A 72,089-nucleotide genomic window follows, 5' to 3' on the forward strand; every position below is an offset into this window, starting at 1 on the left:
AATAAGGTTTCGATTTTAAGCAATCGTTTACTATTTTATACACTCCTTTTCTTCGAAATTCTATTCTAAGTCATGAAGCCTAATCATTCCCCACCAAAATTTCTTAAAATGTCGCCTATTACTCATTTTTTTATTACGTGCTTCAAACGTCCCGGATTAGGGTTTCCAAATTAGGGTTTCGATTTTACGACCTCTTTTAGTGTTTTATACCCTATGTTTCTTCGACATTCTATTCTAAATTACTAAGCCTAATCATTTCCCACAAAAATTTCAAAAAAACATCAAGTACTACTCGGTTTTTTTTTTTTTTTTTTTTTTTTTTTTTTTTTTTTGCACGTGCTTCAAACGTCCCGGAATAAGGTTTTGATTTTAAGCAATCGTTTCATATTTTATACACTCCTTTTCTTCGAAATTCTATTCTAACTCATGAAGCCTAATCATTCCCCAGAAAAATTTCTTAAATTGTCGCCTATTACTCGATTTTTTAGCACGTGCTTCAAACGTCCCGGATTAGGGTTTCCAAATTAGGTTTTGGATTTTACGCCCTCTTTTACTGTTTTATACCCTATGTTTCTTCGACATTCTATTCTAAATTACTAAGCATGATCATTTCCCACAATAATTTTAAAAAATGTCTAGTATTACTCGGTTTTTGTTTTGTTTTTTTTTTTTTTTTTTTTGCACGTGCTTCTAACGTCCCGGAATAAGGTTTCGATTTTAAGCAATCGTTTACTATTTTATACACTCCTTTTCTTCGAAATTCTATTCTAAGTCATGAAGCCTAATTCCCCACCAAAATTTCTTAAAATGTCGCCTATTACTCGATTTTTTAGCACGTGCTTCAAACGTCCCGGATTAGCGTTTCCAAATTAGGTTTTCGATTTTACGCCCTCTTTTACTGTTTTATACCCTATGTTTCTTCGACATTCTATTCTAAATTACTAAGCCTGATCATTTCCCACAAAAATTTTAAAAACATCAAGTATTACTCGGTTTTTTTTTTTTTTTTGCACGTTCTTCAAACGTCCCGGAATAAGGTTTCCATTTTATGCAATCGTTTACTATTTTATACACTCCTTTTCTTCGAAATTCTATTCTAAGTCCTGAAGCCTAATTCCCCACCAAAATTTCTTAAAATGTCGCCTATTACTTGATTTTTTAGCACGTGCTTCAAACGTCCCGGATTAGGGTTTCCAAATTAGGGTTTCGATTTTACGACCTCTTTTAGTGTTTTATAGCCTATGTTTCTTCGACATTCTATTCTAAATTACTAAGCCTGATCATTTCCCACAAATATTTTAAAAACATCAAGTATTACTCGGTTTTTTTTTTTTTTTTTTTTTTTTGCACGTGCTTCAAACGTCCCGGAATAAGGTTTTGATTTTAAGCAATCGTTTACTATTTTATACACTCCTTTTCTTCGAAATTCTATTCGAAGTCATGAAGCCTAATCATTCCCCACAAAAATTTCTTAAAATGTCGCCTATTACTCGATTTTTAAGCACGTGCTTCAAATGTCCCAGATTAGGGTTTCCAAATTAGGGTTTCGATTTTACGACCTCTTTTAGTGTGTTATACCTTATGTTTCTTCGACATTCTATTCTAAATTACTATGCCTGATCATTTCCCACAAAAATTTTAAAAACATCAAGTATTACTCGGTTTTTTTTTTTTTTTTTTTTTTTGCACGTGCTTCAAACGTCCCGGAATAAGGTTTCGATTTTAAGCAATCGTTTACTATTTTATACACTCCTTTTCTTCGAAATTCTATTCTAAGTCATGAAGCCTAATCATTCCCCACCAAAATTTCTTAAAATGTCACCTATTACTCAATTTTTTAGCACGTGCTTCAAACGTCCCGGATTAGGGTTTCCAAATTAGGCTTTCGATTTTACGACCTCTTTTAGTGTTTTATACCCTATGTTTCTTCGACATTCTATTCTAAATTACTAAGCCTGATCATTTCCCACAAATATTTTAAAAACATCAAGTATTACTCGGTTTTTTTTTTTTTTTTTTTTTTTTTTGCACGTGATTCAAACGTCCCGGAATAAGGTTTTGATTTTAAGCAATCGTTTACTATTTTATACACTCCTTTTCTTCGAAATTCTATTCGAAGTCATGAAGCCTAATCATTCCCCACAAAAATTTCTTAAAATGTCGCCTATTACTCGATTTTTAAGCACGTGCTTCAAATGTCCCAGATTAGGGTTTCCAAATTAGGGTTTCGATTTTACGACCTCTTTTAGTGTGTTATACCTTATGTTTCTTCGACATTCTATTCTAAATTACTATGCCTGATCATTTCCCACAAAAATTTTAAAAACATCAAGTATTACTCGGTTTTTTTTTTTTTTTTTTTTTTTGCACGTGCTTCAAACATCCCGGAATAAGGTTTCGATTTTAAGCAATCGTTTACTATTTTATACACTCCTTTTCTTCGAAATTCTATTCTAAGTCATGAAGCCTAATCATTCCCCACCAAAATTTCTTAAAATGTCGCCTATTACTCATTTTTTTATTACGTGCTTCAAACGTCCCGGATTAGGGTTTCCAAATTAGGGTTTCGATTTTACGACCTCTTTTAGTGTTTTATACCCTATGTTTCTTCGACATTCTATTCTAAATTACTAAGCCTAATCATTTCCCACAAAAATTTCAAAAAAACATCAAGTACTACTCGGTTTTTTTTTTTTTTTTTTTTTTTTTTTTTTTTTTGCACGTGCTTCAAACGTCCCGGAATAAGGTTTTTATTTTAAGCAATCGTTTCATATTTTATACACTCCTTTTCTTCGAAATTCTATTCTAACTCATGAAGCCTAATCATTCCCCAGAAAAATTTCTTAAATTGTCGCCTATTACTCGATTTTTTAGCACGTGCTTCAAACGTCCCGGATTAGGGTTTCCAAATTAGGTTTTGGATTTTACGCCCTCTTTTACTGTTTTATACCCTATGTTTCTTCGACATTCTATTCTAAATTACTAAGCATGATCATTTCCCACAATAATTTTAAAAAATGTCTAGTATTACTCGGTTTTTGTTTTGTTTTTTTTTTTTTTTTTGCACGTGCTTCTAACGTCCCGGAATAAGGTTTCGATTTTAAGCAATCGTTTACTATTTTATACACTCCTTTTCTTCGAAATTCTATTCTAAGTCATGAAGCCTAATTCCCCACCAAAATTTCTTAAAATGTCGCCTATTACTCGATTTTTTAGCACGTGCTTCAAACGTCCCGGATTAGCGTTTCCAAATTAGGTTTTCGATTTTACGCCCTCTTTTACTGTTTTATACCCTATGTTTCTTCGACATTCTATTCTAAATTACTAAGCCTGATCATTTCCCACAAAAATTTTAAAAACATCAAGTATTACTCGGTTTTTTTTTTTTTTTTGCACGTGCTTCAAACGTCCCGGAATAAGGTTTTGATTTTAAGCAATCGTTTACTATTTTATACACTCCTTTTCTTCGAAATTCTATTCGAAGTCATGAAGCCTAATCATTCCCCACAAAAATTTCTTAAAATGTCGCCTATTACTCGATTTTTAAGCACGTGCTTCAAATGTCCCAGATTAGGGTTTCCAAATTAGGGTTTCGATTTTACGACCTCTTTTAGTGTGTTATACCTTATGTTTCTTCGACATTCTATTCTAAATTACTATGCCTGATCATTTCCCACAAAAATTTTAAAAACATCAAGTATTACTCGGTTTTTTTTTTTTTTTTTTTTTTTTGCACGTGCTTCAAACGTCCCGGAATAAGGTTTCGATTTTAAGCAATCGTTTACTATTTTATACACTCCTTTTCTTCGAAATTCTATTCTAAGTCATGAAGCCTAATCATTCCCCACCAAAATTTCTTAAAATGTCACCTATTACTCAATTTTTTAGCACGTGCTTCAAACGTCCCGGATTAGGGTTTCCAAATTAGGCTTTCGATTTTACGACCTCTTTTAGTGTTTTATACCCTATGTTTCTTCGACATTCTATTCTAAATTACTAAGCCTGATCATTTCCCACAAATATTTTAAAAACATCAAGTATTACTCGGTTTTTTTTTTTTTTTTTTTTTTTTTTGCACGTGATTCAAACGTCCCGGAATAAGGTTTTGATTTTAAGCAATCGTTTACTATTTTATACACTCCTTTTCTTCGAAATTCTATTCGAAGTCATGAAGCCTAATCATTCCCCACAAAAATTTCTTAAAATGTCGCCTATTACTCGATTTTTAAGCACGTGCTTCAAATGTCCCAGATTAGGGTTTCCAAATTAGGGTTTCGATTTTACGACCTCTTTTAGTGTGTTATACCTTATGTTTCTTCGACATTCTATTCTAAATTACTATGCCTGATCATTTCCCACAAAAATTTTAAAAACATCAAGTATTACTCGGTTTTTTTTTTTTTTTTTTTTTTGCACGTGCTTCAAACATCCCGGAATAAGGTTTCGATTTTAAGCAATCGTTTACTATTTTATACACTCCTTTTCTTCGAAATTCTATTCTAAGTCATGAAGCCTAATCATTCCCCACCAAAATTTCTTAAAATGTCGCCTATTACTCATTTTTTTATTACGTGCTTCAAACGTCCCGGATTAGGGTTTCCAAATTAGGGTTTCGATTTTACGACCTCTTTTAGTGTTTTATACCCTATGTTTCTTCGACATTCTATTCTAAATTACTAAGCCTAATCATTTCCCACAAAAATTTCAAAAAAACATCAAGTACTACTCGGTTTTTTTTTTTTTTTTTTTTTTTTTTTTTTTTTTTGCACGTGCTTCAAACGTCCCGGAATAAGGTTTTTATTTTAAGCAATCGTTTCATATTTTATACACTCCTTTTCTTCGAAATTCTATTCTAACTCATGAAGCCTAATCATTCCCCAGAAAAATTTCTTAAATTGTCGCCTATTACTCGATTTTTTAGCACGTGCTTCAAACGTCCCGGATTAGGGTTTCCAAATTAGGTTTTGGATTTTACGCCCTCTTTTACTGTTTTATACCCTATGTTTCTTCGACATTCTATTCTAAATTACTAAGCATGATCATTTCCCACAATAATTTTAAAAAATGTCTAGTATTACTCGGTTTTTGTTTTGTTTTTTTTTTTTTTTTTGCACGTGCTTCTAACGTCCCGGAATAAGGTTTCGATTTTAAGCAATCGTTTACTATTTTATACACTCCTTTTCTTCGAAATTCTATTCTAAGTCATGAAGCCTAATTCCCCACCAAAATTTCTTAAAATGTCGCCTATTACTCGATTTTTTAGCACGTGCTTCAAACGTCCCGGATTAGCGTTTCCAAATTAGGTTTTCGATTTTACGCCCTCTTTTACTGTTTTATACCCTATGTTTCTTCGACATTCTATTCTAAATTACTAAGCCTGATCATTTCCCACAAAAATTTTAAAAACATCAAGTATTACTCGGTTTTTTTTTTTTTTTTGCACGTGCTTCAAACGTCCCGGAATAAGGTTTCCATTTTATGCAATCGTTTACTATTTTATACACTCCTTTTCTTCGAAATTCTATTCTAAGTCCTGAAGCCTAATTCCCCACCAAAATTTCTTAAAATGTCGCCTATTACTTGATTTTTTAGCACGTGCTTCAAACGTCCCGGATTAGGGTTTCCAAATTAGGGTTTCGATTTTACGACCTCTTTTAGTGTTTTATAGCCTATGTTTCTTCGACATTCTATTCTAAATTACTAAGCCTGATCATTTCCCACAAATATTTTAAAAACATCGAGTATTACTCGGTTTTTTTTTTTTTTTTTTTTTGCACGTGCTTCAAACGTCCCGGAATAAGGTTTTGATTTTAAGCAATCGTTTACTATTTTATACACTCCTTTTCTTCGAAATTCTATTCTAAGTCATGAGGCCTAATCATTCCCCACCAAAATTTCTTAAAATGTCGCCTATTATTCGATTTTTAAGCACGTGCTTCAAACGTCTGAGATTAGGGTTTCCAAATTAGGGTTTCGATTTTACGACCTCTTTTAGTGTGTTCTACCTTATGTTTCTTCGACATTCTATTCTAAATTACTATGCCTGATCATTTCCAACAAAAATTTTAAAAACATCAAGTATTACTCGGTTTTTTTTTTTTTTTTTTTTTGCACGTGCTTCAAACATCCCGGAATAAGGTTTCGATTTTAAGCAATCGTTTACTATTTTATACACTCCTTTTCTTCGAAATTTTATTCTAAGTCATGAAGCCTAATCATTCCCCACCAAAATTTCTTACAATGTCGCCTATTACTCATTTTTTTATTACGTGCTTCAAACGTCCCGGATTAGGGTTTCCAAATTAGGGTTTCGATTTTACGACCTCTTTTAGTGTTTTATACCCTATGTTTCTTCGACATTCTATTCTAAATTACTAAGCCTAATCATTTCCCACAAAAATTTCAAAAAAACATCAAGTACTACTCGGTTTTTTTTTTTTTTTTTTTTTTTTGCACGTGCTTCAAACGTCCCGGCATAAGGTTTTGATTTTAAGCAATCGTTTAATATTTTATACACTCCTTTTCTTCGAAATTCTATTCTAACTCATGAAGCCTAATCATTCCCCAGAAAAATTTCTTAAATTGTCGCCTATTACTCGATTTTTTAGCACGTGCTTCAAACGTCCCGGATTAGCGTTTCCAAATTAGGTTTTCGATTTTACGCCCTCTTTTACTGTTTTATACCCTATGTTTCTTCGACATTCTATTCAAAATTACTAAGCATTATCATTTCCCACAAAAATTTTAAAAACATCAAGTATTACTCGGTTTTTTTTTGCACGTGCATCAAACGTCCCGGAATAAGGTTTCGATTTTAATAAATCGTTTACTATTTTATACACTTCTTTTCTTCGAAATTCTATAATAAGTCATGAAGCCTAATCATTCGCCACCAAAATTTCTTAAAATGTCGCCTATTACTCAATTTTTTAGCACGAGCTTTAAACGTCCCGGATTAGGGTTTCCCAATTAGGGTTTCGATTTTACGACCTCTTTTAGTGTTTTATACCCTATGTTTCTTCGACATTCTATTCTAAATTACTAAGCCTGATCATTTCCCACAAAAATTTAAAAATTATCAAGTATTACTCGGTTTTTTTTTTTTTTTTTGCACGTGCTTCAAACGTCCCGGAATAAGGTTTCGATTTTATGCAATCGTTTACTATTTTATACACTCCTTTTCTTCGAAATTCTATTCTAAGTCATGAAGCCTAATTCCCCACCAAAATTTCTTAAAATGTCGCCTATTACTTGATTTTTTAGCACGTGCTTCAAACGTCCCGGATTAGGGTTTCCAAATTAGGGTTTCGATTTTACGACCTCTTTTAGTGTTTTATACCCTATGTTTCTTCGACATTCTATTCTAAATTACTAAGCCTGATCATTTCCCACAAATTTTAAAAACATCAAGTATTACTCGGTTTTTTTTTTTTTTTTTTTTGCACGTGCTTCAAACGTCCCGGAATAAGGTTTCGATTTTAAGCAATCGTTTACTATTTTATACACTCCTTTTCTTCGAAATTCTATAATAAGTCATGAAGCCTAATCATTCCCCACCAAAATTTCTTAAAATGTTGCATATTACTCGATTTTTAAGCACGTGCTTCGAACGTCCCAGATTAGGGTTTCAAAATTAGGGTTCGATTTTACGACCTCTTTTAGTGTTTTATACCTTATGTTTCTTCGACATTCTATTCTAAATTACTATGCCTGATCATTTCCCACAAAAATTTTAAAAACATCAAGTATTACTCGGTTTTTTTTTTTTTTTTTTGCACGTGCTTCAAACGTCCCGGAATCAGGTTTCGATTTTACGCCCTCTTTTACTGTTTTATACTCTATGTTTCTTCGACATTCTATTCTAAATTAATAAGCCTGGTCACTCCAAAAAAAATTTTAAAAAACATCTAGTATTACTCGATTTTTTTTTTTTTTTGCACGTACTTCAAACGTCCCGGAATAAGGTTTCGATTTTTAAGCAATCGTTCACTATTTTATACACTCCTTTTCTTCGAAATTCAATTCTAAGTCATGAAACCTAATCATTCCCCAAAAAAATTTCTTAAAATGTCGCCTATTACTCGATTTTTTAGCACGTGCTTCAAACGTCCCGGATTAGGGTTTCCAAATTAGGTTTTCGATTTTACGCCCTCTTTTACTGTTTTATACCGTATGATACTTCGACATTCTATTCTAAATTACTAAGCATGATCATTTCCGACATTAATTTTAAAAAACATCTAGTATTACTCGGTTTTTGTTTTTTTTTTTTTTTTGTGCACGTGCTTCAATCGTCCCGGAATAAGGTTTCGATTTAAAGCAATCGTTTACTATTTTATACACTCCTTTTCTTCGAAATTCTATTCTAAGTCATGAGGCCTAATCATTCCCCACCAAAATTTCTTAAAATGTCGCCTATTATTCGATTTTTAAGCATGTGCTTCAAACGTCTGAGATTAGGGTTTCCAAATTAGGGTTTCGATTTTATGACCACTTTTAGTGTTTTATACCTTATGAATCTTCGACATTCTATTCTAAATTACTAAGCCTGATCATTTCCCACAAAAATTTTAAAAACATCAAGTATTACTCGGTTTGTTTTTTTTTTTTTTTTTTTGCACGTGCTTCAAACGTCCCGGAATAAGGTTTCGATTTTAAGCAATCGTTTACAATTTTATACACTCCTTTTCTTCGAAATTCTATAATAAGTCATGAAGCCTAATCATTCCCCACCATAATTTCTTAAAATGTCGCATATTACTCGATTTTTAAGCACGTGCTTCAAACGTCCCAGATTAGGGTTTCCAAATTAGGGTTTCGATTTTACGACCTCTTTTAGTGTTTTATACCTTATGTTTCTTCGACATTCTATTCTAAATTACTATGCCTGATCATTTCCCACAAAAATTTTAAAAACATCAAGTATTACTCGGTTTTTTTTTTTTTTTTTTCGCACGTGCTTCAAACGTCCCTTAATAAGGTTTCGATTTTAAGCAATCGTTTACTATTTTAGACACTCCTTTTCTTCGAAATTCTATTCTAAGTCATGAAGCCTAATCATTCCCCACAAAAATTTCTTAAAATGTCGCCAATTACTCGATTTTTTAGCACGTGCTTCAAACGTCCCTTATTAGATTTTCCAAATTAGGTTTTTGATTTTACGCCCTCTTTTACTGTTTTATACTCTATGTTTCTTCGACATTCTAATCTAAATTAATAAGCCTGATCACTCCCCAAAAAAATTTTAAAAAACATCTAGTATTACTCGATTTTTTTTTTTTTGCACGTACTTCAAACGTCCCGGAATAAGGTTTCGATTTTTAAGCAATCGTTCACTATTTTATACACTCCTTTTCTTCGAAATTCTATTCTAAGTCATGAAGCCTAATCATTCCCCACCAAAATTTCTTACAATGACGCCTATTACTCATTTTTTTATTACGTGCTTCAAACGTCCCGGATTAGGGTTTCCAAATTAGGGTTTCGATTTTACGACCTCTTTTAGTGTTTTATACCCTATGTTTCTTCGACATTCTATTCTAAATTACTAAGCCTAATCATTTCCCACAAAAATTTCAAAAAAACATCAAGTACTACTCGGTTTTTTTTTTTTTTTTTGCACGTGCTTCAAACGTCCCGGCATAAGGTTTTGATTTTAAGCAATCGTTTAATATTTTATACACTCCTTTTCTTCAAAATTCTATTCTAACTCATGAAGCCTAATCATTCCCCAGAAAAATTTCTTAAATTGTCGCCTATTACTCGATTTTTTAGCACGTGCTTCAAACGTCCCGGATTAGCGTTTCCAAATTAGGTTTTCGATTTTACGCCCTCTTTTACTGTTTTATACCCTATGTTTCTTCGACATTCTATTCAAAATTACTAAGCATTATCATTTCCCACAAAAATTTTAAAAACATCAAGTATTACTCGGTTTTTTTTTGCACGTGCATCAAACGTCCCGGAATAAGGTTTCGATTTTAATAAATCGTTTACTATTTTATACACTTCTTTTCTTCGAAATTCTATAATAAGTCATGAAGCCTAATCATTCGCCACCAAAATTTCTTAAAATGTCGCCTATTACTCAATTTTTTAGCACGTGCTTCAAACGTCCCGGATTAGGGTTTCCAAATTAGGGTTTCGATTTTACGACCTCTTTTAGTGTTTTATACCCTATGTTTCTTCGACATTCTTTTCTAAATTACTAAGCCTGATCATTTCCCACAAAAATTTAAAAAACATCAAGTATTACTCGGTTTTTTTTTTTTTTTTTTTGCACATGCTTCAAACGTCCCGGAATAAGGTTTCGATTTTATGCAATCGTTTACTATTTTATAAACTCCTTTTCTTCGAAATTCTATTCTAAGTCATGAAGCCTAATTCCCCACCAAAATTTCTTAAAATGTCGCCTATTACTTGATTTTTTAGCACGTGCTTCAAACGTCCCGGATTAGGGTTTCCAAATTAGGGTTTCGATTTTACGACCTCTTTTAGTGTTTTATACCCTATGTTTCTTCGACATTCTATTCTAAATTACTAAGCCTAATCATTTCCCACAAAAATTTCAAAAAAACATCAAGTACTACTCGGTTTTTTTTTTTTTTTTTTTTTTTGCACGTGCTTCAAACGTCCCGGCATAAGGTTTTGATTTTAAGCAATCGTTTAATATTTTATACACTCCTTTTCTTCGAAATTCTATTCTAACTCATGAAGCCTAATCATTCCCCAGAAAAATTTCTTAAATTGTCGCCTATTACTCGATTTTTTAGCACGTGCTTCAAACGTCCCGGATTAGCGTTTCCAAATTAGGTTTTCGATTTTACGCCCTCTTTTACTGTTTTATACCCTATGTTTCTTCGACATTCTATTCAAAATTACTAAGCATTATCATTTCCCACAAAAATTTTAAAAACATCAAGTATTACTCGGTTTTTTTTTGCACGTGCATCAAACGTCCCGGAATAAGGTTTCGATTTTAATAAATCGTTTACTATTTTATACACTTCTTTTCTTCGAAATTCTATAATAAGTCATGAAGCCTAATCATTCGCCACCAAAATTTCTTAAAATGTCGCCTATTACTCAATTTTTTAGCACGAGCTTTAAACGTCCCGGATTAGGGTTTCCCAATTAGGGTTTCGATTTTACGACCTCTTTTAGTGTTTTATACCCTATGTTTCTTCGACATTCTATTCTAAATTACTAAGCCTGATCATTTCCCACAAAAATTTAAAAATTATCAAGTATTACTCGGTTTTTTTTTTTTTTTTGCACGTGCTTCAAACGTCCCGGAATAAGGTTTCGATTTTATGCAATCGTTTACTATTTTATACACTCCTTTTCTTCGAAATTCTATTCTAAGTCATGAAGCCTAATTCCCCACCAAAATTTCTTAAAATGTCGCCTATTACTTGATTTTTTAGCACGTGCTTCAAACGTCCCGGATTAGGGTTTCCAAATTAGGGTTTCGATTTTACGACCTCTTTTAGTGTTTTATACCCTATGTTTCTTCGACATTCTATTCTAAATTACTAAGCCTGATCATTTCCCACAAATTTTAAAAACATCAAGTATTACTCGGTTTTTTTTTTTTTTTTTTTTGCACGTGCTTCAAACGTCCCGGAATAAGGTTTCGATTTTAAGCAATCGTTTACTATTTTATACACTCCTTTTCTTCGAAATTCTATAATAAGTCATGAAGCCTAATCATTCCCCACCAAAATTTCTTAAAATGTTGCATATTACTCGATTTTTAAGCACGTGCTTCGAACGTCCCAGATTAGGGTTTCAAAATTAGGGTTCGATTTTACGACCTCTTTTAGTGTTTTATACCTTATGTTTCTTCGACATTCTATTCTAAATTACTATGCCTGATCATTTCCCACAAAAATTTTAAAAACATCAAGTATTACTCGGTTTTTTTTTTTTTTTTTTTTTGCACGTGCTTCAAACGTCCCGGAATCAGGTTTCGATTTTACGCCCTCTTTTACTGTTTTATACTCTATGTTTCTTCGACATTCTATTCTAAATTAATAAGCCTGATCACTCCAAAAAAAAATTTTAAAAAACTTCTAGTATTACTCGATTTTTTTTTTTTTGCACGTACTTCAAACGTCCCGGAATAAGGTTTCGATTTTTAAGCAATCGTTCACTATTTTATACACTCCTTTTCTTCGAAATTCAATTCTAAGTCATGAAACCTAATCATTCCCCAAAAAAATTTCTTAAAATGTCGCCTATTACTCGATTTTTTAGCACGTGCTTCAAACGTCCCGGATTAGGGTTTCCAAATTAGGTTTTCGATTTTACGCCCTCTTTTACTGTTTTATACCGTATGATACTTCGACATTCTATTCTAAATTACTAAGCATGATCATTTCCGACATTAATTTTAAAAAACATCTAGTATTACTCGGTTTTTGTTTTTTTTTTTTTTTTTGTGCACGTGCTTCAATCGTCCCGGAATAAGGTTTCGATTTAAAGCAATCGTTTACTATTTTATACACTCCTTTTCTTCGAAATTCTATTCTAAGTCATGAGGCCTAATCATTCCCCACCAAAATTTCTTAAAATGTCGCCTATTATTCGATTTTTAAGCATGTGCTTCAAACGTCTGAGATTAGGGTTTCCAAATTAGGGTTTCGATTTTATGACCACTTTTAGTGTTTTATACCTTATGAATCTTCGACATTCTATTCTAAATTACTAAGCCTGATCATTTCCCACAAAAATTTTAAAAACATCAAGTATTACTCGGTTTTTTTTTTTTTTTTTTTTTTTGCACGTGCTTCAAACGTCCCGGAATAAGGTTTCGATTTTAAGCAATCGTTTACAATTTTATACACTCCTTTTCTTCGAAATTCTATAATAAGTCATGAAGCCTAATCATTCCCCACCATAATTTCTTAAAATGTCGCATATTACTCGATTTTTAAGCACGTGCTTCAAACGTCCCAGATTAGGGTTTCCAAATTAGGGTTTCGATTTTACGACCTCTTTTAGTGTTTTATACCTTATGTTTCTTCGACATTCTATTCTAAATTACTATGCCTGATCATTTCCCACAAAAATTTTAAAAACATCAAGTATTACTCGTTTTTTTTTTTTTTTTCGCACGTGCTTCAAACGTCCCTTAATAAGGTTTCGATTTTAAGCAATCGTTTACTATTTTATACACTCCTTTTCTTCGAAATTCTATTCTAAGTCATGAAGCCTAATCATTCCCCACAAAAATTTCTTAAAATGTCGCCAATTACTCGATTTTTTAGCACGTGCTTCAAACGTCCCTTATTAGATTTTCCAAATTAGGTTTTTGATTTTACGCCCTCTTTTACTGTTTTATACTCTATGTTTCTTCGACATTCTAATCTAAATTAATAAGCCTGATCACTCCCCAAAAAAATTTTAAAAAACATCTAGTATTACTCGATTTTTTTTTTTTGCACGTACTTCAAACGTCCCGGAATAAGGTTTCGATTTTTAAGCAATCGTTCACTATTTTATACACTCCTTTTCTTCGAAATTCTATTCTAAGTCATGAAGCCTAATCATTCCCCACCAAAATTTCTTACAATGTCGCCTATTACTCATTTTTTTATTACGTGCTTCAAACGTCCCGGATTAGGGTTTCCAAATTAGGGTTTCGATTTTACGACCTCTTTTAGTGTTTTATACCCTATGTTTCTTCGACATTCTATTCTAAATTACTAAGCCTAATCATTTCCCACAAAAATTTCAAAAAAACATCAAGTACTACTCGGTTTTTTTTTTTTTTTTTTTTTTTGCACGTGCTTCAAACGTCCCGGCATAAGGTTTTGATTTTAAGCAATCGTTTAATATTTTATACACTCCTTTTCTTCAAAATTCTATTCTAACTCATGAAGCCTAATCATTCCCCAGAAAAATTTCTTAAATTGTCGCCTATTACTCGATTTTTTAGCACGTGCTTCAAACGTCCCGGATTAGCGTTTCCAAATTAGGTTTTCGATTTTACGCCCTCTTTTACTGTTTTATACCCTATGTTTCTTCGACATTCTATTCAAAATTACTAAGCATTATCATTTCCCACAAAAATTTTAAAAACATCAAGTATTACTCGGTTTTTTTTTGCACGTGCATCAAACGTCCCGGAATAAGGTTTCGATTTTAATAAATCGTTTACTATTTTATACACTTCTTTTCTTCGAAATTCTATAATAAGTCATGAAGCCTAATCATTCGCCACCAAAATTTCTTAAAATGTCGCCTATTACTCAATTTTTTAGCACGAGCTTTAAACGTCCCGGATTAGGGTTTCCAAATTAGGGTTTCGATTTTACGACCTCTTTTAGTGTTTTATACCCTATGTTTCTTCGACATTCTATTCTAAATTACTAAGCCTGATCATTTCCCACAAAAATTTAAAAATTATCAAGTATTACTCGGTTTTTTTTTTTTTTTTTGCACGTGCTTCAAACGTCTCGGAATAAGGTTTCGATATTATGCAATCGTTTACTATTTTATACACTCCTTTTCTTCGAAATTCTATTCTAAGTCATGAAGCCTAATTCCCCACCAAAATTTCTTAAAATGTCGCCTATTACTTGATTTTTTAGCACGTGCTTCAAACGTCCCGGAATAGGGTTTCCAAATTAGGGTTTCGATTTTACGACCTCTTTCAGTGTTTTATACCCTATGTTTCTTCGACATTCTATTCTAAATTACTAAGCCTGATCATTTCCCACAAATTTTAAAAACATCAAGTATTACTCGGTTTTTTTTTTTTTTTTTTTTGCACGTGCTTCAAACGTCCCGGAATAAGGTTTCGATTTTAAGCAATCGTTTACTATTTTATACACTCCTTTTCTTCGAAATTCTATAATAAGTCATGAAGCCTAATCATTCCCCACCAAAATTTCTTAAAATCTTGCATATTACTCGATTTTTAAGCACGTGCTTCAAACGTCCCAGATTAGGGTTTCAAAATTAGGGTTTGATTTTACGACCTCTTTTAGTGTTTTATACCTTATGTTTCTTCGACATTCTATTCTAAATTACTATCCCTGATCATTTCCCACAAAAATTTTAAAAACATCAAGTATTACTCGGTTTTTTTTTTTTTTTTTGCACGTGCTTCGAACGTCCCGGAATGAGGTTTCGATTTTACGCCCTCTTTTACTGTTTTATACTCTATGTTTCTTCGACATTCTATTCTAAATTAATAAGCCTCATCACTCCCCAAAAATTTTTTAATAAACATCTAATATTACTCAATTTTTTTTTTTTGCACGTACTTCAAACGTCCCGGAATAAGGTTTCGATTTTTAAACAATCGTTCACTATTTTATACACTCCTTTTCTTCGAAATTCAATTCTAAGTCATGAAACCTAATCATTCCCCAAAAAAATTTCTTAAAATGTCGCCTATTACTCGATTTTTTAGCACGTGCTTCAAACGTCCCGTATTAGGGTTTCCAAATTAGGTTTTCGATTTTACGCCCTCTTTTACTGTTTTCTACCCTATGATTCTTCGACATTCTATTCTAAATTACTAAGCATGATAATTTCCGACAATAATTTTAAAAAACATCTAGTATTACTCGGTTTTTGTTTTTTTTTTTTTTTTTTGTGCACGTGCTTCAATCGTCCCGGAATAAGGTTTCGATTTAAAGCAATCGTTTACTATTTTATAACCTCCTTTTCTTCGAAATTCTATTCTAAGTCATGAAGCCTAATCATTCCCCACCAAAATTTCTTAAAATGTCGCCTATTATTCGATTTTTAAGCACGTGCTTCAAACGTTTGAGATTAGGGTTTCCAAATTAGGGTTTCGATTTTATGACCACTTTTAGTGTTTTATACCTTATGTTTCTTCGACATTCTATTTTAAATTACTAAGCCTGATCATTTCCCACAAAAATTTTAAAAACATCAAGTATTACTCGGTTTTTTTTTTTTTTTTTATTTGCACGTGCTTCAAACGTCCCGGAATAAGGTTTCGATCTTAAGCAATCGTTTACTATTTTATACACTCCTTTTCTTCGAAATTCTATAATAAGTCATGAAGCCTAATTCCCCACCAAAATTTCTTAAAATGTCGCCTATTACTTGATTTTTTAGCACGTGCTTCAAACGTCCCGGATTAGGGTTTCCAAATTAGGGTTTCGATTTTACGACCTCTTTTAGTGTTTATACCCTATGTTTCTTCGACATTCTATTCTAAATTACTAAGCCTGATCATTTCCCACAAAAATTTTAAAAACATCAAGTATTACTCGGTTTTTTTTTTTTTTTTTTTTTTTTGCACGTTCTTCAAACGTCCCGGAATAAGGTTTCGATTTTAAGCAATCGTTTACTATTTTATACACTCCTTTTCTTCGAAATTCTATAATAAGTCATGAAGCCTAATCATTCCCCACCATAATTTCTTAAAATGTCGCATATTACTCGATTTTTAAGCACGTGCTTCAAACGTCCCAGATTAGGGTTTCCAAATTAGGGTTTCGATTTTACGACCTCTTTTAGTGTTTTATACCTTATGTTTCTTCGACATTCTATTCTAAATTACTATGCCTGATCATTTCCCACAAAAAATTTAAAAACATCAAGTATTACTCGGTTTTTTTTTTTTTTTTTTCGCACGTGCTTCAAACGTCCCGGAATAAGGTTTCGATTTTAAGCAATCGTTTACTATTTTATACACTCCTTTTCTTCGAAATTCTATTCTAAGTCATGAAGCCTAATCATTCCCCACAAAAATTTCTTAAAATGTCGCCAATTACTCGATTTTTTAGCACGTGCTTCAAACGTCCCTTATTAGATTTTCAAAATTAGGTTTTCAATTTTACGCCCTCTTTTACTGTTTTATACTCTATGTTTCTTCGACATTCTAATCTAAATTAATAAGCCTGATCACTCCCCAAAAAAATTTTAAAAAACATCTAGTATTACTCGATTTTTTTTTTTTGCACGTACTTCAAACGTCCCGGAATAAGGTTTCGATTTTTAAGCAATCGTTCACTATTTTATACACTACTTTTCTTCGAAATTCAATTCTAAGTCATGAAGCCTAATCATTCCCCAAAAAAATTTCTTAAAATGTCGCCTATTACTCGATTTTTTAGAACGTGCTTCAAACGTCCCGGATTAGGGTTTCCAAATTAGGTTTTCAATTTTACGCCCTCTTTTACTGTTTTATACCCTATGTTTCTTCGACATTCTATTCAAAATTACTAAGCATTATCATTTCCCACAAAAATTTTAAAAACATCAAGTATTACTCGGTTTTTTTTTGCACGTGCATCAAACGTACCGGAATAAGGTTTCGATTTTAAGCAATCGTTTACTATTTTATACACTCCTTTTCTTCGAAATTCTATTCTAAGTCATGAAGCCTAATCATTCCCCACCAAAATTTCTTAAAATGTCGCCTATTACTCGATTTTTTAGCAGGTGCTTCAAATGTCCCGGATTAGGGTTTCCAAATTAGGGTTTCGATTTTATGACCTCTTTTAGTGTTTTATACCCTATGTTTCTTCGACATTCTATTCTAAATTACTAAGCCTGATCATTTCCCAATAAAATTTTAAAAACATCAAGTATTACTCGGTTTTTTTTTTTTTTTTTTTTTTTTTGCACGTGCTTCAAACGTCCCGGAATAAGGTTTCGATTTTAAGCAATCGTTTACTATTTTATACACTCCTTTTCTTCGAAATTCTATTCTAAGTCATGAAGCCTAATCATTCCCCACCAAAATTTCTTAAAATGTCGCCTATTACTCGATTTTTTAGCACGTGCTTCAAACGTCCCGGATTAGGGTTTCCAAATTAGGGTTTCGATTTTACGACCTCTTTTAGTGTTTTATACCCTATGTTTCTTCGACATTCTATTCTAAATTACTCAGCCTGATCATTTCCCACAAAAATTTTAAAAACATCAAGTATTACTCGGTTTTTTTTTTTTTTTTTGTTTTTGCACGTGCTTCAAACGTCCCGGAATAAGGTTTCGATTTTAAGCTATCGTTTACTATTTTATACACTCATTTTCTTCGAAATTCTATTCTAAGTCATGAAGCCTAATCATTCCCCACCAAAATTTCTTAAAATGTCACCTCTTACTCAATTTTTTAGCACGTGCTTCAAACGTCCCGGATTAGGGTTTCCAAATTAGGGTTTCGATTTTACGACCTCTTTTAGTGTTTTATACCCTATGTTTCTTCGACATTCTATTCTAAATTACTAAGCCTGATCATTTCCCACAAATATTTTAAAAACATCAAGTATTACTCGGTTTTTTTTTTTTTTTTTTTTTTTTTGCACGTGCTTCAAACGTCCCGGAATAAGGTTTTGATTTTAAGCAATCGTTTACTATTTTATACACTCATTTTCTTCGAAATTCTATTCTTAGTCATGAAGCCTAATCATTCCCCACAAAAATTTCTTAAAATGTCGCCTATTACTCGATTTTTAAGCACGTGCTTCAAATGTCCCAGATTAGGGTTTCCAAATTAGGGTTTCGATTTTACGACCTCTTTTAGTGTTTTATACCTTATGTTTCTTCGACATTCTATTCTAAATTACTATGCCTGATCATTTCCCACAAAATTTTAAAAACATCTAGTATTACTCGGTTTTTTTTTTTTTTTTTGCACGTGCTTCAAACATCCCGGAATAAGGTTTCGATTTTAAGCAATCGTTTACTATTTTATACACTCCTTTTCTTCGAAATTCTATTCTAAGTCATGAAGCCTAATCATTCCCCACCAAAATTTCTTAAAATGTCGCCTATTACTCATTTTTTTATTACGTGTTTCAAACGTCCCGGATTAGGGTTTCAAAATTAGGGTTTCGATTTTACGACCTCTTTTAGTGTTTTATACCCTATGTTTCTTCGACATTCTATTCTAAATTACTAAGCCTAATCATTTCCCACACAAATTTCAAAAAAACATCAAGTACTACTCGGTTTTTTTTTTTTTTTTTTTTTTTTTTGCACGTGCTTCAAACGTCCCGAAATAATGTTTTGATTGTAAGCAATCGTTTAATATTTTATACACTCCTTTTCATCGAAATTCTATTCTAACTCATGAAGCCTAATCATTCCCCAGAAAAATTTCTTAAATTGTTACCTATTACTCGATTTTTTAGCACGTGCTTCAAACGTCCCGGATTAGGGTTTCCAAATTAGGTTTTGGATTTTACGCCCTCTTTTACTGTTTTATACCCTATGTTTCTTCGACATTCTATTCTAAATTACTAAGCATGATCATTTCCCACAATAATTTTAAAAAACGTCTAGTATTACTCGGTTTTTATTTTGTTTTTTTTTTTTTTGCACGTGCTTCTAACGTCCCGGAAGAAGGTTTCGATTTTAAGCAATCGTTTACTATTTTATACACTTCTTTTCTTCGAAATTCTATTCTAAGTCATGAAGCCTAATTCCCCACCAAAATTTCTTAAAATGTCGCCTATTACTCGATTTTTTAGCACGTGCTTGAAATGTCCCGGATTAGCGTTTCCAAATTAGGTTTTCGATTTTACGCCCTCTTTTACTGTTTTATACCCTATGTTTCTTCTACATTCTATTCAAAATTACTAAGCATTATCATTTCCCACAAAAATTTTAAAAACATCAAGTATTACTCGGTTTTTTTTTGCACGTGCATCAAACGTCCCGGAATAAGGTTTCGATTTTAATAAATCGTTTACTATTTTATACACTTCTTTTCTTCGAAATTCTATAATAAGTCATGAAGCCTAATCATTCGCCACCAAAATTTCTTAAAATGTCGCCTATTACTCAATTTTTTAGCACGTGCTTCAAACGTCCCGGATTAGGGTTTCCAAATTAGGGTTTCGATTTTACGACCTCTTTTAGTGTTTTATACCCTATGTTTCTTCGACATTCTATTCTAAATTACTAAGCCTGATCATTTCCCACAAAAATTTAAAAAACATCAAGTATTACTCGGTTTTTTTTTTTTTTTTTGCACATGCTTCAAACGTCCCGGAATAAGGTTTCGATTTTATGCAATCGTTTACTATTTTATAAACTTCTTTTCTTCGAAATTCTATTCTAAGTCATGAAGCCTAATTCCCCACCAAAATTTCTTAAAATGTCGCCTATTACTTGATTTTTTAGCACGTGCTTCAAACGTCCCGGATTAGGGTTTCCAAATTAGGGTTTCGATTTTACGACCTCTTTTAGTGTTTTATACCCTATGTTTCTTCGACATTCTATTCTAAATTACTAAGCCTCATCATTTCCCACAAATTTTAAAAACATCAAGTATTACTCTTTTTTTTTTTTTTTTTTTTTTTTTTGCACGTGCTTCAAACGTCCCGGAATAAGGTTTCGATTTTAAGCAATCGTTTACTATTTTATACACTCCTTTTCTTCGAAATTCTATAATAAGTCATGAAGCCTAATCATTCCCCACCAAAATTTCTTAAAATGTTGCATATTACTCGATTTTTAAGCACGTGCTTCGAACGTCCCAGATTAGGGTTTCAAAATTAGGGTTCGATTTTACGACCTCTTTTAGTGTTTTATACCTTATGTTTCTTCGACATTCTATTCTAAATTACTATGCCTGATCATTTCCCACAAAAATTTTAAAAACATCAAGTATTACTCGGTTTTTTTTTTTTTTTTTTTTTGCACGTGCTTCAAACGTCCCGGAATCAGGTTTCGATTTTATGCCCTCTTTTACTGTTTTATACTCTATGTTTCTTCGACATTCTATTCTAAATTAATAAGCCTGATAACTCCAAAAAAAATTTTTAAAAAACATCTAGTATTACTCGATTTTTTTTTTTTTTGCACGTACTTCAAACGTCCCGGAATAAGGTTTCGATTTTTAAGCAATCGTTCACTATTTTATACACTCCTTTTCTTCGAAATTCAATTCTAAGTCATGAAACCTAATCATTCCCCAAAAAAATTTCTTAAAATGTCGCCTATTACTCGATTTTTTAGCACGTGCTTCAAACGTCCCGGATTAGGGTTTCCAAATTAGGTTTTCGATTTTACGCCCTCTTTTACTGTTTTATACCGTATGATTCTTCGACATTCTATTCTAAATTACTAAGCATGATCATTTCCGACATTAATTTTAAAAAACATCTAGTATTACTCGGTTTTTGTTTTTTTTTTTTTTTTTTGTGCACGTGCTTCAATCGTCCCGGAATAAGGTTTCGATTTAAAGCAATCGTTTACTATTTTATACACTCCTTTTCTTCGAAATTCTATTCTAAGTCATGAGGCCTAATCATTCCCCACCAAAATTTCTTAAAATGTCGCCTATTACACGATTTTTTAGCACGTGCTTCAAATGTCCCGTTATAGGGTTTCCAAATTAGGGTTTCGATTTTACGACCTCTTTTAGTGTTTTATACCCTATGTTTCTTCGACATTCTATTCTAAATTACTAAGCCTGATCATTTCCCACAAAAATTTTAAAAACATCAAGTATTACTCGGTTTTTTTTTTTTTTTTTTTTTTTGCACGTGCTTTAAACGTCCCGGAATAAGGTTTCGATTTTAAGCAATCGTTTACTATTTTATACACTCCTTTTCTTCGAAATTCTATTCCAAGTCATGAAGCCTAATCATTCCCCACCAAAATTTCTTAAAACTTCGCCTATTACTCGATTTTTAAGCACGTGCTTCAAACGACCGAGATTAGGGTTTCCAAATTAGGGTTTCGATTTTACGACCACTTTTAGTGTTTTATACCTTATGTTTCTTCGACATTCTATTCTAAATTACTCAGCCTGATCATTTCCCACAAAAATTTTAAAAACATCAAGTATAACTCGGTTTTTTTTTTTTTTTTTTTTTTTTTTTTTTTTTTTTTGAACGTGCTACAAACGTCCGGGAATAAGGTTTCGATTTTAAGCAGTCGTTTACTATTTTATACACTCCTTTTCTTCGAAATTCTATTCTAAGTCATGAAGCCTAATCATTCCCCACTAAAATTTCTTAAAATGTCGCCTATTACTCATTTTTTTATTACGTGCTTCAAACGTCCCGGATTAGGTTTTCCAAATTAGGGTTTCGATTTTACGACCTCTTTTAGTGTTTTATACCCTATGTTTCTTCGATATTCTATTCTAAATTACTAAGCCTGATCATTTCCCACAAAAATTTCAAAAAAACATCAAGTACTACTCGGTTTTTTTTTTTTTTTTTTTTTTTTTTTTTTTTTTTTTTTTTGCACGTACTTCAAACGTCCCGGAATAAGGTTTTGATTTTAAGCAATCGTTTACTATTTTATAGACTCCTTTTCTTCGAAATTCTATTCTAACTCATGATGCCTAATCATTCCCCAGAAAAATTTCTTAAATTGTCGCCTATTACTCGATTTTTTAGCACGTGCTTCAAACGTCCCGGATTAGGGTTTCCAAATTAGGTTTTCGATTTTACGCCCTCTTTTACTGTTTTATACCCTATGTTTCTTCGACATTCTATTCTAAATTACTAAGCCTGATCATTTCCCACAAAAATTTTAAAAACATCAAGTATTACTCGGTTTTTTTTTTTTTTTTTTTTTTTTACACGTGCTTCAAACGTCCCGGAATAAGGTTTCGATTTTAAGCAATCGTTTACTATTTTATACACTCCTTTTCTTCGAAATTCTATTCTAAGTCATGAAGCCTAATCATTCCCCACCAAAATTTCTTAAAATGTCACCTATTACTCAATTTTTTAGCACGTGCTTCAAACGTCCCGGATTAGGGTTTCCAAATTAGGGTTTCGATTTTACGACCACTTTTAGTGTTTTATCCCTTATTTTTCTTCGACATTTTATTCTAAATTACTAAGCCTGATCATTTCCCACAAATATTTTAAAAACATCAAGTATTACTCGATTTTTTTTTTTTTTTTTTTTTTTTGCACGTGCTTCAAACGTCCCGGAATAAGGTTTCGATTTTAAGCAATCGTTTACTATTTTATACACTCCTTTTCTTCGAAATTCTATTCCAAGTCATGAAGCCTAATCATTCCCCACCAAAATTTCTTAAAATGTCGCCTATTACTCGATTTTTTAGCACGTGCTTCAAACGTCCGAGATTAGGGTTTCGATTTTACGACCACTTTTAGTGTTTTATACCTTATGTTTCTTCGAAATTCTATTCTAAATTACTAAGCCTGATCATTTCCCACAAAAATTTTAAAAACATAAAGTATTACTCGGTTTTTTTTTTTTTTTTTTTTTGAACGTGCTTCAAACGTCCCGGAATAAGGTTTCGATTTTAAGCAGTCGTTTACTATTTTATACACTCCTTTTCTTCGAAATTCTATTCTAAGTCATGAAGCCTAATCATTCCCCACCAAAATTTCTTAAAATGTCGCCTATTACTCATTTTTTTATTACGTGCTTCAAACGTCCCGGATTAGGTTTTCCAAATTAGGGTTTCGATTTTACGACCTCTTTTAGTGTTTTATACCATATGTTTCTTCGATATTCTATTCTAAATTACTAAGCCTGATCATTTCCCACAAAAATTTCAAAAAAACATCAAGTACTACTCGGTTTTTTTTTTTTTTTTTTTTTTTTTTTTTTGCACGTACTTCAAACGTCCCGGAATAAGGTTTTGATTTTAAGCAATCGTTTACTATTTTATAGACTCCTTTTCTTCGAAATTATATTCTAACTCATGAAACCTAATCATTCCCCAGAAATATTTCTTAAATTGTCGCCTATTACTCGATTTTTTAGCACGTGCTTCAAACGTCCCGGATTAGGGTTTCCAAATTAGGTTTTCGATTTTACGCCCTCTTTTACTGTTTTATACCCTATGTTTCTTCGACATTCTATTCTAAATTACTAAGCCTGATCATTTCCCACAAAAATTTTAAAAACATCAAGTATTTCTCGGTTTTTTTTTTTTTTTTTTTTTTTTTTTTTTTTTTTTTTTTTTTTTTTTTGCACGTGCTTCAAACGTCCCGGGATAAGGTTTCGATTTTAAGCAATCGTTTACTATTTTATACACTCCTTTTCTTCGAAATTCTATTCTAAGTCATGAAGCCTAATCATTCCCCACCAAAATTTCTTAAAATGTCACCTATTACTCAATTTTTTAGCACGTGCTTCAAATGTCCCGGATTAGGGTTTCCAAATTAGGGTTTCGATTTTACGACCTCTTTTAGTGTTTTATACCCTATGTTTCTTCGACATTCTATTCTAAATTACTAAGCCTGATCATTTCCCACAAATATTTTAAAAACATCAAGTATTACTCGATTTTTTTTTTTTTTTTTTTTTTTGCACGTGCTTCAAACGTCCCGGAATAAGGTTTCGATTTTAAGCAATCGTTTACTATTTTATACACTCCTTTTCTTCGAAATTCTATTCCAAGTCATGAAGCCTAATCATTCCCCACCAAAATTTCTTAAAATGTCGCCTATTACTCGATTTTTTAGCACGTGCTTCAAACGTCCGAGATTAGGGTTTCCAAATTAGGGTTTCGATTTTACGACCACTTTTAGTGTTTTATACCTTATGTTTCTTCGACATTCTATTCTAAATTACTAAGCCTGATCATTTCCCACAAAAATTTTAAAAACATCAAGTATTACTCGGTTTTTTTTTTTTTTTTTTTGCACGTGCTTCGAACGTCCCGGAATGAGGTTTCGATTTTACGCCCTCTTTTACTGTTTTATACTCTATGTTTCTTCGACATTCTATTCTAAATTACTCAGCCTGATCATTTCCCACAAAAATTTTAAAAACATCAAGTATAACTCGGTTTTTTTTTTTTTTTTTTTTTTTTTTTTGAACGTGCTACAAACGTCCCGGAATAAGGTTTCGATTTTAAGCAGTCGTTTACTATTTTATACACTCCTTTTCTTCGAAATTCTATTCTAAGTCATGAAGCCTAATCATTCCCCACCAAAATTTCTTAAAATGTCGCCTATTACTCATTTTTTTATTACGTGCTTCAAACGTCCCGGATTAGGTTTTCCAAATTAGGGTTTCGATTTTACGACCTCTTTTAGTGTTTTATACCCTATGTTTCTTCGATATTCTATTCTAAATTACTAAGCCTGATCATTTCCCACAAAAATTTCAAAAAAACATCAAGTACTACTCGATTTTTTTTTTTTTTTTTTTTTTTTTTTTGCACGTACTTCAAACGTCCCGGAATAAGGTTTTGATTTTAAGCAATCGTTTACTATTTTATAGACTCCTTTTCTTCGAAATTCTATTCTAACTCATGATGCCTAATCATTCCCCAGAAAAATTTCTTAAATTGTCGCCTATTACTCGATTTTTTAGCACGTGCTTCAAACGTCCCGGATTAGGGTTTCCAAATTAGGTTTTCGATTTTACGCCCTCTTTTACTGTTTTATACCCTATGTTTCTTCGACATTCTATTCTAAATTACTAAGCCTGATCATTTCCCACAAAAATTTTAAAAACATCAAGTATTTCTCGGTTTTTTTTTTTTTTTTTTTTTTTTTTTTTTTTTTTTTTTGCACGTGCTTCAAACGTCCCGGGATAAGGTTTCGATTTTAAGCAATCGTTTACTATTTTATACACTCCTTTTCTTCGAAATTCTATTCTAAGTCATGAAGCCTAATCATTCCCCACCAAAATTTCTTAAAATGTCACCTATTACTCAATTTTTTAGCACGTGCTTCAAATGTCCCGGATTAGGGTTTCCAAATTAGGGTTTCGATTTTACGACCTCTTTTAGTGTTTTATACCCTATGTTTCTTCGACATTCTATTCTAAATTACTAAGCCTGATCATTTCCCACAAAAATTTTAAAAACATCAAGTATTACTCGGTTTTTTTTTTTTTTTTTTTTTTTTTTTTTTTTTGCACGTGCTTCAAACGTCCCGGAATAAGGTTTCGATTTTAAGCAATCGTTTACTATTTTATACACTCCTTTTCTTCGAAATTCTATTCCAAGTCATGAAGCCTAATCATTCCCCACCAAAGTTTCTTAAAATGTCGCCTATTACTCGATTTTTAAGCACGTGCTTCAAACGTCCGAGATTAGGGTTTCCAAATTAGGGTTTCGATTTTACGACCACTTTTAGTGTTTTATACCTTATGTTTCTTCGAAATTCTATTCTAAATTACTAAGCCTGATCATTTCCCACAAAAATTTTAAAAACATCAAGTATTACTCGGTTTTTTTTTTTTTTTTTTTTTGAACGTGCTTCAAACGTCCCGGAATAAGGTTTCGATTTTAAGCAGTCGTTTACTATTTTATACACTCCTTTTCTTCGAAATTCTATTCTAAGTCATGAAGCCTAATCATTCCCCACCAAAATTTCTTAAAATGTCGCCTATTACTCATTTTTTTATTACGTGCTTCAAACGTCCCGGATTAGGTTTTCCAAATTAGGGTTTCGATTTTACGACCTCTTATAGTGTTTTATACCATATGTTTCTTCGATATTCTATTCTAAATTACTAAGCCTGATCATTTCCCACAAAAATTTCAAAAAAACATCATGTACTACTCGGTTTTTTTTTTTTTTTTTTTTTTTTTTTTTTTTTTTTTTGCACGTACTTCAAACGTCCCGGAATAAGGTTTTGATTTTAAGCAATCGTTTACTATTTTATAGACTCCTTTTCTTCGAAATTATATTCTAACTCATGAAGCCTAATCATTCCCCAGAAATATTTCTTAAATTGTCGCCTATTTCTCGATTTTTTAGCACGTGCTTCAAACGTCCCGGATTAGGGTTTCCAAATTAGGTTTTCGATTTTACGCCCTCTTTTACTGTTTTATACCCTCTGTTTCTTCGACATTTTATTCTATTACTAAGCCTGATCATTTCCCACAAAAATTTTAAAAACATCAAGTATTTCTCGGTTTTTTTTTTTTTTTTTTTTTTTTTTTTTTTTTTTTTTTTTGCACGTGCTTCAAACGTCCCGGGATAAGGTTTCGATTTTAAGCAATCGTTTACTATTTTATACACTCCTTTTCTTCGAAATTCTATTCTAAGTCATGAAGCCTAATCATTCCCCACCAAAATTTCTTAAAATGTCACCTATTACTCAATTTTTTAGCACGTGCTTCAAATGTCCCGGATTAGGGTTTCCAAATTAGGGTTTCGATTTTACGACCTCTTTTAGTGTTTTATACCCTATGTTTCTTCGACATTCTATTCTAAATTACTAAGCCTGATCATTTCCCACAAATATTTTAAAAACATCAAGTATTACTCGATTTTTTTTTTTTTTTTTTTTTTTGCACGTGCTTCAAACGTCCCGGAATAAGGTTTCGATTTTAAGCAATCGTTTACTATTTTATACACTCCTTTTCTTCGAAATTCTATTCCAAGTCATGAAGCCTAATCATTCCCCACCAAAATTTCTTAAAATGTCGCCTATTACTCGATTTTTTAGCACGTGCTTCAAACGTCCGAGATTAGGGTTTCCAAATTAGGGTTTCGATTTTACGACCACTTTTAGTGTTTTATACCTTATGTTTCTTCGACATTCTATTCTAAATTACTAAGCCTGATCATTTCCCACAAAAATTTTAAAAACAGCAAGTATTACTCGGTTTTTTTTTTTTTTTTTTTTTTGCACGTGCTTCAAACGTCCCGGAATAAGGTTTCGATTTTAAGCAATCATTTACTATTTTATACACTCCTTTTCTTCGAAATTCTATTCTAAGACATGAAGCCTAGTAATTCCCCACCAAAATTTCTTAAAATGTCGCCTATTACACGATTTTTTAGCACGTGCTTCAAATGTCCCGTGAATAGGGTTTCCAAATTAGGGTTTCGATTTTACGACCTCTTTTAGTGTTTTATACCCTATGTTTCTTCGACATTCTATTCTAAATTACTAAGCCTGATAATTTCCCACAAAAATTTTAAAAACATCAAGTATTACTCGGTTTTTTTTTTTTTTTTTTTTTTTTTTTTTTTTTTTTGCACGTGCTTCAAACGTCCCGGAATAAGGTTTCGATTTTAAGCAATCGTTTACTATTTTATACACTCCTTTTCTTCGAAATTCTATTCCAAGTCATGAAGCCTAATCATTCCCCACCAAAGTTTCTTAAAATGTCGCCTATTACTTGATTTTTAAGCACGTGCTTCAAACGTCCGAGATTAGGGTTTCCAAATTAGGGTTTCGATTTTACGACCACTTTTAGTGTTTTATACCTTATGTTTCTTCGACATTCTATTCTAAATTACTAAGCCTGATCATTTCCCACAAAAATTTTAAAAACATCAAGTATTACTCGGTTTTTTTTTTTTTTTTTTTTTGAACGTGCTTCAAACGTCCCGGAATAAGGTTTCGATTTTAAGCAGTCGTTTACTATTTTATACACTCCTTTTCTTCGAAATTCTATTCTAAGTCATGAAGCCTAATCATTCCCCACCAAAATTTCTTAAAATGTCGCCTATTACTCATTTTTTTATTACGTGCTTCAAACGTCCCGGATTAGGTTTTCCAAATTAGGGTTTCGATTTTACGACCTCTTTTAGTGTTTTATACCATATGTTTCTTCGATATTCTATTCTAAATTACTAAGCCTGATCATTTCCCAAGAAAATTTCAAAAAAACATCAAGTACTACTCGGTTTTTTTTTTTTTTTTTTTTTTTTTTTTTTTTTTTTTGCACGTACTTCAAACGTCCCGGAATAAGGTTTTGATTTTAAGCAATCGTTTACTATTTTATAGACTCCTTTTCTTCGAAATTATATTCTAACTCATGAAGCCTAATTATTCCCCAGAAATATTTCTTAAATTGTCGCCTATTTCTCGATTTTTTAGCACGTGCTTCAAACGTCCCGGATTAGGGTTTCCAAATTAGGTTTTCGATTTTACGCCCTCTTTTACTGTTTTATACCCTCTGTTTCTTCGACATTTTATTCTATTACTAAGCCTGATCATTTCCCACAAAAATTTTAAAAACATCAAGTATTTCTCGGTTTTTTTTTTTTTTTTTTTTTTTTTTTTTTTTTTTTTGCACGTGCTTCAAACGTCCCGGGATAAGGTTTCGATTTTAAGCAATCGTTTACTATTTTATACACTCCTTTTCTTCGAAATTCTATTCTAAGTCATGAAGCCTAATCATTCCCCACCAAAATTTCTTAAAATGTCACCTATTACTCAATTTTTTAGCACGTGCTTCAAATGTCCCGGATTAGGGTTTCCAAATTAGGGTTTCGATTTTACGACCTCTTTTAGTGTTTTATACCCTATGTTTCTTCGACATTCTATTCTAAATTACTAAGCCTGATCATTTCCCACAAATATTTTAAAAACATCAAGTATTACTCGATTTTTTTTTTTTTTTTTTTTTTTGCACGTGCTTCAAACGTCCCGGAATAAGGTTTCGATTTTAAGCAATCGTTTACTATTTTATACACTCCTTTTCTTCGAAATTCTATTCCAAGTCATGAAGCCTAATCATTCCCCACCAAAATTTCTTAAAATGTCGCCTATTACTCGATTTTTTAGCACGTGCTTCAAACGTCCGAGATTAGGGTTTCCAAATTAGGGTTTCGATTTTACGACCACTTTTAGTGTTTTATACCTTATGTTTCTTCGACATTCTATTCTAAATTACTAAGCCTGATCATTTCCCACAAAAATTTTAAAAACAGCAAGTATTACTCGGTTTTTTTTTTTTTTTTTTTTTTGCACGTGCTTCAAACGTCCCGGAATAAGGTTTCGATTTTAAGCAATCATTTACTATTTTATACACTCATTTTCTTCGAAATTCTATTCTAAGACATGAAGCCTAGTAATTCCCCACCAAAATTTCTTAAAATGTCGCCTATTACACGATTTTTTAGCACGTGCTTCAAATGTCCCGTGAATAGGGTTTCCAAATTAGGGTTTCGATTTTACGACCTCTTTTAGTGTTTTATACCCTATGTTTCTTCGACATTCTATTCTAAATTACTAAGCCTGATCATTTCCCACAAAAATTTTAAAAACATCAAGTATTACTCGGTTTTTTTTTTTTTTTTTTTTTTTTTTTTTTTTTTTTGCACGTGCTTCAAACGTCCCGGAATAAGGTTTCGATTTTAAGCAATCGTTTACTATTTTATACACTCCTTTTCTTCGAAATTCTATTCCAAGTCATGAAGCCTAATCATTCCCCACCAAAGTTTCTTAAAATGTCGCCTATTACTCGATTTTTAAGCACGTGCTTCAAACGTCCGAGATTAGGGTTTCCAAATTAGGGTTTCGATTTTACGACCACTTTTAGTGTTTTATACCTTATGTTTCTTCGACATTCTATTCTAAATTACTAAGCCTGATCATTTCCCACAAAAATTTTAAAAACATCAAGTATTACTCGGTTTTTTTTTTTTTTTTTTTTTTTGAACGTGCTTCAAACGTCCCGGAATAAGGTTTCGATTTTAAGCAGTCGTTTACTATTTTATACACTCCTTTTCTTCGAAATTCTATTCTAAGTCATGAAGCCTAATCATTCCCCACCAAAATTTCTTAAAATGTCGCCTATTACTCATTTTTTTATTACGTGCTTCAAACGTCCCGGATTAGGTTTTCCAAATTAGGGTTTCGATTTTACGACCTCTTTTAGTGTTTTATACCATATGTTTCTTCGATATTCTATTCTAAATTACTAAGCCTGATCATTTCCCAATAAAATTTCAAAAAAACATCAAGTACTACTCGGTTTTTTTTTTTTTTTTTTTTTTTTTTTTTTTTTTTTTTGCACGTACTTCAAACGTCCCGGAATAAGGTTTTGATTTTAAGCAATCGTTTACTATTTTATAGACTCCTTTTCTTCGAAATTATATTCTAACTCATGAAGCCTAATCATTCCCCAGAAATATTTCTTAAATTGTCGCCTATTTCTCGATTTTTTAGCACGTGCTTCAAACGTCCCGGATTAGGGTTTCCAAATTAGGTTTTCGATTTTACGCCCTCTTTTACTGTTTTATACCCTCTGTTTCTTCGACATTTTATTCTATTACTAAGCCTGATCATTTCCCACAAAAATTTTAAAAACATCAAGTATTTCTCGGTTTTTTTTTTTTTTTTTTTTTTTTTTTTTTTTTTTTTGCACGTGCTTCAAACGTCCCGGGATAAGGTTTCGATTTTAAGCAATCGTTTACTATTTTATACACTCCTTTTCTTCGAAATTCTATTCTAAGTCATGAAGCCTAATCATTCCCCACCAAAATTTCTTAAAATGTCACCTATTACTCAATTTTTTAGCACGTGCTTCAAATGTCCCGGATTAGGGTTTCCAAATTAGGGTTTCGATTTTACGACCACTTTTAGTGTTTTATACCTTATGTTTCTTCGACATTCTATTCTAAATTACTAAGCCTGATCATTTCCCACAAAAATTTTAAAAACATCAAGTATTACTCGGTTTTTTTTTTTTTTTTTTTTTGAACGTGCTTCAAACGTCCCGGAATAAGGTTTCGATTTTAAGCAGTCGTTTACTATTTTATACACTCCTTTTCTTCGAAATTCTATTCTAAGTCATGAAGCCTAATCATTCCCCACCAAAATTTCTTAAAATGTCGCCTATTACTCATTTTTTTATTACGTGCTTCAAACGTCCCGGATTAGGTTTTCCAAATTAGGGTTTCGATTTTACGACCTCTTTTAGTGTTTTATACCATATGTTTCTTTGATATTCTATTCTAAATTACTAAGCCTGATCATTTCCCAATAAAATTTCAAAAAAACATCAAGTACTACTCGGTTTTTTTTTTTTTTTTTTTTTTTTTTTTTTTTTTTTTTTTTTTTTGCACGTACTTCAAACGTCCCGGAATAAGGTTTTGATTTTAAGCAATCGTTTACTATTTTATAGACTCCTTTTCTTCGAAATTATATTCTAACTCATGAAGCCTAATCATTCCCCAGAAATATTTCTTAAATTGTCGCCTATTTCTCGATTTTTTAGCACGTGCTTCAAACGTCCCGGATTAGGGTTTCCAAATTAGGTTTTCGATTTTACGCCCTCTTTTACTGTTTTATACCCTCTGTTTCTTCGACATTTTATTCTATTACTAAGCCTGATCATTTCCCACAAAAATTTTAAAAACATCAAGTATTTCTCGGTTTTTTTTTTTTTTTTTTTTTTTTTTTTTTTTTTTTTGCACGTGCTTCAAACGTCCCGGGATAAGGTTTCGATTTTAAGCAATCGTTTACTATTTTATACACTCCTTTTCTTCGAAATTCTATTCTAAGTCATGAAGCCTAATCATTCCCCACCAAAATTTCTTAAAATGTCACCTATTACTCAATTTTTTAGCACGTGCTTCAAATGTCCCGGATTAGGGTTTCCAAATTAGGGTTTCGATTTTACGACCTCTTTTAGTGTTTTATACCCTATGTTTCTTCGACATTCTATTCTAAATTACTAAGCCTGATCATTTCCCACAAATATTTTAAAAACATCAAGTATTACTCGATTTTTTTTTTTTTTTTTTTTTTTTGCACGTGCTTCAAACGTCCCGGAATAAGGTTTCGATTTTAAGCAATCGTTTACTATTTTATACACTCCTTTTCTTCGAAATTCTATTCCAAGTCATGAAGCCTAATCATTCCCCACCAAAATTTCTTAAAATGTCGCCTATTACTCGATTTTTTAGCACGTGCTTCAAACGTCCGAGATTAGGGTTTCCAAATTAGGGTTTCGATTTTACGACCACTTTTAGTGTTTTATACCTTATGTTTCTTCGACATTCTATTCTAAATTACTAAGCCTGATCATTTTCCACAAAAATTTTAAAAACAGCAAGTATTACTCGGTTTTTTTTTTTTTTTTTTTTGCACGTGCTTCAAACGTCCCGGAATAAGGTTTCGATTTTAAGCAATCATTTACTATTTTATACACTTCTTTTCTTCGAAATTCTATTCTAAGACATGAAGCCTAGTAATTCCCCACCAAAATTTCTTAAAATGTCGCCTATTACACGATTTTTTAGCACGTGCTTCAAATGTCCCGTGAATAGGGTTTCCAAATTAGGGTTTCGATTTTACGACCTCTTTTAGTGTTTTATACCCTATGTTTCTTCGACATTCTATTCTAAATTACTAAGCCTGATCATTTCCCACAAAAATTTTAAAAACATCAAGTATTACTCGGTTTTTTTTTTTTTTTTTTTTTTTTTTTTTTTTTTTTTGCACGTGCTTCAAACGTCCCGGAATAAGGTTTCGATTTTAAGCAATCGTTTACTATTTTATACACTCCTTTTCTTCGAAATTCTATTCCAAGTCATGAAGCCTAATCATTCCCCACCAAAGTTTCTTAAAATGTCGCCTATTACTCGATTTTTAAGCACGTGCTTCAAACGTCCGAGATTAGGGTTTCCAAATTAGGGTTTCGATTTTACGACCACTTTTAGTGTTTTATACCTTATGTTTCTTCGACATTCTATTTTAAATTACTAAGCCTGATCATTTCCCACAAAAATTTTAAAAACATCATGTATTACTCGGTTTTTTTTTTTTTTTTTTTTTGAACGTGCTTCAAACGTCCCGGAATAAGGTTTCGATTTTAAGCAGTCGTTTACTATTTTATACACTCCTTTTCTTCGAAATTCTATTCTAAGTCATGAAGCCTAATCATTCCCCACCAAAATTTCTTAAAATGTCGCCTATTACTCATTTTTTTATTACGTGCTTCAAACGTCCCGGATTAGGTTTTCCAAATTAGGGTTTCGATTTTACGACCTCTTTTAGTGTTTTATACCATATGTTTCTTCGATATTCTATTCTAAATTACTAAGCCTGATCATTTCCCAAGAAAATTTCAAAAAAACATCAAGTACTACTCGGTTTTTTTTTTTTTTTTTTTTTTTTTTTTTTTTTTTTTTTTTTTTTGCACGTACTTCAAACGTCCCGGAATAAGGTTTTGATTTTAAGCAATCGTTTACTATTTTATAGACTCCTTTTCTTCGAAATTATATTCTAACTCATGAAGCCTAATCATTCCCCAGAAATATTTCTTAAATTGTCGCCTATTTCTCGATTTTTTAGCACGTGCTTCAAACGTCCCGGATTAGGGTTTCCAAATTAGGTTTTCGATTTTACGCCCTCTTTTACTGTTTTATACCCTCTGTTTCTTCGACATTTTATTCTATTACTAAGCCTGATCATTTCCCACAAAAATTTTAAAAACATCAAGTATTTCTCGGTTTTTTTTTTTTTTTTTTTTTTTTTTTTTTTTTTTTTTTTTGCACGTGCTTCAAACGCCCGGGATAAGGTTTCGATTTTAAGCAATCGTTTACTATTTTATACACTCCTTTTCTTCGAAATTCTATTCTAAGTCATGAAGCCTAATCATTCCCCACCAAAATTTCTTAAAATGTCACCTATTACTCAATTTTTTAGCACGTGCTTCAAATGTCCCGGATTAGGGTTTCCAAATTAGGGTTTCGATTTTACGACCTCTTTTAGTGTTTTATACCCTATGTTTCTTCGACATTCTATTCTAAATTACTAAGCTTGATCATTTCCCACAAATATTTTAAAAACATCAAGTATTACTCGATTTTTTTTTTTTTTTTTTTTTTGCACGTGCTTCAAACGTCCCGGAATAAGGTTTCGATTTTAAGCAATCGTTTACTATTTTATACACTCCTTTTCTTCGAAATTCTATTCCAAGTCATGAAGCCTAATCATTCCCCACCAAAATTTCTTAAAATGTCGCCTATTACTCGATTTTTTAGCACGTGCTTCAAACGTCCGAGATTAGGGTTTCCAAATTAGGGTTTCGATTTTACGACCACTTTTAGTGTTTTATACCTTATGTTTCTTCGACATTCTATTCTAAATTACTAAGCCTGATCATTTCCCACAAAAATTTTAAAAACAGCAAGTATTACTCGGTTTTTTTTTTTTTTTTTTTTTGCACGTGCTTCAAACGTCCCGGAATAAGGTTTCGATTTTAAGCAATCGTTTACTATTTTATACACTCCTTTTCTTCGAAATTCTATTCTAAGACATGAAGCCTAGTAATTCCCCACCAAAATTTCTTAAAATGTCGCCTATTACACGATTTTTTAGCACGTGCTTCAAATGTCCCGTGAATAGGGTTTCCAAATTAGGGTTTCAATTTTACGACCTCTTTTAGTGTTTTATACCCTATGTTTCTTCGACATTCTATTCTAAATTACTAAGCCTGATCATTTCCCACAAAAATTTTAAAAACATCAAGTATTACTCGGTTTTTTTTTTTTTTTTTTTTTTTTTTTGCACGTGCTTCAAACGTCCCGGAATAAGGTTTCGATTTTAAGCAATCGTTTACTATTTTATACACTCCTTTTCTTCGAAATTCTATTCCAAGTCATGAAGCCTAATCATTCCCCACCAAAGTTTCTTAAAATGTCGCCTATTACTCGATTTTTAAGCACGTGCTTCAAACGTCCGAGATTAGGGTTTCCAAATTAGGGTTTCGATTTTACGACCACTTTTAGTGTTTTATACCTTATGTTTCTTCGACATTCTATTCTAAATTACTAAGCCTGATCATTTCCCACAAAAATTTTAAAAACATCAAGTATTACTCGGTTTTTTTTTTTTTTTTTTTTTGAACGTGCTTCAAACGTCCCGGAATAAGGTTTCGATTTTAAGCAGTCGTTTACTATTTTATACACTCCTTTTCTTCGAAATTCTATTCTAAGTCATGAAGCCTAATCATTCCCCACCAAAATTTCTTAAAATGTCGCCTATTACTCATTTTTTTATTACGTGCTTCAAACGTCCCGGATTAGGTTTTCCAAATTAGGGTTTCGATTTTACGACCTCTTTTAGTGTTTTATACCATATGTTTCTTCGATATTCTATTCTAAATTACTAAGCCTGATCATTTCCCACAAAAATTTCAAAAAAACATCAAGTACTACTCGGTTTTTTTTTTTTTTTTTTTTTTTTTTTTTTTTGCACGTACTTCAAACGTCCCGGAATAAGGTTTTGATTTTAAGCAATCGTTTACTATTTTATAGACTCCTTTTCTTCGAAATTATATTCTAACTCATGAAACCTAATCATTCCCCAGAAATATTTCTTAAATTGTCGCCTATTACTCGATTTTTTAGCACGTGCTTCAAACGTCCCGGATTAGGGTTTCCAAATTAGGTTTTCGATTTTACGCCCTCTTTTACTGTTTTATACCCTATGTTTCTTCGACATTCTATTCTAAATTACTAAGCCTGATCATTTCCCACAAAAATTTTAAAAACATCAAGTATTTCTCGGTTTTTTTTTTTTTTTTTTTTTTTTTTTTTTTTTTTTTGCACGTGCTTCAAACGTCCCGGGATAAGGTTTCGATTTTAAGCAATCGTTTACTATTTTATACACTCCTTTTCTTCGAAATTCTATTCTAAGTCATGAAGCCTAATCATTCCCCACCAAAATTTCTTAAAATGTCACCTATTACTCAATTTTTTAGCACGTGCTTGAAATGTCCCGGATTAGGGTTTCCAAATTAGGGTTTCGATTTTACGACCTCTTTTAGTGTTTTATACCCTATGTTTCTTCGACATTCTATTCTAAATTACTAAGCCTGATCATTTCCCACAAATATTTTAAAAACATCAAGTATTACTCGATTTTTTTTTTTTTTTTTTTTTTGCACGTGCTTCAAACGTCCCGGAATAAGGTTTCGATTTTAAGCAATCGTTTACTATTTTATACACTCCTTTTCTTCGAAATTCTATTCCAAGTCATGAAGCCTAATCATTCCCCACCAAAATTTCTTAAATTGTCGCCTATTACTCGATTTTTAAGCACGTGCTTCAAACGTCCGAGATTAGGGTTTCCAAATTAGGGTTTCGATTTTACGACCACTTTTAGTGTTTTATACCTTATGTTTCTTCGACATTCTATTCTAAATTACTAAGCCTGATCATTTCCCACAAAAATTTTAAAAACATCAAGTATTACTCGGTTTTTTTTTTTTTTTTTTTGCACGTGCTTCGAACGTCCCGGAATGAGGTTTCGATTTTACGCCCTCTTTTACTGTTTTATACTCTATGTTTCTTCGACATTCTATTCTAAATTACTCAGCCTGATCATTTCCCACAAAAATTTTAAAAACATCAAGTATAACTCGGTTTTTTTTTTTTTTTTTTTTTTTTTTTTTTTTTTTTGAACGTGCTACAAACGTCCCGGAATAAGGTTTCGATTTTAAGCAGTCGTTTACTATTTTATACACTCCTTTTCTTCGAAATTCTATTCTAAGTCATGAAGCCTAATCATTCCCCACCAAAATTTCTTAAAATGTCGCCTATTACTCATTTTTTTATTACGTGCTTCAAACGTCCCGGATTAGGTTTTCCAAATTAGGGTTTCGATTTTACGACCTCTTTTAGTGTTTTATACCCTATGTTTCTTCGATATTCTATTCTAAATTACTAAGCCTGATCATTTCCCACAAAAATTTCAAAAAAACATCAAGTACTACTCGGGTTTTTTTTTTTTTTTTTTTTTTTTTTTTTTTTTTTGCACGTACTTCAAACGTCCCGGAATAAGGTTTTGATTTTAAGCAATCGTTTACTATTTTATAGACTCCTTTTCTTCGAAATTCTATTCTAACTCATGATGCCTAATCATTCCCCAGAAAAATTTCTTAAATTGTCGCCTATTACTCGATTTTTTAGCACGTGCTTCAAACGTCCCGGATTAGGGTTTCCAAATTAGGTTTTCGATTTTACGCCCTCTTTTACTGTTTTATACCCTATGTTTCTTCGACATTCTATTCTAAATTACTAAGCCTGATCATTTCCCACAAAAATTTTAAAAACATCAAGTATTTCTCGGTTTTTTTTTTTTTTTTTTTTTTTTTTTTTTTTTTTTTTTTTTTGCACGTTCTTCAAACGTCCCGGGATAAGGTTTCGATTTTAAGCAATCGTTTACTATTTTATACACTTCTTTTCTTCGAAATTCTATTCTAAGTCATGAAGCCTAATCATTCCCCACCAAAATTTCTTAAAATGTCACCTATTACTCAATTTTTTAGCACGTGCTTCAAATGTCCCGGATTAGGGTTTCCAAATTAGGGTTTCGATTTTACGACCTCTTTTAGTGTTTTATACCCTATGTTTCTTCGACATTCTATTCTAAATTACTAAGCCTGATCATTTCCCACAAATATTTTAAAAACATCAAGTATTACTCGGTTTTTTTTTTTTTTTTTTTTTGCACGTGCTTCAAACGTCTCGGAATAAGGTCTCGATTTTAAGCAATCGTTTACTATTTTATACACTCCTTTTCTTCGAAATTCTATTCCAAGTCATGAAGCCTAATCATTCCCCACCAAAATTTCTTAAAATGTCGCCTATTACTCGATTTTTTAGCACGTGCTTCAAACGTCCGAGATTAGGGTTTCCAAATTAGGGTTTCGATTTTACGACCACTTTTAGTGTTTTATACCTTATGTTTCTTCGACATTCTATTCTAAATTACTAAGCCTGATCATTTCCCACAAAAATTTTAAAAACAGCAAGTATTACTCGGTTTTTTTTTTTTTTTTTTTTTGCACGTGCTTCAAACGTCCCGGAATAAGGTTTCGATTTTAAGCAATCGTTTACTATTTTATACACTCCTTTTCTTCGAAATTCTATTCTAAGACATGAAGCCTAGTAATTCCCCACCAAAATTTCTTAAAATGTCGCCTATTACTCGATTTTTATTACGTGCTTCAAACGTCCCGGATTATTGTTTCCAAATTAGGTTTTTGATTTTACTCCCTCTTTTACTGTTTTATACCCTATGTTTCTTCGACATTCTATTCTAAATTACTAAGACTGATCATTTCCCACAAAAATTTTAAAAACATCAAGTATCACTCGGTTTTTTTTTTTTTTTTTTTTTTTGCACGTGCTTCAAACGTCCCGGAATAAGGTTTCGATTTTAAGCAATCGTTAACTATTTTATACACTCCTTTTCTTCGAAATTCTATTCTAAGTCATGAAGCCTAATCATTCCCCACAAAAATTTCTTCAAATGTCGGCTATTACTCGATTTTTACGCACGTGCTTCAAATGTCCCAGATTAGGGTTTCCAAATTAGGGTTTCGATTTTACGACCTCTTTTAGTGTTTTATACCTTTTGTTTCTTCGACATTCTATTCTAAATTACTATGCCTGATCATTTCCCACAAAAATTTTAAAAACATCAAGTATTACTCGGTTTTTTTTTTTTTTTTTTTTGCACGTGCTTCAAACATCCCGGAATATGGTTTCGATTTTAAACAATCGTTTACTATTTTATACACTCCTTTTCCTTGAAATTCTATTCCAAGTCATGAAGCCTAATAATTCCCCACCAAAATTTCTTAAAATGTCGCCTATTACTCATTTTTTTATTACGTGCTTCAAACGTCCCGGATTAGTTTTTCCAAATTAGGGTTTCGATTTTACGACCTCTTTTAGTGTTTTATACCCTATGTTTCTTTGACATTCTATTCTAAATTACTAAGCCTGATCATTTCCCACAAAAATTTCAAAAAAACATCAAGTACTACTCGGTTTTTTTTTTTCTTTTTTTTTTTTTTTTGCACGTGCTTCAAACTTCCCGGAATAAGGTTTTGATTTTAAGCAATCGTTTACTATTTTATAGACTCCTTTTCTTCGAAATTCTATTCTAACTCATGATGCCTAATCATTCCCTAGAAAAATTTCTTAAATTGTCGCCTATTACTCGATTTTTTAGCACGTGCTTCAAACGTCCCGGATTAGGGTTTCCAAATTAGGTTTTCGATTTTACGCCCTCTTTTACTGTTTTATACCCTATGTTTCTTCGACATTCTATTCTAAATTACTAAGCATGATCATTTCCCACAATAATTTTAAAAAACTTCTAGTATTACTTGGTTTTTTTTTTTTTTTTTTTTTTTTTGCACGTGCTTCTAACGTCCCGGAATAAGGTTTCGATTTTAAGCAATCGTTTACTATTTTATACACTCCTTTTCTTCGAAATTCTATTCTAAGTCATTTAGCCTAATTCCCCACCAAAATTTCTTAAAATGTCGCCTATTACTCGATTTTTATTACGTGCTTCAAACGTCCCGGATTATTGTTTCCAAATTAGGTTTTTGATTTTACTCCCGCTTTTACTGTTTTATACCCTATGTTTCTTCGACATTCTATTCTAAATTACTAAGCCTGATCATTTCCCACAAAAATTTTAAAAACAGCAAGTATTACTCGGTTTTTTTTTTTTTTTTTTTTTGCACGTGCTTCAAACGTCCCGGAATAAGGTTTCGATTTTAAGCAATCGTTTACTATTTTATACACTCCTTTTCTTCGAAATTCTATTCTAAGACATGAAGCCTAGTAATTCCCCACCAAAATTTCTTAAAATGTCGCCTATTACTCGATTTTTATTACGTGCTTCAAACGTCCCGGATTATTGTTTCCAAATTAGGTTTTTGATTTTACTCCCTCTTTTACTGTTTTATACCCTATGTTTCTTCGACATTCTATTCTAAATTACTAAGACTGATCATTTCCCACAAAAATTTTAAAAACATCAAGTATTACTCGGTTTTTTTTTTTTTTTTTTTTTTGCACGTGCTTCAAACGTCCCGGAATAAGGTTTCGATTTTAAGCAATCGTTAACTATTTTATACACTCCTTTTCTTCGAAATTCTATTCTAAGTCATGAAGCCTAATCATTCCCCACAAAAATTTCTTCAAATGTCGCCTATTACTCGATTTTTACGCACGTGCTTCAAATGTCCCAGATTAGGGTTTCCAAATTAGGGTTTCGATTGTACGACCTCTTTTAGTGTTTTATACCTTTTGTTTCTTCGACATTCTATTCTAAATTACTATGCCTGATCATTTCCCACAAAAATTTTAAAAACATCAAGTATTACTCGGTTTTTTTTTTTTTTTTTGCACGTGCTTCAAACATCCCGGAATAAGGTTTCGATTTTAAGCAATCGTTTACTATTTTATACACTCCTTTTCTTTGAAATTCTATTCTAAGTCATGAAGCCTAATAATTCCCCACCAAAATTTCTTAAAATGTCGCCTATTACTCATTTTTTTATTACGTGCTTCAAACGTCCCGGATTAGGTTTTCCAAATTAGGGTTTCGATTTTACGACCTCTTTTAGTGTTTTATACCCTATGTTTCTTCGACATTCTATTCTAAATTACTAAGCCTGATCATTTCCCACAAAAATTTCAAAAAAACATCAAGTACTACTCGGTTTTTTTTTTTTTTTTTTTTTTTTTTTTGCACGTGCTTCAAACTTCCCGGAATAAGGTTTTGATTTTAAGCAATCGTTTACTATTTTATAGACTCCTTTTCTTCGAAATTCTATTCTAACTCATGATGCCTAATCATTCCCTAGAAAAATTTCTTAAATTGTCGCCTATTACTCGATTTTTTAGCACGTGCTTCAAACGTCCCGGATTAGGGTTTCCAAATTAGGTTTTCGATTTTACGCCCTCTTTTACTGTTTTATACCCTATGTTTCTTCGACATTCTATTCTAAATTACTAAGCATGATCATTTCCCACAATAATTTTAAAAAACTTCTAGTATTACTTGGTTTTTTTTTTTTTTTTTTTTTTTGCACGTGCTTCTAACGTCCCGGAATAAGGTTTCGATTTTAAGCAATCGTTTACTATTTTATACTCTCCTTTTCTTCGAAATTCTATTCTAAGTCATGAAGCCTAATCATTCCCCACCAAAATTTCTTAAAATGTCGCCTATTATTCGATTTTTAAGCACGTGCTTCAAACGTCTGAGATTAGGGTTTCCAAATTATGGTTTCGATTTTATGACCACTTTTAGTGTTTTATACACTATGTTTCTTCGACATTCTATTCTAAATTACTAAGCCTGATCATTTCCCACAAAAATTTTAAAAACATCAAGTATTACTCGGTTTTTTTTTTTTTTTTTTTTTTTTTTTTTGCACGTGCTTCAAACGTCCCGGAATAAGGTTTCGATTTTAAGCAATCGTTTACTATTTTATACACTCCTTTTCTTCGAAATTCTATTCTAAGACATGAAGCCTAGTAATTCCCCACCAAAATTTCTTAAAATGTCGCCTATTACACGATTTTTTAGCACGTGCTTCAAATGTCCTAGATTAGGGTTTCCAAATTAGGGTTTCGATTTTACGACCTCTTTTAGTGTTTTATACCCTATGTTTCTTCGACATTCTATTCTAAATTACTAAGCCTGATCATTTCCCACAAAAATTTTAAAAACATCAAGTATTACTCGGTTTTTTTTTTTTTTTTTTTTTGCACGTGCTTCAAACGTCCCGGAATAAGGTTTCGATTTTAAGCAATCGTTTACTATTTTATACACTCCTTTTCTTCGAAATTCTATTCCAAGTCATGAAGCCTAATCATTCCCCACCAAAATTTCTTAAAATGTCGCCTATTATTCGATTTTTAAGCACGTGCTTCAAATGTCCGAGATTAGGGTTTCGATTTTACGACCACTTTTAGTGTTTTATACCTTATGTTTCTTCGACATTCTATTCTAAATTACTTAGCCTGATCATTTCCCACAAAAATTTTAAAAACATCAAGTATTACTCGGTTTTTTTTTTTTTTTTTTTTTTTTTTTTTTTTTTTTGAACGTGCTACAAACGTCCCGGAATAAGGTTTCGATTTTAAGCAGTCGTTTACTATTTTATACACTCCTTTTCTTCGAAATTCTATTCTAAGTCATGAAGCCTAATCATTCCCCACCAAAATTTCTTAAAATGTCGCCTATTACTCATTTTTTTATTACGTGCTTCAAACGTCCCGGATTAGGTTTTCCAAATTAGGGTTTCGATTTTACGACCTGTTTTAGTGTTTTATACCCTATGTTTCTTCGATATTCTATTCTAAATTACTAAGCCTGATCATTTCCCACAAAAATTTCAAAAAAACATCAAGTACTACTCAGTTTGTTTTTTTTTTTTTTTTTTTTTTTTTGCACGTACTTCAAACGTCCCGGAATAAGGTTTTGATTTTAAGCAATCGTTTACTATTTTATAGACTCCTTTTCTTCGAAATTCTATTCTAACTCATGATGCCTAATCATTCCCCAGAAAAATTTCTTAAATTGTCGCCTATTACTCGATTTTTTAGCACGTGCTTCAAACGTCCCGGATTAGGGTTTCCAAATTCGGTTTTTGATTTTACGCCCTCTTTTACTGTTTTATACCCTATGTGTCATCAACATTCTATTCTAAATTAATAAGCCTGATGATTTCCCACAAAAATTATAAAAAACATCTAGTATTACTCGGTTTTTTTTTTTTTTTTTTTTTTTGCACGTGCTTCAAACGTCCCGGAATAAGGTTTCGATTTTAAGCTATCGTTTACTATTTTATACACTCCTTTTCTTCGAAATTCTATTCTAAGTCATGAAGCCTAATCATTCCCCACAAATATTTCGTAAAATGTCGCCTATTACTCGATTTTTTAGCACGTGCTTCAAACGTCCCAGATTAGGGTTTCCAAATAAGGTTTCCGATTTTACGCCCTCTTTTACTGTTTTATACCCTATGTTTCTTCGACATTCTATTCTAAATTACTAAGTCTCATCATTTCCCACAAAAATTTTAAAAAACATCTAGTGTTACTCGTTTTTTTTTTTTTTTTTTTTTTTTTTGCACGTGCTTCAAATGTCCCGGAACAAGGTTTCGATTTTGAGCAATCGTTTACTATTTTATGCACTCCTTTTCTTCGAAATTCTATTCCAAGTCATGAAGCCTAATCATTCCCAACCAAAATTTCTTAAAATGTCGCCTATTACTCGATTTTTAAGCACGTGCTTAAAACGTCCGAGATTAGGGTTTCCAAATTAGGGTTTCGATTTTACGACCTCTTTTAGTGTTTTATACCTTTTGTTTCTTCGACATTCTATTCTAAATTACTATGCCTGATCATTTCCCACAAAAATTTTAAAAACATCAAGTATTACTCGGTTTTTTTTTTTTTTTTTTTGCACGTGCTTCAAACGTCCCGGAATAAGGTTTCGATTTTAAGCAATCGTTTACTATTTTATACACTCCTTTTCTTTGAAATTCTATTCTAAGTCATGAAGCCTATCAATTCCCCACCAAAATTTCTTAAAATGTCGCCTATTACTCATTTTTTTATTACGTGCTTCAAACGTCCCGGATTAGGTTTTCCAAATTAGGGTTCCGATTTTACGACCTCTTTTAGTGTTTTATACCCTATGTTTCTTCGACATTCTATTCTAAATTACTAAGCCTGATCATTTCCCACAAAAATTTCAAAAAAACATCAAGTACTACTCGGTTTTTTTTTTTTTTTTTTTTTTTTTTTTTTTTTTTTTGCACGTGCTTCAAACTTCCCGGAATAAGGTTTTGATTTTAAGCAATCGTTTACTATTTTATAGACTCCTTTTCTTCGAAATTCTATTCTAACTCATGATGCCTAATCATTCCCCAGAAAAATTTCTTAAATTGTCGCCTATTACTCGATTTTTTAGCACGTGCTTCAAACGTCCCGGATTAGGGTTTCCAAATTAGGTTTTGGATTTTACGCCCTCTTTTACTGTTTTATACCCTATGTTTCTTCGACATTCTATTCTAAATTACTAAGCATGACCATTTCCCACAATAATTTTAAAAAATGTCTAGTATTACTTGGTTTTTTTTTTTTTTTTTTTTTGTGCACGTGCTTCTAACGTCCTGGAATAAGGTTTCGATTTTAAGCAATCGTTTACTATTTTATACACTCCTTTTCTTCGAAATTCTATTCTAAGTCATGAAGCCTAATCATTCCCCACCAAAATTTCTTAAAATGTCGCCTATTACTCGATTTTTATTACGTGCTTCAAACGTCCCGGATTAGCGTTTCCAAATTAGGTTTTTGATTTTACTCCCTCTTTTACTGTTTTATACCCTATGTTTCTTCGACATTCTATTCTAAATTACTAAGCATGATCATTTCCCACAAAAATTTTAAAAAACGTCTAGTATTACTCGGTTTTTTTTTTTTTTTTTTTTTTTTTGCACGTGCCTCGAACGTCCCGGAATAAGGTTTCGATTTTAAGCAATCGTTTAATATTTTATACACTCCTTTTCTTCGAAATTCTATTCTAAGTCATGAAGCCTAATCATTCCCCATCAAAATTTCTTACAATGTCGCCTATTACTCGATTTTTTAGCACGTGCTTCAAACGTCCCGGATTAGGGTTTCCAAATTAGGTTTTGGATTTTACGCCCTCTTTTACTGTTTTATACCCTATGTTTCTTCGACATTCTATTCTAAATTACTAAGCATGACCATTTCCCACAATAATTTTAAAAAATGTCTAGTATTACTTGGTTTTTTTTTTTTTTTTTTTTTGTGCACGTGCTTCTAACGTCCTGGAATAAGGTTTCGATTTTAAGCAATCGTTTACTATTTTATACACTCCTTTTCTTCGAAATTCTATTCTAAGTCATGAAGCCTAATCATTCCCCACCAAAATTTCTTAAAATGTCGCCTATTACTCGATTTTTATTACGTGCTTCAAACGTCCCGGATTAGCGTTTCCAAATTAGGTTTTTGATTTTACTCCCTCTTTTACTGTTTTATACCCTATGTTTCTTCGACATTCTATTCTAAATTACTAAGCATGATCATTTCCCACAAAAATTTTAAAAAACGTCTAGTATTACTCGGTTTTTTTTTTTTTTTTTTTTTTTTTGCACGTGCCTCGAACGTCCCGGAATAAGGTTTCGATTTTAAGCAATCGTTTAATATTTTATACACTCCTTTTCTTCGAAATTCTATTCTAAGTCATGAAGCCTAATCATTCCCCATCAAAATTTCTTACAATGTCGCCTATTACTCGATTTTTTAGCACGTGCTTCAAACGTCCCAGATTAGGGTTTCCAAATTAGGTTTCCGATTTTACGCCCTCTTTTACTGTTTTATACCCTATGTTTCTTCGACATTCTATTCTAAATTACTAAGCCTCATCATTTCCCACAAAAATTTTAAAAAAGATCTAGTGTTACTCGGTTTTTTTTTTTTTTTTTTTTTTTGCACGTGCTTCAAATGTCCCGGAACAAGGTTTCGATTTTGAGCAATCGTTTACTATTTTATGCACTCCTTTTCTTCGAAATTCTATTCCAAGTCATGAAGCCTAATCATTCCCAACCAAAATTTCTTAAAATGTCGCCTATTACTCGATTTTTAAGCACGTGCTTCAAACGTCCGAGATTAGGGTTTCCAAATTAGGGTTTCGATTTTACGACCTCTTTTAGCGTTTTATACCTTATGTTTTTTCGACATTCTATTCTAAATTACTATGCCTGATCATTTCCCACAAAAAATTTAAAAACATCAAGTATTACTCAGTTTTTTTTTATTTTTTTTTGCACGTGCTTCAAACGTCCCGGAATAAGGTTTCGATTTTAAGCCATCGTTTACTATTTTATACACTCCTTTTCTTCGAAATTCTATTCCAAGTCATGAAGCCTAATCATTCCCCACCAAAATTTCTTAAAATGTCTCCTATTACTTGATTTTTGAGCACGTGCTTAAAACATCCCGGATTAGGGTTTCCAAATTAGGGTTTCCAAATTAGGGTTTCGATTTTACGACCTCTTTTAGTGTTTTATACCCTATGTTTCTTCGACATTCTATTCTAAATTACTAAGCCTGATCATTTCCTACAAAAATTTTAAAAACATCAAGAATTACTCGGTTTTTTTTTTTTTTTTTTCTTTGAACGTGCTTCAAACGTCCCAGAATAAAGTTTCGATTTTAAGCAGTCGTTTACTATTTTATACACTCCTTTTCTTCGAAATTCGATTCTAAGTCATGTAGCCTAATCATTCCCCAAAAAAATGTCTTAAAATGTAGCCTATTACTCGATTTTTTAGCACGTGCTGCAAATGTCCCGGATTAGGGTTTCCAAATTAGGTTTTGGATTTTACGACCTCATTTACTATTTTATACCCTATGTTTCTTCGACATTGTATTCTAAATTACTAAGCCTGATCATTTCCGACAAAAAATTAAAAAAACATCTAGTATTACTCGGTTTTTTTTGTTTTTTTTTTTTTGCACGTGCTTCAAACGTCCCGGAATAAGGTTTCGATTTTAAGAAATCGTTTACTATTTTATACACTCCTTTTCTTCGAAATTCTATTCTAAGTCATGAAGCCTAATCATTCCCCACCAAAATTTCTTAAAATGTCGCCTATTTCTCGATTTTTATTACGTGCTTCAAACGTCCCGGATTAGAGTTTCCAAATTAGGTTTTTTATTTTACTCCCTCTTTTACTGTTTTATACCCTATGTTTCTTCGACATTCTATTCTAAATTACTAAGCATGATCATTTCCCACAAAAATTTTAAAAAACGTCTAGTATTACTCGGTTTTTTTTTTTTTTTTTTTTTTGCACGTGCTTCGAACGTCCCGGAATAAGGTTTCGATTTTAAGCAATCGTTTACTATTTTATACACTCCTTTTCTTCGAAATTCTATTCTAAGTCATGAAGCCTAATCATTCCCCATCAAAATTTCTTACAATGTCGCCTATTACTCGATTTTTTAGCACGTGCTTCAAACGTCCCAGATTAGGGTTTCCAAATTAGGTTTCCGATTTTACGCCCTCTTTTACTGTTTTATACCCTATGTTTCTTCGACATTCTATTCTAAATTACTAAGCCTCATCATTTCCCACAAAAATTTTAAAAAACATCTAGTGTTACTCGGTTTTTTTTTTTTTTTTTTTTTTTTGCACGTGCTTCAAATGTCCCGGAACAAGGTTTCGATTTTGAGCAATCGTTTACTATTTTATGCACTCCTTTTTTTCGAAATTCTATTCCAAGTCATGAAGCCTAATCATTCCCAACCAAAATTTCTTAAAATGTCGCCTATTACTCGATTTTTAAGCACGTGCTTCAAACGTCCGAGATTAGGGTTTCCAAATTAGGGTTTCCGAATTAGGGTTTCGATTTTACGACCTCTTTTAGTGTTTTATACCCTATGTTTCTTCGACATTCTATTCTAAATTACTAAGCCTGATCATTTCCCACAAAAATTTTAAAAACATCAAGAATTACTCGGTTTTTTTTTTTTTTGCACGTGCTTCAAACGTCCCGGAATAAGGTTTCGATTTTAAGCAATCGTTTACTATTTTATACACTCCTTTTCTTCGAAATTCCATTCTAAGTCATGTAGCCTAATCATTCCCCACTAAAATTTCTTAAAATGTCGCCTATTACTCAATTTTTTAGCACGTGCTTCAAACGTCCCGGATTAGGGTTTCCAAAGTAGGGTTTCGATTTTACGACCTCTTTTAGTGTTTTATACCCTATGTTTCTTCGACATTCTATTCTAAATTACTATGCCTTATCATTTCTCACAAAAATTTTAAAACCATCAAGTATTACTCGGTTTTTTTTTTTTTTTTTTTCTGAACGTGCTTCAAACGTCCCGGAATAAGGTTTCAATTTTAAGCAATCGTTTACTATTTTATACACTCCTTTTCTTCGAAATTCTATTCTAAGTCATGAAGCCAAATCATTCCACACCAAAATTTCTTAAAATGTCGACTATTACTCGATTTTTTAGCACGTGCTTCAAACGTCCCGTATTAGGGTTTCCAAATTAGGTTTTGGATTTTACGCCCTCTTTTACTGTTTTATACCCTATGTTTCTTCGACATTCTATTCTAAATTACTTAGCCTGATCATTACCCACAAAAATTTTTAAAAACATCAAGTATTACTCGTTTTTTTTTTTTTTGCACGTGCTTCAAACGTCCCGGAATAAGGTTTCGATTTTAAGCAATCGTTTACTATTTTATACACTCCTTTTCTTCGAAATTCCATTCTAAGTCATGTAGCCTAATCATTCCCCACTAAAATTTCTTAAAATGTCGCCTATTACTCAATTTTTTAGCACGTGCTTCAAACGTCCCGGATTAGGGTTTCCAAAGTAGGGTTTCGATTTTACGACCTCTTTTAGTGTTTTATACCCTATGTTTCTTCGACATTCTATTCTAAATTACTATGCCTTATCATTTCTCACAAAAATTTTAAAACCATCAAGTATTACTCGGTTTTTTTTTTTTTTTTTTTCTGAACGTGCTTCAAACGTCCCGGAATAAGGTTTCAATTTTAAGCAATCGTTTACTATTTTATACACTCCTTTTCTTCGAAATTCTATTCTAAGTCATGAAGCCAAATCATTCCACACCAAAATTTCTTAAAATGTCGACTATTACTCGATTTTTTAGCACGTGCTTCAAACGTCCCGTATTAGGGTTTCCAAATTAGGTTTTGGATTTTACGCCCTCTTTTACTGTTTTATACCCTATGTTTCTTCGACATTCTATTCTAAATTACTTAGCCTGATCATTACCCACAAAAATTTTTAAAAACATCAAGTATTACTCGTTTTTTTTTTTTTTGCACGTGCTTCAAACGTCCCGGAATAAGGTTTCGATTTTAAGCAATCGTTTACTATTTCATACACTCCTTTTCTTCGAAATTCTATTCCAAGTCATGAAGCCTAATCATTCCCCACCAAAATTTCTTAAAATGTCGCCTATTACTCGATTTTTAAGCACGTGCTTCAAATGTCCCAGATTTGGGTTTCCAAATTAGGGTTTCGATTTTACGACACTTTTAGTGTTTTATACCTTATGTTTCTTCGACATTCTATTCTAAATTACTATGCCTGATCATTTCCCACAAAAATTTTAAAAACATCAAGTATTAATCGGTTTTTTTTTTTTTTTTTTTGCACGTGCTTCAAACGTCCCGGAATAAGGTTTCGATTTTAAGCAATCGTTTACTATTTTATACACTTCTTTTCTTCGAAATTCTATTCTAAGACATGAAGCCTAGTAATTCCCCACCAAAATTTCTTAAAATGTCGCCTATTACACGATTTTTTAGCACGTGCTTCAAATGTCCCGGAATAGGGTTTCCAAATTAGGGTTTCGATTTTACGACCTCTTTTAGTGTTTTATACCCTATGTTTCTTCGACATTCTATTCTAAATTACTAAGACTGATCATTTCCCACAAAAATTTTAAAAACATCAAGTATTACTCGGTTTTTTTTTTTTTTTTTTTTTTTTTACACGTGCTTCAAACGTCCCGGAATAAGGTTTCGATTTTAAGCAATCGTTTACTATTTTATACACTCCTTTTCTTCGAAATTCTATTCTAAGTCATGAAGCCTAATCATTCCCCACCAAAATTTCTTAAAATGTCACCTATTACTCAATTTTTTAGCACGTGCTTCAAACGTCCCGGATTAGGGTTTCCAAATTAGGGTTTCGATTTTACGACCACTTTTAGTGTTTTATACCTTATGTTTCTTCGACATTCTATTCTAAATTACTATGCCTGATCATTTCCCACAAAAATTTTAAAAACATCAAGTATTAATCGGTTTTTTTTTTTTTTTTTTGCACGTGCTTCAAACGTCCCGGAATAAGGTTTCGATTTTAAGCAATCGTTTACTATTTTATACACTCCTTTTCTTCGAAATTCTATTCTAAGTCATGAAGCCTAATCATTCCCCACCAAAATTTCTTAAAATGTCACCTATTACTCAATTTTTTAGCACGTGCTTCAAACGTCCCGGATTAGGGTTTCCAAATTAGGGTTTCGATTTTACGACCACTTTTAGTGTTTTATACCTTATTTTTCTTCGACATTCTATTCTAAATTACTAAGCCTGATCATTTCCCACAAAAATTTTAAAAACATCAAGTATTACTCGGTTTTTTTTTTTTTTTTTTCACGTGCTTCAAACGTCCCGTAATAAGGTTTCGATTTTAAGCAATCGTTTACTATTTTATACACTCCTTTTCTTCGAAATTCTATTCTAAGACATGAAGCCTAGTAATTCCCCACCAAAATTTCTTAAAATGTCGCCTATTACACGATTTTTTAGCACGTGCTTCAAATGTCCCGGAATAGGGTTTCCAAATTAGGGTTTCGATTTTACGACCTCTTTTAGTGTTTTATACCCTATGTTTCTTCGACATTCTATTCTAAATTACTAAGCCTGATCATTTCCCACAAAAATTTTAAAAACATCAAGTATTACTCGGTTTTTTTTTTTTTTTTTTTTTTGCACGTGCTTCAAACGTCCCGTAATAAGGTTTCGATTTTAAGCAATCGTTTACTATTTTATACACTCCTTTTCTTCGAAATTCTATTCTAAGACATGAAGCCTAGTAATTCCCCACCAAAATTTCTTAAAATGTCGCCTATTACACGATTTTTTAGCACGTGCTTCAAATGTCCCGGAATAGGGTTTCCAAATTAGGGTTTCGATTTTACGACCTCTTTTAGTGTTTTATACCCTATGTTTCTTCGACATTCTATTCTAAATTACTAAGCCTGATCATTTCCCACAAAAATTTTAAAAACATCAAGTATTACTCGGTTTTTTTTTTTTTTTTTTTTTTTTTTACACGTGCTTCAAACGTCCCGGAATAAGGTTTCGATTTTAAGCAATCGTTTACTATTTTATACACTCCTTTTCTTCGAAATTCTATTCTAAGTCATGAAGCCTAATCATTCCCCACCAAAATTTCTTAAAATGTCACCTATTACTCAATTTTTTAGCACGTGCTTCAAACGTCCCGGATTAGGGTTTCCAAATTAGGGTTTCGATTTTACGACCACTTTTAGTGTTTTATACCTTATGTTTCTTCGACATTCTATTCTAAATTACTAAGCCTGATCATTTCCCACAAAAATTTTAAAAACATCAAGTATTACTCGGTTTTTTTTTTTTTTTTTTTTTTTTACACGTGCTTCAAACGTCCCGGAATAAGGTTTCGATTTTAAGCAATCGTTTACTATTTTATACACTCCTTTTCTTCGAAATTCTATTCCAAGTCATGAAGCCTAATCATTCCCCACCAAAATTTATTAAAATGTCGCCTATTACTCGATTTTTAAGCACGTGCTTCAAACGTCCGAGATTAGGGTTTCCAAATAAGGGTTTCGATTTTACGACCACTTTTAGTGTTTTATACCTTATGTTTCATCGACATTCTATTGTAAATTACTATGCCTGATCATTTCCCACAAAAAATTTAAAAACATCAAGTATTACTCGGTTTTTTTTTTTTTTTTTGAACGTGCTTCAAACGTCCCGGAATAAGGTTTCGATTTTAAGCAATCGTTTACTATTTTATACACTCCTTTTCTTCGGAATTCTATTCTAAGTCATGAAGCCAAATCATTCCCAACAAAAATTTCTTAAAATGTCGACTATTACTCGATTTTTTAGCACGTGCTTCAAATGTCCCGGATTAGGGTTTCCAAAGTAGGGTTTCGATTTTACGACCTCTTTTAGTGTTTTATACCCTATGTTTCTTCGACATTCTATTCTAAATTACTAAGCCTGATCATTTCCCACAAAAATTTTAAAAACATCAAGTATTACTCGGTTTTTTTTTTTTTTTTTTGAACGTGCTTCAAATGTCCCGGAATAAGGTTTCGATTTTAAGCAGTCGTTTACTATTTTATACACTCCTTTTCTTCGAAATTCGATTCTAAGTCATGTATCCTAATCATTTCCCAAAAAAATGTCTTAAAATGTCGCCTATTACTCGATTTTTTAGCACGTGCTGCAAATGTCCCGGATTAGGGTTTCCAAATTAGGTTTTCGATTTTACGACCTCATTTACTGTTTTATACCCTATGTTTCTTCGACATTGTATTCTAAATTACTAAGCCTGATCATTTCCCACAAAAAATTAAAAAAACATCTACTATTACTCGGTTTTTTTTGTTTTTTTTTTTTGCACGTGCTTCAAACGTCCCGGAATAAGGTTTCGATTTTAAGCAATCGTTTACTATTTTATACACTCCTTTTCTTCGAAATTCTATTCTAAGTCATGAAGCCTAATCATTCCCCACCAAAATTTATTAAAATGTCGCCTATTACTCGATTTTTTAGCACGTGCTTCAAACGTCCCAGATTAGGGTTCCCAAATTAGGGTTTCGATTTTACGACCTCTTTTAGTGTTTTATACCCTATGTTTCTTCGACATTCTATTCTAAATTACTAAGCCCGATCATTTCCCACAAAAATTTTAAAAACATCAAGTATTACTCGGTTTTTTTTTTTTTTTTTTTTTTTTTTTTTGCACGTGCTTCAAACGTCCCGGAATAAGGTTTCGATTTTAAGCAATCGTTTACTATTTTATACACTCCTTTTCTTCGAAATTCTATTCTAAGACATGAAGCCTAGTAATTCCCCACCAAAATTTCTTAAAATGTCACCTATTACACGATTTTTTAGCACGTGCTTCAAATGTCCCGGAATAGGGTTTCCAAATTAGGGTTTCGATTTTACGACCTCTTTTAGTGTTTTATACCCTATGTTTCTTCGACATTCTATTCTAAATTACTATGCCTGATCATTTCCCACAAAAATTTTAAAAACATCAAGTATTACTCGGTTTTTTTTTTTTTTTTTTTTTTTTTTTTTTTGCACGTGCTTCAAACGTCCCGGAATAAGGTTTCGATTTTAAGCCATCGTTTACTATTTTATACACTCCTTTTCTTCGAAATTCTATTCCAAGTCATAAAGCCTAATCATTCCCCACCAAAATTTCTTAAAATGTCACCTATTACTCGATTTTTTAGCACGTGCTTCAAACGTCCCGGATTAGGGTTTCCAAATTAGGGTTTCGATTTTACGACCTCTTTTAGTGTTTTATACCCTATGTTTCTTCGACATTCTATTCTAAATTACTAACCCCGATCATTTCCCACAAAAATTTTAAAAACATCAAGTATTACTCGGTTTTTTTTTTTTTTTTTTTTTTTTTGCACGTGCTTCAAACGTCCCGGAATAAGGTTTCGATTTTAAGCAATCGTTTACTTTTTTATACACTCCTTTTCTTCGAAATTCTATTCTAAGTCATGAAGCCTAATAATTACCCACCAAAATTTCTTAAAATGTCGCCTATTACACGATTTTTAGCACGTGCTTCAAATGTCTCGGAATAGGGTTTCCAAATTAGGGTTTCGATTTTACGACCTCTTTTAGTGTTTTATACCTTATGTTTCTTCGACATTCTATTCTAAATTACTATGCCTGATCATTTCCCACAAAAATTTTAAAAACATCAAGTATTACAAGGTTTTTTTTTTTTTTTTTTTGCACGTGCTTCAAACATCCCAGAATAAGGTTTCGATTTTAAGCAATCGTTTACTATTTTATACACTCCTTTTCTTTGAAATTCGATTCTAAGTCATGAAGCCTAATCATTCCCCACAAAAATTTCTTAAAATGTCGCCTATTACTCAATTTTTTAGCACGTGCTTCAAACGTCCCGGAATAAGGTTTCGATTTTAAGCAATCGTTTACTATTTCATACACTCCTTTTCTTCGAAATTCTATTCCAAGTCATGAAGCCTAATCATTCCCCACCAAAATTTCTTAAAATGTCGCCTATTACTCGATTTTTAAGCACGTGCTTCAAATGTCCCAGATTTGGGTTTCCAAATTAGGGTTTCGATTTTACGACACTTTTAGTGTTTTATACCTTATGTTTCTTCGACATTCTATTCTAAATTACTATGCCTGATCATTTCCCACAAAAATTTTAAAAACATCAAGTATTAATCGGTTTTTTTTTTTTTTTTTTTGCACGTGCTTCAAACGTCCCGGAATAAGGTTTCGATTTTAAGCAATCGTTTACTATTTTATACACTTCTTTTCTTCGAAATTCTATTCTAAGACATGAAGCCTAGTAATTCCCCACCAAAATTTCTTAAAATGTCGCCTATTACACGATTTTTTAGCACGTGCTTCAAATGTCCCGGAATAGGGTTTCCAAATTAGGGTTTCGATTTTACGACCTCTTTTAGTGTTTTATACCCTATGTTTCTTCGACATTCTATTCTAAATTACTAAGACTGATCATTTCCCACAAAAATTTTAAAAACATCAAGTATTACTCGGTTTTTTTTTTTTTTTTTTTTTTTTTACACGTGCTTCAAACGTCCCGGAATAAGGTTTCGATTTTAAGCAATCGTTTACTATTTTATACACTCCTTTTCTTCGAAATTCTATTCTAAGTCATGAAGCCTAATCATTCCCCACCAAAATTTCTTAAAATGTCACCTATTACTCAATTTTTTAGCACGTGCTTCAAACGTCCCGGATTAGGGTTTCCAAATTAGGGTTTCGATTTTACGACCACTTTTAGTGTTTTATACCTTATGTTTCTTCGACATTCTATTCTAAATTACTATGCCTGATCATTTCCCACAAAAATTTTAAAAACATCAAGTATTAATCGGTTTTTTTTTTTTTTTTTTGCACGTGCTTCAAACGTCCCGGAATAAGGTTTCGATTTTAAGCAATCGTTTACTATTTTATACACTCCTTTTCTTCGAAATTCTATTCTAAGTCATGAAGCCTAATCATTCCCCACCAAAATTTCTTAAAATGTCACCTATTACTCAATTTTTTAGCACGTGCTTCAAACGTCCCGGATTAGGGTTTCCAAATTAGGGTTTCGATTTTACGACCACTTTTAGTGTTTTATACCTTATTTTTCTTCGACATTCTATTCTAAATTACTAAGCCTGATCATTTCCCACAAAAATTTTAAAAACATCAAGTATTACTCGGTTTTTTTTTTTTTTTTTTCACGTGCTTCAAACGTCCCGTAATAAGGTTTCGATTTTAAGCAATCGTTTACTATTTTATACACTCCTTTTCTTCGAAATTCTATTCTAAGACATGAAGCCTAGTAATTCCCCACCAAAATTTCTTAAAATGTCGCCTATTACACGATTTTTTAGCACGTGCTTCAAATGTCCCGGAATAGGGTTTCCAAATTAGGGTTTCGATTTTACGACCTCTTTTAGTGTTTTATACCCTATGTTTCTTCGACATTCTATTCTAAATTACTAAGCCTGATCATTTCCCACAAAAATTTTAAAAACATCAAGTATTACTCGGTTTTTTTTTTTTTTTTTTTTTTGCACGTGCTTCAAACGTCCCGTAATAAGGTTTCGATTTTAAGCAATCGTTTACTATTTTATACACTCCTTTTCTTCGAAATTCTATTCTAAGACATGAAGCCTAGTAATTCCCCACCAAAATTTCTTAAAATGTCGCCTATTACACGATTTTTTAGCACGTGCTTCAAATGTCCCGGAATAGGGTTTCCAAATTAGGGTTTCGATTTTACGACCTCTTTTAGTGTTTTATACCCTATGTTTCTTCGACATTCTATTCTAAATTACTAAGCCTGATCATTTCCCACAAAAATTTTAAAAACATCAAGTATTACTCGGTTTTTTTTTTTTTTTTTTTTTTTTTTACACGTGCTTCAAACGTCCCGGAATAAGGTTTCGATTTTAAGCAATCGTTTACTATTTTATACACTCCTTTTCTTCGAAATTCTATTCTAAGTCATGAAGCCTAATCATTCCCCACCAAAATTTCTTAAAATGTCACCTATTACTCAATTTTTTAGCACGTGCTTCAAACGTCCCGGATTAGGGTTTCCAAATTAGGGTTTCGATTTTACGACCACTTTTAGTGTTTTATACCTTATGTTTCTTCGACATTCTATTCTAAATTACTAAGCCTGATCATTTCCCACAAAAATTTTAAAAACATCAAGTATTACTCGGTTTTTTTTTTTTTTTTTTTTTTTTACACGTGCTTCAAACGTCCCGGAATAAGGTTTCGATTTTAAGCAATCGTTTACTATTTTATACACTCCTTTTCTTCGAAATTCTATTCCAAGTCATGAAGCCTAATCATTCCCCACCAAAATTTATTAAAATGTCGCCTATTACTCGATTTTTAAGCACGTGCTTCAAACGTCCGAGATTAGGGTTTCCAAATAAGGGTTTCGATTTTACGACCACTTTTAGTGTTTTATACCTTATGTTTCATCGACATTCTATTGTAAATTACTATGCCTGATCATTTCCCACAAAAAATTTAAAAACATCAAGTATTACTCGGTTTTTTTTTTTTTTTTTGAACGTGCTTCAAACGTCCCGGAATAAGGTTTCGATTTTAAGCAATCGTTTACTATTTTATACACTCCTTTTCTTCGGAATTCTATTCTAAGTCATGAAGCCAAATCATTCCCAACAAAAATTTCTTAAAATGTCGACTATTACTCGATTTTTTAGCACGTGCTTCAAATGTCCCGGATTAGGGTTTCCAAAGTAGGGTTTCGATTTTACGACCTCTTTTAGTGTTTTATACCCTATGTTTCTTCGACATTCTATTCTAAATTACTAAGCCTGATCATTTCCCACAAAAATTTTAAAAACATCAAGTATTACTCGGTTTTTTTTTTTTTTTTTTGAACGTGCTTCAAATGTCCCGGAATAAGGTTTCGATTTTAAGCAGTCGTTTACTATTTTATACACTCCTTTTCTTCGAAATTCGATTCTAAGTCATGTATCCTAATCATTTCCCAAAAAAATGTCTTAAAATGTCGCCTATTACTCGATTTTTTAGCACGTGCTGCAAATGTCCCGGATTAGGGTTTCCAAATTAGGTTTTCGATTTTACGACCTCATTTACTGTTTTATACCCTATGTTTCTTCGACATTGTATTCTAAATTACTAAGCCTGATCATTTCCCACAAAAAATTAAAAAAACATCTACTATTACTCGGTTTTTTTTGTTTTTTTTTTTTGCACGTGCTTCAAACGTCCCGGAATAAGGTTTCGATTTTAAGCAATCGTTTACTATTTTATACACTCCTTTTCTTCGAAATTCTATTCTAAGTCATGAAGCCTAATCATTCCCCACCAAAATTTATTAAAATGTCGCCTATTACTCGATTTTTTAGCACGTGCTTCAAACGTCCCAGATTAGGGTTCCCAAATTAGGGTTTCGATTTTACGACCTCTTTTAGTGTTTTATACCCTATGTTTCTTCGACATTCTATTCTAAATTACTAAGCCCGATCATTTCCCACAAAAATTTTAAAAACATCAAGTATTACTCGGTTTTTTTTTTTTTTTTTTTTTTTTTTTTTGCACGTGCTTCAAACGTCCCGGAATAAGGTTTCGATTTTAAGCAATCGTTTACTATTTTATACACTCCTTTTCTTCGAAATTCTATTCTAAGACATGAAGCCTAGTAATTCCCCACCAAAATTTCTTAAAATGTCACCTATTACACGATTTTTTAGCACGTGCTTCAAATGTCCCGGAATAGGGTTTCCAAATTAGGGTTTCGATTTTACGACCTCTTTTAGTGTTTTATACCCTATGTTTCTTCGACATTCTATTCTAAATTACTATGCCTGATCATTTCCCACAAAAATTTTAAAAACATCAAGTATTACTCGGTTTTTTTTTTTTTTTTTTTTTTTTTTTTTTTGCACGTGCTTCAAACGTCCCGGAATAAGGTTTCGATTTTAAGCCATCGTTTACTATTTTATACACTCCTTTTCTTCGAAATTCTATTCCAAGTCATAAAGCCTAATCATTCCCCACCAAAATTTCTTAAAATGTCACCTATTACTCGATTTTTTAGCACGTGCTTCAAACGTCCCGGATTAGGGTTTCCAAATTAGGGTTTCGATTTTACGACCTCTTTTAGTGTTTTATACCCTATGTTTCTTCGACATTCTATTCTAAATTACTAACCCCGATCATTTCCCACAAAAATTTTAAAAACATCAAGTATTACTCGGTTTTTTTTTTTTTTTTTTTTTTTTTTGCACGTGCTTCAAACGTCCCGGAATAAGGTTTCGATTTTAAGCAATCGTTTACTTTTTTATACACTCCTTTTCTTCGAAATTCTATTCTAAGTCATGAAGCCTAATAATTACCCACCAAAATTTCTTAAAATGTCGCCTATTACACGATTTTTAGCACGTGCTTCAAATGTCTCGGAATAGGGTTTCCAAATTAGGGTTTCGATTTTACGACCTCTTTTAGTGTTTTATACCTTATGTTTCTTCGACATTCTATTCTAAATTACTATGCCTGATCATTTCCCACAAAAATTTTAAAAACATCAAGTATTACAAGGTTTTTTTTTTTTTTTTTTTGCACGTGCTTCAAACATCCCAGAATAAGGTTTCGATTTTAAGCAATCGTTTACTATTTTATACACTCCTTTTCTTTGAAATTCGATTCTAAGTCATGAAGCCTAATCATTCCCCACAAAAATTTCTTAAAATGTCGCCTATTACTCGATTTTTAAGCACGTGCTTCAAATGTCCAAGATTAGGGTTTCGATTTTACGACCTCATTTAGTGTTATATACCTTATGTTTCTTCGACATTCTATTCTAAATTACTATGCCTGATCATTTCCGACAAAAATTTTAAAAACATCAAGTATTACTCGGTTTTTTTTTTTTTTTTTTTTTTGCACGTGCTTCAAACATCCCGGAATAAGGTTTCGATTTTAAGCAATCGATTACTATTTTATACACTCCTTTTCTTCGAAATTCTATGCTAAGTCATGAAGCCTAATCATTCCCCACCAAAATTTCATAAAATGTCGCCTATTACTCATTTTTTTATTACGTGCTTCGAACGTCCCGGATTAGGGTTTCCAAATTCGGGTTTCGATTTTACAACCTCTTTTAGTGTTTTATACCCTATGTTTCTTCGACATTCTATTCTAAATTACTAAGCCTTATCATTTCCCACAAAAATTTTAAAAACATCTAGTATTACTCGGTTTTTTTTTTTTTTTTTTTTTTTTGAACGTGCTTCAAACGTCCCGGAATAAGGTGTCGATTTTAAGCAATCGTTTACTATTTTATACACTCCTTTTCTTCGAAATTCTATTCTAAGTCATGAAGCAAAATCATTCCCAACCAAAATTTCTTAAAATGTCGAATATTACTCAATTTTTTAGCACGTGCTTGAAACGTCCCGGATTAGGGTTTCCAAAATAGGTTTTGGATTTTACGCCCTCTTTTACTGTTTTATACCCTATGTTTCTTCGACATTCTATTCTAAATTACTTAGCCTAATCATTACCCACAAAAATTTTTAAAAACATCAAATATTACTCGGTTTTTTTTTTTTTTTTGCACGTGCTTCAAACGTCCCGGAATAAGGTTTCGATTTTAAGCAATCGTTTACTATTTTATACACTCCTTTTCTTCGAAATTCGATTCTAAGTCATGTAGCCTAATCATTCCCAACTAAAATTTCTTAAAATGTCGCCTATTACTCAATTTTTTAGCACGTGCTTCAAACGTCCCGGATTAGGGTTTCCAAATTAGGGTTTCGATTTTACTACCTCTTTTAGTGTTTTATACCTTATGTTTCTTCGACATTCTATTCTAAATTACTAAGCCTGATCATTTCCCTCAAAAATTTTAAAAACATCAAGTATTACTCGGTTTTTTTTTTTTTTTTTTTTTTTTTTGCACGTGCTTCAAACGTCCCGGAATAAGGTTTCGATTTTAAGCAATCGTTTACTATTTTATACACTCCTTTTCTTCGAAATTCTATTCCAAGTCATGAAGCCTAATCATTCCCCACCAAAATTTCTTAAAATGTCGCCTATTACTCGATTTTTTAGCACGTGCTGCAAATGTCCCGGATTAGGGTTTCCAAATTAGGTTTTCGATTTTACGACCTCATTTACTGTTTTATACCCTATGTTTCTTCGACATTGTATTCTAAATTACTAAGCCTGATCATTTCCCACAAAAAATTAAAAAAACATCTACTATTACTCGGTTTTTTTTGTTTTTTTTTTTGCACGTGCTTCAAACGTCCCGGAATAAGGTTTCGATTTTAAGCAATCGTTTACTATTTTATACACTCCTTTTCTTCGAAATTCTATTCTAAGTCATGAAGCCTAATCATTCCCCACCAAAATTTATTAAAATGTCGCCTATTACTCGATTTTTTAGCACGTGCTTCAAACGTCCCAGATTAGGGTTCCCAAATTAGGGTTTCGATTTTACGACCTCTTTTAGTGTTTTATACCCTATGTTTCTTCGACATTCTATTCTAAATTACTAAGCCCGATCATTTCCCACAAAAATTTTAAAAACATCAAGTATTACTCGGTTTTTTTTTTTTTTTTTTTTTTTTTTTTGCACGTGCTTCAAACGTCCCGGAATAAGGTTTCGATTTTAAGCAATCGTTTACTATTTTATACACTCCTTTTCTTCGAAATTCTATTCTAAGACATTAAGCCTAGTAATTCCCCACCAAAATTTCTTAAAATGTCACCTATTACACGATTTTTTAGCACGTGCTTCAAATGTCCCGGAATAGGGTTTCCAAATTAGGGTTTCGATTTTACGACCTCTTTTAGTGTTTTATACCCTATGTTTCTTCGACATTCTATTCTAAATTACTATGCCTGATCATTTCCCACAAAAATTTTAAAAACATCAAGTATTACTCGGTTTTTTTTTTTTTTTTTTTTTTTTTTTTTGCACGTGCTTCAAACGTCCCGGAATAAGGTTTCGATTTTAAGGCATCGTTTACTATTTTATACACTCCTTTTCTTCGAAATTCTATTCCAAGTCATAAAGCCTAATCATAACCCCACCAAAATTTCTTAAAATGTCACCTATTACTCGATTTTTTAGCACGTGCTTCAAACGTCCCGGATTAGGGTTTCCAAATTAGGGTTTCGATTTTACGACCTCTTTTAGTGTTTTATACCCTATGTTTCTTCGACATTCTATTCTAAATTACTAACCCCGATCATTTCCCACAAAAATTTTAAAAACATCAAGTATTACTCGGTTTTTTTTTTTTTTTTTTTTTTGCACGTGCTTCAAACGTCCCGGAATAAGGTTTCGATTTTAAGCAATCGTTTACTATTTTATACACTCCTTTTCTTCGAAATTCTATTCTAAGTCATGAAGCCTAATAATTACCCACCAAAATTTCTTAAAATGTCGCCTATTACACGATTTTTAGCACGTGCTTCAAATGTCCCGGAATAGGGTTTCCAAATTAGGGTTTCGATTTTACGACCTCTTTTAGTGTTTTATACCTTATGTTTCTTCGACATTCTATTCTAAATTACTATGCCTGATCATTTCCCACAAAAATTTTAAAAACATCAAGTATTACAAGGTTTTTTTTTTTTTTTTTTGCACGTGCTTCAAACATCCCAGAATAAGGTTTCGATTTTAAGCAATCGTTTACTATTTTATACACTCCTTTTCTTTGAAATTCGATTCTAAGTCATGAAGCCTAATCATTCCCCACAAAAATTTCTTAAAATGTCGCCTATTACTCGATTTTTAAGCACGTGCTTCAAATGTCCAAGATTAGGGTTTCGATTTTACGACCTCATTTAGTGTTATATACCTTATGTTTCTTCGACATTCTATTCTAAATTACTATGCCTGATCATTTCCGACAAAAATTTTAAAAACATCAAGTATTACTCGGTTTTTTTTTTTTTTTTTTTTTTTGCACGTGCTTCAAACATCCCGGAATAAGGTTTCGATTTTAAGCAATCGATTACTATTTTATACACTCCTTTTCTTCGAAATTCTATGCTAAGTCATGAAGCCTAATCATTCCCCACCAAAATTTTATAAAATGTCGCCTATTACTCATTTTTTTATTACGTGCTTCGAACGTCCCGGATTAGGGTTTCCAAATTCGGGTTTCGATTTTACAACCTCTTTTAGTGTTTTATAACCTATGTTTCTTCGACATTCTATTCTAAATTACTAAGCCTTATCATTTCCCACAAAAATTTTAAAAACATCTAGTATTACTCGGTTTTTTTTTTTTTTTTTTTTTTTTGAACGTGCTTCAAACGTCCCGGAATAAGGTGTCGATTTTAAGCAATCGTTTACTATTTTATACACTCCTTTTCTTCGAAATTCTATTCTAAGTCATGAAGCAAAATCATTCCCAACCAAAATTTCTTAAAATGTCGAATATTACTCAATTTTTTAGCACGTGCTTGGAACGTCCCGGATTAGGGTTTCCAAAATAGGTTTTGGATTTTACGCCCTCTTTTACTGTTTTATACCCTATGTTTCTTCGACATTCTATTCTAAATTACTTAGCCTAATCATTACCCACAAAAATTTTTAAAAACATCAAATATTACTCGGTTTTTTTTTTTTTTTGCACGTGCTTCAAACGTCCCGGAATAAGGTTTCGATTTTAAGCAATCGTTTACTATTTTATACACTCCTTTTCTTCGAAATTCGATTCTAAGTCATGTAGCCTAATCATTCCCAACTAAAATTTCTTAAAATGTCGCCTATTACTCAATTTTTTAGCACGTGCTTCAAACGTCCCGGATTAGGGTTTCCAAATTAGGGTTTCGATTTTACGACCTCTTTTAGTGTTTTATACCTTATGTTTCTTCGACATTCTATTCTAAATTACTAAGCCTGATCATTTCCCTCAAAAATTTTAAAAACATCAAGTATAACTCGGTTTTTTTTTTTTTTTTTTTTTTTTTTGCACGTGCTTCAAACGTCCCGGAATAAGGTTTCGATTTTAAGCAATCGTTTACTATTTTATACACTCCTTTTCTTCGAAATTCTATTCCAAGTCATGAAGCCTAATCATTCCCCACCAAAATTTCTTAAAATGTCGCCTATTACTCGATTTTTTAGCACGTGCTGCAAATGTCCCTGATTAGGGTTTCCAAATTAGGTTTTCGATTTTACGACCTCATTTACTGTTTTATACCCTATGTTTCTTCGACATTGTATTCTAAATTACTAAGCCTGATCATTTCCCACAAAAAATTAAAAAAACATCTACTATTACTCGGTTTTTTTTGTTTTTTTTTTTTTGCACGTGCTTCAAACGTCCCGGAATAATGTTTCGATTTTAAGCAATCGTTTACTATTTTATACACTCCTTTTCTTCGAAATTCTATTCTAAGTCATGAAGCCTAATCATTCCCCACCAAAATTTATTAAAATGTCGCCTATTACTCGATTTTTTAGCACGTGCTTCAAACGTCCCAGATTAGGGTTCCCAAATTAGGGTTTCGATTTTACGACCTCTTTTAGTGTTTTATACCCTATGTTTCTTCGACATTCTATTCTAAATTACTAAGCCCGATCATTTCCCACAAAAATTTTAAAAACATCAAGTATTACTCGGTTTTTTTTTTTTTTTTTTTTTTTTTGCACGTGCTTCAAACGTCCCGGAATAAGGTTTCGATTTTAAGCAATCGTTTACTATTTTATACACTCCTTTTCTTCGAAATTCTATTCTAAGACATGAAGCCTAGTAATTCCCCACCAAAATTTCTTAAAATGTCACCTATTACACGATTTTTTAGCACGTGCTTCAAATGTCCCGGAATAGGGTTTCCAAATTAGGGTTTCGATTTTACGACCGCTTTTAGTGTTTTATACCCTATGTTTCTTCGACATTCTATTCTAAATTACTAACCCCGATCATTTCCCACAAAAATTTTAAAAACATCAAGTATTACTCGGTTTTTTTTTTTTTTTTTTTTTTTTTTTGCACGTGCTTCAAACGTCCCGGAATAAGGTTTCGATTTTAAGCCATCGTTTACTATTTTATACACTCCTTTTCTTCGAAATTCTATTCCAAGTCATAAAGCCTAATCATTCCCCACCAAAATTTCTTAAAATGTCACCTATTACTCGATTTTTTAGCACGTGCTTCAAACGTCCCGGATTAGGGTTTCCAAATTAGGGTTTCGATTTTACGACCTCTTTTAGTGTTTTATACCCTATGTTTCTTCGACATTCTATTCTAAATTACTAACCCCGATCATTTCCCACAAAAATTTTAAAAACATCAAGTATTACTCGGTTTTTTTTTTTTTTTTTTTTTTGCACGTGCTTCAAACGTCCCGGAATAAGGTTTCGATTTTAAGCAATCGTTTACTATTTTATACACTCCTTTTCTTCGAAATTCTATTCTAAGTCATGAAGCCTAATAATTACCCACCAAAATTTCTTAAAATGTCGCCTATTACACGATTTTTAGCACGTGCTTCAAATGTCCCGGAATAGGGTTTCCAAATTAGGGTTTCGATTTTACGACCTCTTTTAGTGTTTTATACCTTATGTTTCTTCGACATTCTATTCTAAATTACTATGCCTGATCATTTCCCACAAAAATTTTAAAAACATCAAGTATTACAAGGTTTTTTTTTTTTTTTTTTTTTTTGCACGTGCTTCAAACATCCCAGAATAAGGTTTCGATTTTAAGCAATCGTTTACTATTTTATACACTCCTTTTCTTTGAAATTCGATTCTAAGTCATGAAGCCTAATCATTCCCCACAAAAATTTCTTAAAATGTCGCCTATTACTCGATTTTTAAGCACGTGCTTCAAATGTCCAAGATTAGGGTTTCGATTTTACGACCTCATTTAGTGTTATATACCTTATGTTTCTTCGACATTCTATTCTAAATTACTATGCCTGATCATTTCCGACAAAAATTTTAAAAACATCAAGTATTACTCGGTTTTTTTTTTTTTTTTTTTTTTTGCACGTGCTTCAAACATCCCGGAATAAGGTTTCGATTTTAAGCAATCGATTACTATTTTATACACTCCTTTTCTTCGAAATTCTATGCTAAGTCATGAAGCCTAATCATTCCCCACCAAAATTTCATAAAATGTCGCCTATTACTCATTTTTTTATTACGTGCTTCGAACGTCCCGGATTAGGGTTTCCAAATTCGGGTTTCGATTTTACAACCTCTTTTAGTGTTTTATACCCTATGTTTCTTCGACATTCTATTCTAAATTACTAAGCCTTATCATTTCCCACAAAAATTTTAAAAACATCTAGTATTACTCGGTTTTTTTTTTTTTTTTTTTTTTTTTGAACGTGCTTCAAACGTCCCGGAATAAGGTGTCGATTTTAAGCAATCGTTTACTATTTTATACACTCCTTTTCTTCGAAATTCTATTCTAAGTCATGAAGCAAAATCATTCCCAACCAAAATTTCTTAAAATGTCGAATATTACTCAATTTTTTAGCACGTGCTTGAAACGTCCCGGATTAGGGTTTCCAAAATAGGTTTTGGATTTTACGCCCTCTTTTACTGTTTTATACCCTATGTTTCTTCGACATTCTATTCTAAATTACTTAGCCTAATCATTACCCACAAAAATTTTTAAAAACATCAAATATTACTCGGTTTTTTTTTTTTTTGCACGTGCTTCAAACGTCCCGGAATAAGGTTTCGATTTTAAGCAATCGTTTACTATTTTATACACTCCTTTTCTTCGAAATTCGATTCTAAGTCATGTAGCCTAATCATTCCCAACTAAAATTTCTTAAAATGTCGCCTATTACTCAATTTTTTAGCACGTTTTTCAAACGTCCCGGATTAGGGTTTCCAAATTAGGGTTTCGATTTTACGACCTCTTTTAGTGTTTTATACCTTATGTTTCTTCGACATTCTATTCTAAATTACTAAGCCTGATCATTTCCCTCAAAAATTTTAAAAACATCAAGTATTACTCGGTTTTTTTTTTTTTTTTTTTTTTTTTTTGCACGTGCTTCAAACGTCCCGGAATAAGGTTTCGATTTTAAGCAATCGTTTACTATTTTATACACTCCTTTTCTTCGAAATTCTATTCCAAGTCATGAAGCCTAATCATTCCCCACCAAAATTTCTTAAAATGTCGCCTATTACTCGATTTTTAAGCACGTGCTTCAAACGTCCCAGATTAGGGTTTCAAAATTAGGGTTTCAATTTTACGACCACTTTTAGTGTTTTATACCTTATGTTTCTTCGACATTCTATTCTAAATTACTAAGCCTGATCTTTTCCCACAAAAATTTTAAAAACATCAAGTATTACTCGGTTTTTTTTTTTTTTTTTTTTTTTGCACGTGCTTCAAACATCCCAGAATAAGGTTTCGATTTTAAGCAATCGTTTACTATTTTATACACTCCTTTTCTTCGAAATTCTATTCTAAGTCATGAAGCAAAATCATTCCCAACCAAAATTTCTTAAAATGTCGAATATTACTCAATTTTTTAGCACGTGCTTGAAACGTCCCGGATTAGGGTTTCCAAAATAGGTTTTGGATTTTACGCCCTCTTTTACTGTTTTATACCCTATGTTTCTTCGACATTCTATTCTAAATTACTTAGCCTAATCATTACCCACAAAAATTTTTAAAAACATCAAATATTACTCGGTTTTTTTTTTTTTTGCACGTGCTTCAAACGTCCCGGAATAAGGTTTCGATTTTAAGCAATCGTTTACTATTTTATACACTCCTTTTCTTCGAAATTCGATTCTAAGTCATGTAGCCTAATCATTCCCAACTAAAATTTCTTAAAATGTCGCCTATTACTCAATTTTTTAGCACGTTTTTCAAACGTCCCGGATTAGGGTTTCCAAATTAGGGTTTCGATTTTACGACCTCTTTTAGTGTTTTATACCTTATGTTTCTTCGACATTCTATTCTAAATTACTAAGCCTGATCATTTCCCTCAAAAATTTTAAAAACATCAAGTATTACTCGGTTTTTTTTTTTTTTTTTTTTTTTTTTTGCACGTGCTTCAAACGTCCCGGAATAAGGTTTCGATTTTAAGCAATCGTTTACTATTTTATACACTCCTTTTCTTCGAAATTCTATTCCAAGTCATGAAGCCTAATCATTCCCCACCAAAATTTCTTAAAATGTCGCCTATTACTCGATTTTTAAGCACGTGCTTCAAACGTCCCAGATTAGGGTTTCAAAATTAGGGTTTCAATTTTACGACCACTTTTAGTGTTTTATACCTTATGTTTCTTCGACATTCTATTCTAAATTACTAAGCCTGATCTTTTCCCACAAAAATTTTAAAAACATCAAGTATTACTCGGTTTTTTTTTTTTTTTTTTTTTTTGCACGTGCTTCAAACATCCCAGAATAAGGTTTCGATTTTAAGCAATCGTTTACTATTTTATACACTCCTTTTCTTCGAAATTCTATTCTAAGTCATGAAGCCTAATCATTCCCCACAAAAAATTTCTTAAAATGTCGCCTATTACTCGATTTTTTAGCACGTGCTTCAAACGTCCCGGATTAGGGTTTCCAAATTAGGGTTTCGATTTTACGACCTCTTTTAGTGTTTTATACCCTATGTTTCTTCGACATTCTATTCTAAATTACTAAGCCTGATCATTTCCCACAAAAATTTTAAAAACATCAAGTATTACTCGGTTTTTTTTTTTTGCACGTGCTTCAAACATCCCGGAATAAGGTTTCGATTTTAAGCAATCGTTAACTATTTTAGACACTCCTTTTCTTCGAAATTCTATTCTAAGTCATGTAGCCTAATCATTCCCCAAAAAAATGTCTTAAAATGTCGCCTATTACTCGATTTTTTAGCACGTGCAGCAAATGTCCCGGATTAGGGTTTCCAAATTAGGTTTTCGATTTTACAACCTCATTTACAGTTTTATACCCTATGTTTCTTCGACATTGTATTCTAAATTACTAAGCCTGATCATTTCCCACAAAAAATTAAAAAAAACATCTAGTATTACTCGGTTTTTTTTGTTTTTATTTTTTTTGCACGTGCTTCAAACGTCCCGGAATAAGGTTTCGATTTTAAGCAATCGTTTACTATTTTATACACTCCTTTTCTTCGAAATTCTATTCTAAGTCATGAAGCCTAATCATTCCCCACCAAAATTTCTTAAAATGTCGCCTATTACTCGATTTTTTAGCACGTGCTTCAAACGTCCCGGATTAGGGTTTCCAAATTAGGGTTTCGATTTTACGTCCTCTTTTAGTGTTTTATACCCTATGTTTCTTCGACATTCTATTCTAAATTACTAAGCCTGATCATTTCCCACAAAAATTTTAAAAACATCAAGTATTACTCGGTTTTTTTTTTTTTTTTTTTTTGCACGTGCTTCAAACATCCCGGAATAAGGTTTCGATTTTAAGCAATCGTTTACTATTTTATACACTCCTTTTCTTCGAAATTCTATTCTAAGTCATGAAGCCTAATCATTCCCCACCAAAACTTCTTAAAATGTCGCCTATTACTCGATTTTTAAGCACGTGCTTCAAATGTCCTAGATTAGGGTTTCCAAATTAGGGTTTCGATTTTACGACCACTTTTAGTGTTTTATACCTCATGTTTCTTCGACATTCTATTCTAAATTACTATGCCTGATCATTTCCCACAAAAATTTTAAAAACATCAAGTATTACTCGGTTTTTTTTTTTTTTTTTTGTTTTTGCACGTGCTTCAAACATCCCAGAATAAGGTTTCGATTTTAAGCAATCGTTTACTATTTTATACACTCCTTTTCTTCGAAATTCTATTCTAAGTCATGAAGCCTAATCATTCCCCACAAAAATTTCTTAAAATGTCGCCTATTACTCGATTTTTAAGCACGTGCTTCAAATGTCCTAGATTAGGGTTTCCAAATTAGGGTTTCGATTTTACGACCTCATTTAGTGTTTTATACCTTATGTTTCTTCGACATTCTATTCTAAATTACTATGCCTGATCATTTCCCTCAAAAATTTTAAAAACATCAAGTATTACCCGGTTTTTTTTTTTTTTTTTTTTTGTTGCACGTGCTTCAAACATCCCGGAATAAGGTTTCGATTTTAAGCAATCGTTTACTATTTTATACACTCCTTTTCTTCGAAATTCTATTCTAAGTCATGAAGCCTAATCATTCCCCACAAAAATTTCTTAAAATGTCGCCTATTACTCGATTTTTAAGCACGTGCTTCAAATGTACTAGATTAGGGTTTCCAAATTAGGGTTTCGATTTTACGACCTCATTTAGTGTTTTATACCTTATGTTTCTTCGACATTCTATTCTAAATTACTATGCCTGATCATTTCCCTCAAAAATTTTAGAAACATCAAGTATTACTCGGTTTTTTTTTTTTTTTTTTTTTGTTGCACGTGCTTCAAACATCCCGGAATAAGGTTTCGATTTTAAGCAATCGTTTACTATTTTATACACTCCTTTTCTTCGAAATTCTATTCTAAGTCAGGAAGCCTATTCATTCCCCACCAAAATTTCTTAAAATGTCGCCTATTACTCATTTTTTTATTACGTGCTTCGAACATCCCGGATTAGGGTTTCCAAATTAGTTTCGATTTTACGACCTCTTTTAGTGTTTTATACCCTATGTTTCTTCGACATTCTATTCTAAATTACTAAGCCTAATAATTACCCACAAAAATTTTAAAAAACATCTAGTATTACTCGGTTTTTTTTTTTTGCACGTACTTCAATGGTCCCGGAATAAGGTTTCTATTTTAAGCAATCGTTTACTATTTTATACACTCCTTTTCTTCGAAATTCTATTCTAAGTCATGAAGCCTAATCATTCCCCAAAAAAAATTCTTAAAATGTCGCCTATTACTCGATTTTTAGCACGTGCTTCAAACGTCCCGGATTAGGGTTTCCAAATTAGGGTTTCGATTTTACGACCTCTTTTAGTGTTTTATACCCTATGTTTCTTCGACATTCTATTCTAAATTACTAAGCCTGATCATTTCCCACAAAAATTTAAAAACATCAAGTATTACTCGGTTTTTTTTTTTTTTTTTTTTTGAACGTGCTTCAAACGTCCCGGAATAAGGTTTCAATTTTAAGCAATCGTTTACTATTTTATACACTCCTTTTCTTCGAAATTCTATTCTAAGTCATGAAGCCAAATCATTCCACACCAAAATTTCTTAAAATGTCGACTATTACTCGATTTTTTAGCACGTGCTTCAAACGTCCCGGATTAGGGTTTCCAAATTAGGTTTTGGATTTTACGCCCTCTTTTACTGTTTTATACCCTATGTTTCTTCGACATTCTATTCTAAATTACTTAGCCTGATCATTACCCACAAAAATTTTTAAGAACATCAAGTATTACTCGGTTTTTTTTTTTTTTTTGCACGTGCTTCAAACGTCCCGGAATAAGGTTTCGATTTTAAGCAATCGTTTACTATTTTATACACTCGTTTTCTTCGAAATTCCATTCTAAGTCATATAGCCTAATCATTCCCCACTAAAATTTCTTAAAATGACGCCTATTACTCAATTTTTTAGCACGTGCTTCAAACGTCCCGGATTAGGGTTTCTAAAGTAGGGTTTCGATTTTAGGACCTCTTTTAGTGTTTTATACCCTATGTTTCTTCGACATTCTATTATAAATTACTAAGCCTGATCATTTCCCTCAAAAATTAAAAAACATCAAGTATTACTCGGTTTTTTTTTTTTTTTGTTTTTTTTGTTGCACGTGCTTCAAACGTCCCGTAATAAGGTTTCGATTTTAAGCAATCGTTTACTATTTTATACACTCCTTTTCTTCGAAATTCTATTCCAAGTCATGAAGCCTAATCATTCCCCACCAAAATTTCTTAAAATGTCGCCTATTACTCGATTTTTAAGCACGTGCTTCAAAAGTCCCAGATTAGGGTTTCCAAATTAGGGTTTCTATTTTACGACCACTTTTAGTGTTTTATACCTTATGTTTCTTCGACATTCTATTCTAAATTACTATGCCTGATCATTTCCCACAAAAATTTTAAAAACATCAAGTATTACTCGGTTTTTTTTTTTGCACGTGCTTCAAACATCCCGGAATAAGGTTTCGACTTTAAGCAATCGTTTACTATTTTATACACTCCTTTTCTTCGAAATTCTATTCTAAGTCATGAAGCCTAATCATTCCCCACCAAAATTTCTTAAAATGTCGCCTATTACTCGATTTTTAAGCACGTGCTTCAAATGTCCCAGATTAGGGTTTCCAAATTAGGGTTTCGATTTTACGACCACTTTTAGGGTTTTATACCTCATGTTTCTTCGACATTCTATTCTAAATTACTATGCCTGATCATTTCCCACAAAAATTTTAAAAACATCAAGTATTACTCGGTTTTTTTTTTTGCACGTGCTTCAAACATCCCGGAATAAGGTTTCGATTTTAAGCAATCGTTTACTATTTTATACACTCCTTTTCTTCGAAATTCTATTCTAAGTCATGAAGCCTAATCATTCCCCACAAAAATTTCTTAAAATGTCGCCTATTACTCGATTTTTAAGCACGTGCTTCAAATGTCCTAGATTAGGGTTTCCAAATTAGGGTTTCGATTTTACGACCTCATTTAGTGTTTTATACCTTATGTTTCTTCGACATTCTATTCTAAATTACTATGCCTGATCATTTCCCACAAAAATTTTAAAAACATCAAGTATTACTCGGTTTTTTTTTTTTTTGCACGTGCTTCAAACATCCCGGAATAAGGT

Source organism: Cucurbita pepo, chromosome 17 (assembly GCF_057944985.1).
Source record: "Cucurbita pepo subsp. pepo isolate OVF chromosome 17, ASM5794498v1, whole genome shotgun sequence".
NCBI lineage: Eukaryota > Viridiplantae > Streptophyta > Magnoliopsida > Cucurbitales > Cucurbitaceae > Cucurbita > Cucurbita pepo.